Source organism: Durio zibethinus, chromosome 6, assembly GCF_047325235.1.
Source record: "Durio zibethinus cultivar Kanyao isolate XHJ-2024 chromosome 6, ASM4732523v1, whole genome shotgun sequence".
NCBI lineage: Eukaryota > Viridiplantae > Streptophyta > Magnoliopsida > Malvales > Malvaceae > Durio > Durio zibethinus.
In genome coordinates, this window is record NC_143167.1 from 34,551,706 (window position 1) to 34,610,505 (window position 58,800).

The 58,800-nt window shown below is 34.2% G+C and overlaps 6 protein-coding genes and 2 pseudogenes across 11 annotated transcripts; 5 read left to right on the plus strand and 3 right to left on the minus strand.

Annotated features, from left to right (window-relative positions):
- Window positions 1-2,620: 2,620 nt before the first annotated feature.
- On the plus strand, window positions 2,621-5,003 carry LOC111285492 (uncharacterized). Its single transcript, XM_022874976.2, has 2 exons — window positions 2,621-2,854; window positions 3,695-5,003. Exon 2 carries the CDS (start codon window positions 3,708-3,710, stop codon window positions 4,833-4,835), a length of 1,128 nt encoding a protein of 375 aa, XP_022730711.2. The 5' UTR covers window positions 2,621-2,854; window positions 3,695-3,707; the 3' UTR covers window positions 4,836-5,003.
- A 2,791-nt stretch (window positions 5,004-7,794) lies between these two features.
- On the plus strand, window positions 7,795-8,441 carry LOC111285781 (lachrymatory-factor synthase-like; annotated as a pseudogene).
- Window positions 8,442-8,568: 127 nt separating this feature from the next.
- On the minus strand, window positions 8,569-15,337 carry LOC111285779 (cell division cycle protein 27 homolog B-like). Its single transcript, XM_022875380.2, has 16 exons — window positions 15,114-15,337; window positions 14,515-14,587; window positions 14,277-14,386; window positions 14,138-14,184; window positions 13,662-13,759; window positions 13,021-13,334; window positions 12,706-12,861; window positions 11,985-12,201; window positions 11,453-11,679; window positions 11,297-11,362; window positions 10,847-10,966; window positions 10,574-10,650; window positions 10,184-10,303; window positions 9,852-10,071; window positions 9,481-9,762; window positions 8,569-9,025 (listed from the first exon to the last, which is right to left on the minus strand). The coding sequence occupies exons 1-16, from the start codon at window positions 15,216-15,218 to the stop codon at window positions 8,975-8,977; spliced, it is 2,283 nt and encodes a 760-aa protein (XP_022731115.1). The 5' UTR covers window positions 15,219-15,337; the 3' UTR covers window positions 8,569-8,974.
- A 683-nt stretch (window positions 15,338-16,020) lies between these two features.
- Window positions 16,021-21,509, minus strand: LOC111285299 (pentatricopeptide repeat-containing protein At1g77170, mitochondrial-like; annotated as a pseudogene).
- A 246-nt stretch (window positions 21,510-21,755) lies between these two features.
- Window positions 21,756-24,251, plus strand: LOC111284756 (protein phosphatase 1 regulatory inhibitor subunit PPP1R7 homolog). Of its 2 annotated transcripts, XM_022873667.2 has the most exons (6): window positions 21,756-22,192; window positions 22,342-22,572; window positions 22,765-22,911; window positions 23,001-23,143; window positions 23,215-23,329; window positions 23,907-24,251. In XM_022873667.2, exons 1-6 carry the CDS (start codon window positions 21,893-21,895, stop codon window positions 23,985-23,987), a joined length of 1,017 nt encoding a protein of 338 aa, XP_022729402.1. In that variant the 5' UTR covers window positions 21,756-21,892; the 3' UTR covers window positions 23,988-24,251. The 2 variants fall into 2 exon arrangements, with proteins under 2 accessions (XP_022729402.1, XP_022729403.1); XM_022873668.2 differs by lacking the exon at window positions 23,215-23,329 and having other exon boundaries at window positions 21,784-22,192; window positions 23,907-24,091.
- Window positions 24,252-25,261: 1,010 nt separating this feature from the next.
- On the plus strand, window positions 25,262-33,678 carry LOC111284755 (dolichyl-diphosphooligosaccharide--protein glycosyltransferase subunit STT3A-like). 3 transcript variants are annotated; one of them, XM_089763227.1, is made up of 23 exons: window positions 25,262-25,540; window positions 25,799-25,861; window positions 26,001-26,056; window positions 26,157-26,228; window positions 26,350-26,455; window positions 26,551-26,601; window positions 26,869-26,964; window positions 27,161-27,220; window positions 27,304-27,417; window positions 27,966-28,052; window positions 28,574-28,677; window positions 28,895-28,990; window positions 29,343-29,463; window positions 29,558-29,638; window positions 29,731-29,862; window positions 29,963-30,196; window positions 31,144-31,287; window positions 31,676-31,862; window positions 31,940-32,041; window positions 32,502-32,577; window positions 32,666-32,753; window positions 33,110-33,199; window positions 33,362-33,678. In XM_089763227.1, exons 1-23 carry the CDS (start codon window positions 25,400-25,402, stop codon window positions 33,422-33,424), a joined length of 2,364 nt encoding a protein of 787 aa, XP_089619353.1. In that variant the 5' UTR covers window positions 25,262-25,399; the 3' UTR covers window positions 33,425-33,678. The 3 variants fall into 3 exon arrangements, with proteins under 3 accessions (XP_089619353.1, XP_022729400.2, XP_089619354.1); XM_022873665.2 differs by having other exon boundaries at window positions 31,940-32,037; window positions 32,498-32,577; XM_089763228.1 differs by lacking the exon at window positions 32,666-32,753 and having other exon boundaries at window positions 33,362-33,584.
- A 436-nt stretch (window positions 33,679-34,114) lies between these two features.
- LOC111285090 (protein unc-13 homolog) lies at window positions 34,115-38,789 on the minus strand. Of its 2 annotated transcripts, XM_022874332.2 has the most exons (6): window positions 38,637-38,657; window positions 37,985-38,529; window positions 37,005-37,871; window positions 36,160-36,615; window positions 35,709-35,898; window positions 34,115-35,597 (listed from the first exon to the last, which is right to left on the minus strand). In XM_022874332.2, exons 2-6 carry the CDS (start codon window positions 38,516-38,518, stop codon window positions 34,663-34,665), a joined length of 2,982 nt encoding a protein of 993 aa, XP_022730067.1. In that variant the 5' UTR covers window positions 38,519-38,529; window positions 38,637-38,657; the 3' UTR covers window positions 34,115-34,662. The 2 variants fall into 2 exon arrangements, with proteins under 2 accessions (XP_022730067.1, XP_089619352.1); XM_089763226.1 differs by having other exon boundaries at window positions 37,985-38,789.
- Window positions 38,790-40,454: 1,665 nt separating this feature from the next.
- On the plus strand, window positions 40,455-42,895 carry LOC111286566 (pentatricopeptide repeat-containing protein At2g22070-like). 2 transcript variants are annotated; one of them, XM_089763229.1, is made up of 2 exons: window positions 40,456-41,057; window positions 41,319-42,895. In XM_089763229.1, exons 1-2 carry the CDS (start codon window positions 40,584-40,586, stop codon window positions 42,669-42,671), a joined length of 1,827 nt encoding a protein of 608 aa, XP_089619355.1. In that variant the 5' UTR covers window positions 40,456-40,583; the 3' UTR covers window positions 42,672-42,895. The 2 variants fall into 2 exon arrangements, with proteins under 2 accessions (XP_022732334.1, XP_089619355.1); XM_022876599.2 differs by having other exon boundaries at window positions 40,455-42,895.
- Window positions 42,896-58,800: the final 15,905 nt, after the last annotated feature.

The window sequence follows — 58,800 nt, forward strand, 5'->3', positions numbered from 1 at the left end:
TACTATTAACTTAAAGAGTATATGTTACAGATTGATAGAGTTTAAAATTTTCATTCATGGTAAATAAAATAATTTTCCTTTTATAAAGATAGTACATTTGAAATTAGTCCATTAGAGGACATTGATAAAACTTTAAAATAAAACCATTTATATCAAAACCAACGAGCTTATGAATGGTTAAAAATAGGAAAAAAAATAGGGTTTCATTGATTATTCTAATTATGACTTGATCATGGATGGAAAGCCGATATACAAATTAGTAAAGACGGCACAATTAATCTCATCGACCATTTTCCAGAGGACTTGAAAACGACTAAAGGGAAGCATAAGAATTAATTAAGAAGACAAGTTGATTGGAGAACTGACGTTTGGAAATTTCTTAGCTATAGCTGGAGAAATTGAAGGTTTGAGAGCAAAAGCGTGTCAAACGATCGAGGAGCCCTACAGGGATAACCACTAATCTCTATCCTCTCAACCAAACATTGATGATTTTTCATCCAACACCATTAAAAACTGTTTACATATTAATTAACATTTCAAAGATATTTGATGCCTTAAATTATTGGTGGTCCGACCCCATTTTAAAGCTGTTTTTCTCACTGTCATTTTCTTCGCTTTTATTGATTTCAAAGTTCTTTTCTTAATAAACTTCAATTATGATCATAATTGAACATCCTTCCCTTCCCTAATAAGGGGGCTTTATGTTTTTTTTTTTTTTTTCATGCCAATCCTCCAAGGTATAACTAAGGCTGAATAATTTCTAATTTCGTGGTGGATTTGTCACTTTATTAGCTTTATTAAGTGCCAAGTGGAAGAAGCACCAAGCATGTATGAGGTTGTTCGATTGCTGGATCTCTTTATTATGTGCAATTTTGGGACCCCGAGTCTCCTCTTCCTTATCTATAGCAATGCATGCCTGCATGATTAATTATTATAAAGCCTTAAAAACCTTTAGTTATTCAGATTCTGCCAATAGGTTATATATAACCTAATAAAAACAAAAGAAAATGTCTTTGGAAAAGCATGTTACCAATGATGACTTTGTTTAAACTTTTTATTATGATCTTTTGACTCATATATCTCGGCTTCTTATGGTTTTCTCTATATAATTTTGAATAGCTTATCCAAAAGTTTTATGGCGCTAGTGGCATCTACCAATCAAGCTAGGCTCCATTTGTAAAGCATAGGTTTCTTATCAGAAACTATATAGCATTAAATGTTAATTTTAAAAACTTAAACTTAAAAGAAAAGATCTAACCATTATTCTTAAGGTCAATGTGGTTTTAAATTTAATTTCAACAAGCAATTATAGTTCCTTTTCTGTTTGCTTTCCCATACATATATAAAGAGTAATGCTTACGAAAAAAATGCGCAAATCCGGGCCATGCAATACCAATAATGTTGTTGAGAAGCAGGAGTTGCCTTCCACATTACTTAAAAATTAATTTCACAATGAATAAGTGATCAAGACTTGCCAATCTCCACCCAAAAAATCACCAATAACTTGCAACAAATAAAAAATTTATAGTGGTCGGAAAGAGCAAATTTTTTTTCAATTTCAACTCGGACCCATCATTCTTTTATAAAACACATCGCTGTTTGGTTACTATCATTTTTGGCAGCTATTTATTTACAAAAACTTTGTTCGATATTATTGTTGATATATGGTGAACATGACATTCAACTTGTCCTTCCTTATACGACTCTTATGAATGATCATTAATTAACTAACGAGGACTAATTAAAAATATTAACAATGTGTCAATTCGACAAAATTAGGACAGTCGTATTTTTTTTATGTGAGTTATATGAATATTTATATGTCATGCTCATTGAATATTCACATGTCTATATTTATGTATACACATTTGAATTATGAAATTAAATTCAATCATATTTGATGAAATATCTCAAGTACACTTCAATCATGTAAAAAAATTTATAATTTTTTTATAAAATATTTGGAGACTGAAAGTAAAAAAATTATAAATGCTAAGATTTATTATCTTTTTATTGTCCATCTAATAATGTGTGATAGCTAATTTTTTTTTATGAATATTTTTAAAATAGGTTTCTAAATGTCTTTAGCTCAAATATCCATTGGTCTTAATCTTAATATTAATTGCATTAATTATATTGTGTATGTATATACATATATATTTGTTTTTATTGCACGGATCCAATATTTTTAAATAAAATATACATTAATTGTCAAATTAAATACTCAAATGTATTAATATTGTTTGATTTTTTATGTTAAAATTTGAAGAGAAAATAAAATAAAAAAATTCGACATTTCACTAAGCTCCAAAAAAGATTAAACACAAGAGATGTTCAATATATTTGATAGAACATTTAAATATTATTATCTAAGAAATTCTTCTGAAATGTAAATTTTCAAATTTCTTTCGTGAAAAATATATATTTGTAAAAATTAGAGCTATTTTTTAAATATAGATAGATATATGAAAAGTTTTGCTCACTTTATTTGAAATTTTTTTCCTGTTTATTAAACCAAAAGTCAAAACCTCTAAGAAATCCGTGGAAGACGTGGCGACTAGTGATTGGCTACATATCCCGCCCTTTGTTCTCCATAAGTACGCTGCAAACTAAGATATTAGAAGGCGGTGCCGGCGGTGAATGTCTATAAGGTTCCTAAATCACCCTTATACTTCCAACAAATTTGCATGGACTATCAACTTCCAAGTAGCGAGGGTCAGGCAGTCGTCAGAGGGGTATTTTAGAGATTTTGACCAAAAAATGGCTGATTGGGGTTCTCAAACCCCTTGTTTTCCCGCAACATGGAAAAGAAAAGAAAAGCAATAGCTTGATTCAACGAAAATTACTGAGAAAGGTAATTCATTTCTCCTTTAAATTTGTGGAAAAATTAGTTATTTGTCTTAGTAGATTCGTGATTATCCTTTATGTTTATTTTGTTTAGTCTTATAATTGGATTAAATTGTAGTCTTTGAAGATAGGAACTCGTTGAAGTCTTGTTTGGCTGCTGAGAAAATGTGTTACAGTGACTTTTATTAGTTCAAATATCAGTATAAATGGGACCGAGAAAGCGAAAACCCCCTTCATTATTGAACCCTTGATGTGATTCAGCTTTACAATTGAGCTTAAATTTTGTCATAACAACAAAATTTTAATTTCTTTATCATTAATTAAAAATGCAATCAATAGTCAGTCTATGGGAATGAACAAAAAAATGAAAAAATAAGAGATTTTGTTGGATTTTCCCTTCTTGGACTGGAAGCTATCTTTAATTTGATAATGCTCTAAACTATAATATTCCTGACGCGGAATGAAATTCCGGCTTAAGTTCTATATGAAAAAGATTTTGCCTAATCTGTGCAAAGCAATTTTTCTGTTGATACATGAATCTGTTTGTAATTGCTGTTATCTTTTATAAGAATGGTACTTGAGTACCAAAACTGATATATTCCGGGAAGTTGAAGAATAGAGCTATGAATACCAATTTGAATAGCCTGTTTATACATTTTTAGTGTTGACTTATTCAAATGTTCTGTAATCATCATTGAATCTGCATGTTTGAAACTGATTTATGAAAGAGATTCTTTTATAGTCTTTCAGTTCTTTTTTTTTCAAGTTTCTCTATCTTTGTGAATTGTGATATACTGATATGAAGTTGGGTAGTCCTTGCTTATTTTTCTTGTGATTTTTCCAATAGTGTGCGGATTGTGATGTATTTCCAGTCCACTGGCCAGAACCAGAGACCCAGAGGGTTTAATGTCAAGCAGGCCTTTAAGTTTACATTAACTTTAGCCGTTTGCATCTGGTTGCTATACCAATTCAAGCATTCAAACAACGAAAAGGATGTTGGGAGTTTACAAAGTGAAGGAAACAGTGTTATGATATTGGGGCGCAAAGGGGATGTGGAGTTGAATGATAAAGGTTTGTATGTGTCTGACTTGAAAGATATAACTCTTGAAGCGGAAGGAAAACAGAAAGATAGAGGTGGCGGAGATGATGATTTGGATGGAATTGTTGATGAGAAAGGGGAAAATGAATCTTTAGACAAGGGAAATCAATACATTCATGGCGATGTCAAGACTAAGGTAGAGGAGGGGAAGAAAATGGAGCTAGAAATACCATATAATATTTCAGCAAATAGTGAAAAGATTGAAACCGAAATGAGAGACAATGATAATGAAGTTTCCAGTGAAGATAATTCCCGAGAAGGACTACAAAATTCAAAGAGAATTGTGTCCAAACGTGATGGGCTAGGGGATGAGCAGGACCAGAAAAGCCAAAATATTTCTGATGAAAGAGGAAATAAGAGTGGTGGTAATCTTGTTGAGCAAGGAGATGACAAGGACTTGGAAAGTTACACCAAAGAACTACAAAGAGATGAGGAAACAAGTATTGGTGCTCTTAAACAAGGCAAACATGACGAAACAGGTTCAAGCAAAGAGAATGAAGATAAAAACCTTGGAAGTAAGGAGATAACCAAGCATGTGAATGGTACAGAGAATGCCACTGTTCTTGGCTCAAATGAAGTTGCAAATCAATTACATGGCTTTCGTGATGAGAATGGTGTTCCTCAGGGTGGCAATGATCTTGTAGAATTCACATTGGCTAAGTCAAGAGATGGTCAAGCAAAGAATATTTTACATCAAGAAACCGTCTCAAGTTTGAACCATACAAGTCAGATCACTAAAGGCCCCCAAATTGAAGAAGGGGCACCTAAATCAGAAAGAAATGCTGCTGATACTGAAACAGAAACTCAGAGCAAAAAAGAAGGCTCAAAAAGTGATGCAGTTTTAGATGTAGGAATCGATTCTGAATCTAAGTTTCAAATACAGAAATAGCACAAGCAAGATAGTGTAGTTAGAGATTACAAGAGATATAAGAATTATATAAGCTGAGATGAGTATAATATGTGATATTATCACTTTGTTTTCTTTGAGGCTGTACAATATATGTACAATATACTTTGAGACCATGATCTAATGTAAAGCTTTTATATTTAGGCCTTCCGTTGTAGCCTTCTCCTAGTGAAATCATGGTGCATGTATGTTGCATTTTATCACCTTTTGCGCCTGAACAGTACTTGAGGAACAATTTCAGTTTCAACTAACGTTTATTTGGCGTGATCTTTCATCCCATTTTTACATAATACCATCAGGGTAATTCTTCCAGCTTCACTGCTATTGAAGACTAGACTGATGAAAGACTCAGCTTTAATTATGGAACCAAGCGTTTAATGTTTTGGAAGCTTGGATCATCCTTGCCAGGGGACATGGACAATTTTTTTGTTGTTGTGTTGTCAGAATCATTGTTGTTGTTTTCTTCTTGACCTACGTGAGTTGCAGAAGGACATTGTGGCAGTACGGCCTGTTTTTGAGTGACATGATGACAATTACTAGTTGACTTGCCTTCGATCTAGCTATTGCTTTTCATTTTAGTTTTTGGCTGACAGTGTCCAATGTTTTCAGAAAACCTCTGGTTCTAATAGGTTACAACTGCTGATATTTTTCTAACTTCCATGAAATTTGTGGCCGCCTCAAGCCTCGCGATTTTAGCACCATTCAAGGTATAATCATTGCTCTTCTAGTGTTGAATATGATTTCATATCATTATGTCGTTAAAACACAGTTTTAGAGCTAGTGGAAACGATCCTGCCAAAGTGACAGTGGTTGGGTAGTCTCAATCTAGGATCTAAATGCATGGACTTAAGACATTTCATGGAAAAATATGCTTCCTCAGTATCTGTGCATATCATACCATCATTTTATTTATTAGGATATTACCTTGTAGTATTTGATAGGGTAATTTTTTTGGATCCCTTCCTTTTGGACTCGTGGCTTGTAAAAATTTCCAAGACAAACCCGTTTAGGTGATTAAGAAATATTAAGCTCACCCAGTACCCATATGCAGCTTATAATGTTCATATTGAAAAGAAAAAAAAAAAAAAAAAAACTTCTACATTATTGTTGATAATGAGGACGTGAAAAGCATTGTTTACTTTAGATTTTTTATTTTCCTTATCACAACGTACGAAGCTCACCGACAAGTTTTGTGAACCAAATAGATATTTTTGGCTCGTTTCAGGACTATAATTCAAGTGACCTTAACGTTAAGAACAGTGGAAATTTCAACTAGAAATCATTGATCGTTTTCTGGTAGCTTAAAAGTGTTGGAAAAATGATTTTCCAATGAAAACTAAATGAAAGTTAGGTGGGCCATATTTTCCATCGTAGCATTAGATTGATAGTAATAATCTCAATCTCCACGTTCCATAAGGCTGTGTTTGGAAGTCAAGAATGTGTGGGGATCTACAGCCATAACCAAACTTCATTAAGTTTAGAGATGTCCTGACCGAATTACTAAAAAGAAAGGCTAGAATTGGACTGACATTATCGTTTTTGTTTACACTTCTGCTGATAAGATTGAGACCCAACATTTTGATGCAATCTGAAATAATTAAGTTCACCACAAAATTTGTTCTCCCCCTTTGATAAACCCACTTCATTTTTGGATATAACCTATAAAGTTGATAGAAACATGCTCAAAAAAAAAAAAAAAATCTTTCCACATGCAAAATGATTTTAATTAAGCAAATCATTTCAATAATAGTGGCTTTAAGCCGACATATGCCTTATAATTGAGAGATGGAGATGGGGACGGTAACATGGATGAAACAAGTTTTAAATATGATCATTTTTACTATGTATTATATATTAATTATTGTAAGCGACAAATTTTTTTCTTTGTTTAATCAAAACTTTTTGACCAAGTGATTAAATAAAAATCGTGACCTATTCTACGGTTTGAATTTAAATCTAAATAATTTAACTCTCATCTCTAATATAAAAAAATATCCCATAAATGAAAAAGTTAAATTAGACACACACAAACATTGAGAACTTGAATTCTTCATAGCTACCTTATGATTTGATGAAATTGATGAGGTTGTTCCTAACAAGTATTGATTTTTGACAATTCATATTAATTATTATTGGTGTTCATATAAGATTAATAGTATTTATCAAATCTATTAGGAGATTGTCTTTTGAAATTAATGTTTTATATAAATTAATCCATGCATCATCTTTTGTTGAGTCTTCGTATGAAAGTAGCATTGAGTTTATCCTATAATTAATGAGTTTATCTTCTTTACAGATTTTCTTTTCTTCTATAATAATCAAGGCGTATGAGTTTCTTTTTTCTACTTATTTTTTGCTTTGCTGTAAAATAAAAGTATAAAATTTATCAAAAATGAGTATTAAATTTATTAAAAAGTAACACTAATTCAAATATGATATCAATATCATAAATTAAATTAAAAAAATAAGTATTCCAAAAAGAATATGGATTTATATATATATTTTATCATAAATATATCTCCTACAATTATTAATAATATAATTAATCAATTATATAATTCAGCAATTTGTTTATTAAAAAAAAGTAATTATGCTAAACTCACACTTTTAAATACTAGAAATTTTATAATTTTTTATTATGATTCATTAATAGAAAGATTATATAAAAGAGAATTTTAGAGGGCTGTAAAATGATTGCAATGAAGAAATTGAAGAAAAAAAATCCACTCCATAAGTTACTAACATTTAACCAATTCCAATGAAATCTAATTTATTGCTAGATTGTAATCTATGTTGATGTCAACAATTAATCCACGTGTTCTGCGAAATTCATGTTTCTCTTGCAAAATCCTAGTACTGTACAACTGCTAGACTCAACAGACACCACAAAAATAATTGGACCAGTTGTCGTGCAAAAACATCCTCAGCCATGGCCTTTCGCCCTTCATCATCATATCTAATGATCTTCTCTATATAAACGCCAACTGCTAAACCCAAAGGAACCCATCCTATTTTTCTTAATTTGATTGCTTTGTTCTTTGATAGTTTTTTTTTTTTTTTTTCAATTCCTCCGATGGCTAATTATGCTCAGCAAAACCAATCAAAATGGGAAGGCAAGGCCACCGCAGAGCTAGCAGGCCCCAAAGCAGAACAAGTATGGCCTCTCCTGCAAGACTTTTTTGGCTTAGACAAGTGGTTCCCAACTCTGACCACTTGCCTTCCCGTCGAAGGCATCTCTGGACAACCGGGTGCGTTCGTTTTTGTGCTGGCTTCAAAACTCCTGTCAATGGCAGTACTGATAAAGGAACTGTGGATTGGACTAAGCAGAAACTGTTGACCATAGATCCAGGTGAAATGGTTTTTAGCTATTCCATTGTGGATGGAAATGTTGGTTTCAATTCTTATATATCCACAGTGAAAGTGTTGCCCAAGGAAGAAGGGTGTAACATTGAGTGGAAGTATGAAGTTGAGCCTGCAAAAGGCTGGACACTTGAGGATTTGGATTTCTTCATTGCTTCTGGTTTGCAAGTTATGGCTCAGAGAATGGAAGCAGCTCTCAAAGTTTTACAAGCTGCAATGGACCAGTAATAATTCCTACTCAGTAAGTTAACTTTCTTGCATGTTAAATGAACAATCCTTGAAAGTGAGTACAACTCCTTTGGATTGTTCTATGGATTAATAAAGTCTATGAATCTGAATCCACTGGCACTAAGTCTGGTGACAATGCAAAACATGTGTGATGGACTAGAATTAAAATGAAGTTATGAGCCAACATTAAATTTCATGTTGCCTCAATGTATTGGTCAAACAAATTACAATTATAAACAAGTACAACCTAATGGTACAAGCCCCTATTCTCGGCAAGATAATACAACTATGGGATGCATGTGTGGCAGCTTTCATTAATTTTGTTAATCAAGTCCTCTGTCAGCATGTAAGTCACCCACAAAACTTAGGTCACTTTCACAAGATCTGACTGCACAAATAAATTGGCCTTCAAGATTGTTACCATTTTATTCAGCACCAATCGAAAGCACAAGCAGGACCAATCTCTCTCAGTAAAATGTTCTCAGCCAGAAATTTTACAGGAGATTCTCTTTGCTTCTTGAAACTCAGCGAATTTACAGGTTATCTTCTAATTCGTCCGGTACATGCAACTTCTCAATGGCAGCCTGTTTTAAAATTCAAAAGAGAGCAAGGGTGTAAAGAACAAAGATTCATTTTTCCTTAGGAAGAACAAAGCTATGTTAAAAGTTACACTTTCACGTACAAAGTACTGCCTAACTAGAGTGAAAATAAGTTAGGCAGTAGAGAAAAAAAATGACATATACATATTGCTAAATTTTTAACATGATGTGAGTGTTCAAGTCCAAATTAACATGTTCCTAATAAAACTGACATTAGAACTCCAGGGTGCCCACAGTTCTTTCAAGTTTACAGCTTTAAAAGATTCAGACCATCACTGTAAAAATCTTCGCTATGGTTATTTATTTGTAACAATGGGCGCATATATCTTCTCATCAAAAGAAATCATGGATTTCTAACATTTGAAGATGGAAACAAACCTAAGTGATTTTTTTTTTTTGTAGAAAAAAAAAGAAAGAAGAGATCGAATATAAGTCAATACCTTAATTGTAGCAACATCGGTTGCAGATGGTTTCAAATCCAAAGCAATTCCAAAATGAAGCATGGCCTTTTCATGCATGTTATGGCGCTTATAGATTTTACCCATCAAAGCATACACACTGCTTTCACGAGGGGCATACTCTTTAAGTTGCTCTAGAACTTCTAGAGCATCATCAAATTTCTCCAAGCTCATCAGTATATTAGCCTTTTGATACATGGGAAGAGGGTTTTTTCTGTCTGCCAAAATTGCCCTGTCCATTATCTTGATAGCATCCTCACTTTTCTATAAAATGATTGCAACAAAAGTTCAAAGAACTCAAGATGATATTGTTCAAGTCAAGATATAATAAACAGTACAGAAAGTAGCCTGACCTTTAAGGCATGAAGAGCAGTTCCAAGATAAGACATTATAACAGAAGAACGAGGGTTTATTTGGAAAGCCATTCGAAAGTGATGCTCCGAAAACTCAAACTTCTCTTGACGAAGAAAGATCATTCCTAGACCATACCAGGCATTATAATGCCTTGAATCAATCCGCAAGGCATTCTGATAGCTCTTGATTCCATTCTCAAAATCCTCTAAAGCAACATACCTGTAGATAATAATGTAAGGGCAGAACTTTTAATAAACAATTGAAGTTTAAAAAGAATGGAGTCGTTATTAGCACGTTGAACAATGGAGGAAAAAGTTCCATGGAAACATACTCATGACCACAAAGTGTGTGGGCGTATGCAAATCTTGAATTCAGTTGCACAGATCGTTGGAAATTTTTCAGAGCAGTTTCGTGGTCTTTCTGCAAGCTGTAGCAGTTTCCCATGGCACACCTGCAAGTTAATTCAAATATAAACAATAGAACAATGATAATAATTATTATAAGAACTATCAAAATTCAAAATGGCTGCCCTCCAAACCCTCAAAATTGCTAAAAGCACATACCTAGCCACTATTAAAAAAGGCAGGCAAGTAGAACTTAATCTCAGGTAAATAACAGCTTCGAGAAACTTAGGATAGTGAAATTGGTAAGATATATAAATTATTCAAGAAAGAAAGGAGGTTGCCAGTGCACTACTTAACAAAAAGTTTGATAAATCTACCATGATTGAGGAGCTAAGCGGTCAGTTGATATCAGTTCTTGGACTAAGTAACTCAACTTCATATCTTCCTTTAAATGCTGCAAGAAAATAAGGGCAACTTTCAGTAAAGAAATTTACCGTAAAATTAGGGGGGAAAATCAGTAGAGTTTGAATGAGAAAACTTAATTTCCTTTTCAGAAGTAGAAAGCAGTTAGAAGGTGTCCTGATTATTATAGATTGGTAAAGCAACAATATTTCAGGCAAAATAACTTTTCATGGATCAAGGGAACTCACATATAGAACAGTGGAGTAAATATCCATTCCTTCTAAACTGTGATGGGACACTCGACGGGCAAGACTAAATGCTCGATCAGCTTCTAAGTAATCTACCAATTCGAAATGTGCTTTTCCAACCTGCACTAGAAATTTTTAGAAAAATTCTTCATAGTACATGGAATGAGATGGTATTGATTCTCTCCCACTCAGTCACATACACACATGCATGCAACTTGCAAGCACACCCAAGTCCTTCAGTTAACCAACCAAATTTAGTGAAATTTTTTTTTTTTTAAATCAACCTACATAAAATGTGTAAAACTATAACTGCTAAAATAAAGAATGCATGCCTCTTTCTATGACCTCATCATTAAAAGATACAAATCAAGATTGCTTGATCAACCTGGGATGAGACAATCTGACATCAAGAGAGGAAGAAAACATAGAATGTTGCGCCAGAAGCATTACCTGGGACAGCACCCAGCTTGTATTATAATGCGTATGTGGAAGTCTCAAATAGGTATCCAGTGCATCCTGTAGACAGAAGAATTATCAAGAGCACTGAACATTGCTCCCAGAGATATGAATTCAACTTCTGTTTCTTTAAGATGACCACAATATTACCTGACACCTGTACAGGCAAGAAAGTCTGTAGCCTTCCCCAAGGGTTCTTAAAAGGCCTAATACTTCTGAAGCACCACTTATGACTTTTGAGCCACTAATAACAACCCCACCAACTGGAACAGTTTCCCCATCTTGGTCAAGGGATCTAATATCACCAGAAGGAAATGAACTTGTAGACTTTGATGTCATATTTGCACGAGCATCATCAAATGCATCACTCCTTATCCCTAAATAATATCACAAGTAAAAGTTCCTAAGCATCAAAGCAGGTGAAACAAGTAGCTAATTGGAAGAAGGATTGGTGTTTCCATTCAACAGAAGAAAAACTAGCATTTCAAGTCAGTTCAATCAAATAACTATCACAGTTAGGTTCCCAAAATGAACAAATCAAAACAAACTAACTTTATTACCATTGTGGCCATCAATCATAAATCAACAAATAAAAGTTGCAAATAGGAATGTTTTTTAAGGAACTTATAAAAAATGAAGAGCAAAAATCAGAGAACTAATGATAAATAATAAGATTTATAACCTTCTTCAATATTTTCGTTTGCCCATGATTGTCCCTTACGAACTGTCACAGTACGAGGAGTGACAGTACTAAACTTGGAACTTCCAAGGTATTTAGAAGAGCTATTAGTCCCATTTCCAGCTATCACTGTGGTATTTGCATTTGTGTTAGCCCCAGCATCTCCAGTGAGTCTTGTACTTCGACGGGGACCAGAATCAGAGAATAGCCTCCCAGATATCTGACAACAAAGAAGGATCAACAAATTACTTCAGATGGGGGGGAAAAGGAAGCTTCATACTATACAACATACAAGCAAAAGGATAATAGTACAAAGTACTGGTCCCACTAACCGGACATTGATGTATCAAACTATCACAAGTAATTACAAAGAACTTCAGACACCTGTTTGCATAGTTCCATGTATCAATTTAATAAAAAATAACGCCATCCTACCCAAAAACTTCTCTGAATAGAACCATATTACACAGCCAACTAGCATGATACTGTTATTTAACATACATACACAACAGACTCATGTGCAGAGAATGTGCTCTATGACTGAAGACTAAACGGTTCCTCTTTCTGATTAAAAACATTCAAAGCAGGTAGAGCTATATGATTTTTTTTTTTTGAATGATCAAGAAGAACTTTGAAGCAATGACATACAAAATTACTATTTCATCAAAGCTCTAAACTCTTAGAAGGCATTAAAAAGAAATATTGAATTTACAACCACTTCTACCTTTCGTAGTTTTCCTTCATCAACAAACTTTCTTCGAGGTGCTTGAATGGTAGAGTTCACAACTGACTTTGGAGAAACATCAGTATTAACTGTGTGAAGGTTGGAACCATTTGGCTGCACATTTCTACACAAAGGTGGCGGAGCAACACCTGACAACTACAAGATACAGAGGAATTCAGGCTGGTTGCCCATATTTAGACAGGAAAAGATCAAACAAACTAAATAACCTCAATGCATCCACCCTAAATTAAGTACCAAACTAATAAAACATATAAGTCTAAATGATTCAGTATTTTGCATTTTGCATCATTTTACCTGCGAAGTCATTGGTGAAGGAGTATTATAAAATGACATATTTGAAGGACCACCACTTTGGGGCTGAGAAGCAGGTCCACTCAACACAGCTGCTCCATGATAATTACAAGGTATATCTCTAAGGTTATTGCCTTGTGTGTGTTTCAATTGCCTAAGACTGACATCTTCTGAACCAAAGTTCTGGGAAGAAACCGAATTATAATCCTCACTGGACATATGCAAATTTGGGGAAGCTAACCCATAATGTAAGTACTGCTTTTGAACACAAAGAGCAGCTGCTTCACCAAAAACTACAGTTGCTTCTTCGGCAGCAGCTAATATAATCAGACACAAAACAACATACTGAGTGAAATGTATGCACTAAATAATACTAAGAACAGGACCACATGAAATGCTAAGAGAAATACTCAGTTAATACAAGTAAGATCAAGCCAACCAAAAACAAGTTGCTGAGCCATTTAAGAGATATACTATTTATGAGTCCACTTGCACTAGCAGACAAAAATTGAACTAAACCCATGAAGTATGTCAGGTCACCCATATTAAGTCAAAAGTTAGTGAGATCAAGGATCTGATCAACCTAACATGGTAGCATAGCACTCAAAAGAATATAGAACCATGAGAGTATTCCTTAGACAGACCTAATACACACAACTCCTCGTATGCAGCCCAAAGTAAAGGATCTATAGACAAAGCCAGCCTAAAATGATGAATGGCGCTTTTCTTTCTATCTGTGTACCTGAAAAAGAGATGATACCCAATTAACAAACTTGACAATCAAAACTGTTAGAAAATTGAAAAATAATCCCACCATCCCAGTGGTTAAAAAAAGGACAAGTGAAAGCATTGAGGATTAGATTCCTTCATTATAGAGGATCCAATTAAGATTATCTATCTCTATCCACCCAAAGATGAGATTAAGCAACATTATATACATGCAAAAAATAAGGGATGGCCTTCAACACAAAACCATAACCATCCCTCGCATTTTATCAAGCCATCATTGCAGAAAATTTCTAGGCAATATCAAAGAAAATTTCAGAAAACAATTCTAATTTGTTTCTCCCTAAATTCTGTCATATCTTCTAAAGTTTAAGAAGAAATAACTGAGACAGACCTATAAATAAGGCCAAGAAGGTAATGACCAGCAGCACCATTTGGAATCTGCACAAAAAGAAAAACGAATTAACAAGATATTGCCATCACAAGAATAATGTGAAAGTCGCAAATAACTAGTATGTCCTATCATCCAATACCTCTCCACCAGGCTCATTAGCAGGGCATAAAGCTGTTTCAGCTTCACTAAGTAGATCCATCTGAAAGCATGATATTGCAAACAAGTAGCGTGATTGAGCCGTTTGTGTTCCTTCACATAAAGAAAAATTTTATTGATGAGCAACAAGAAAACAAACTAATCACAATAATGTGGAAAAAGGCCATGACTAAATATACCAAAACAACTTCAAACACTAAAAACAAGAGCGATAAACATACCCTTTAGAATATGATACGCAGAGTAAGCTTGATTGTTCTGCAAGTAGCAAGCAGCTAACAACCGCAAATTCACCTACATTTAAGCCAAAAGATGATATTTTAGTTCACTATGTACAGTCAAAGAACCCCAGCTTAAATTACAATAAATTTATCCAATTTGGAACCTTAATGTTATTAATTTATCAAGTTCCACTTCCAAAATCTAATCCAATTTGAAGCCCAATTCAAAACTAATGCATTTTTAATAGTTTCCATATTCAAATCGAAAATTGAAAAATAACCCAAATCAGAAATTAAAAGTTAATGCTGTAAACTAAACAGTAAAAAATATAATTCTGGGAAAAAGGAAGAAAATTTAAAAATAAATTAATCGCTAACGAGTGATCGAAGCAATGCACAAAGTCGATCTTGAAAATCCAACGAACAGTTTTTCCTTTTTGCAAACGATTTTAGAAACCCGGAAGAGTTAACATTCTTACTAAAAGACTATCCAAGATTCACAGTTTCTTCTTATTCTTTTATTTTATGCACCAACGGAAAAAATAATTCTTTGAAACAAAAAAAAAGAAAGATTATCTTTTTTGGGTTGAGTGAGTTACCTCGGAAGGGAACTCAGCGCAGAGGCGTTCGCAAAGGAAGATGGCGTTTTTGAACATGAAATGGCGGAGACTGTTTTGAACACAGTCTGTGAGTATCGCTTCCATGGCTTTTCTATTTTGGTTAGACTGAGAATAAAAGAAAAACAAAAGGAAATATAGAAAGAGAAAGAGAGAGGTTTTCTGGTTTTCGGGGGTTTTTAGGTTTCAAAATTGAGGAGCGGCACGTGTATTCTTTTCTTTCAAGTTCAGCTTTCACGTGACATTGTTTTCGGTAATTATCCGCTGCTACGCATATATATTTATTCTAGTGGAAACCGGGAAGAATTTTTTTTTTCTTATTTCAAATCAAAACATAAGTGAAAAGAATTAATGATTAATATGATTATTGGCCACGTTATGTAATTCAAGTAGCACATGATTGGTTTTATGTCAAATTACACACATTATGCATATTCAAATGATGTAAGCTATTGTCTACAAATTTTGGATCAATTGTACAACTTTGTAATTAATGCTTGAAGATCACAAATTCAAAAAATTTATGTACATAATATTTTATTCAATCAGAAAAATATAAAAATAAAAATAATTCGAAGATAGATTAAAATTTTAAAATTATATAAACTATTAGTCCATAACTTCTCAATTGATTAAAAACCAAAATTATACGGTGAGAATTTTTTTTTTCCATTCTTTATATACAAATTCATTTGAAAGATGAACAAAGGCAATAAACTTTTTTTTAATTACATAATCACTAAATTTATACAATCATATTTAAGAGATAATATTCAATAAATTTAAAATTTAAAATTTAACACTTATAATCTCCTCTATCTCCAAATTACATCCTCTTTCGTTAAAATTGTATTATAAAAAAATTTTAATAAGACAAATACCACCGTAATGTATTTGAAAGGTTTAAAAGTGATTTAAAGCATTAATGATTAACATGAATATTGGTCACTCGAACAAATCAAACTCAATCTGAACTTGTTGCCAAGCTATACGCAGGGGTCATGGCAAGTTTCCTATTCTTCATGACCCGTCTAACCCTCTCAACCTCTTTCCACAAACCATTACTAGCATAAATGTTAGACAATACAACATAAATCCCATCACTCCAAGGTTCCAGCTCTTGCAAATACTTAGCCACCCACTCCCCATCTCCACATTCCCAAATTTCTCACGGGCACCCATCGACACCCCCATTTAACCACATTTGCCTTCACAGGCATCTTGTCACGGACTAAGCTTTCTCTCAACAAGCACTAGCCCGCGTGGTACTTGAATGGACGCTTCCACCCAAGTCAGCCCTCAATAGATCGAGATCTGAACAAATAACCATAAACCATGGTTAGTCTCAAACATTCATAATAAGGCACAATATATCAATATCAATCTCATCCATACACACAACAAGGCACATTCACATCGAGAAAGAAAAGAAACACATTGAGGCAACAATCGGGCATTCAATCGAGGTGAATTTCATTAAAATCAGGAATCATACATCGGGACCTCCCACCATCACCAGGGCCAGGGGGGCAGCCCATGGTGGGTGGCTTAAGCTCGCATAGCACCCGGTGAGACAGCCCAACAATACCCTGCCGGCTCACCCCCCTAAAGAGCCTTAGAGATTTTAGAGCTATGCTACTAGTAACCGTTACAATGTTTGAAATGGGGACACTTTTCCTAACACAAGGGGTCTACCCGGCCATGGCCCTATACATGGGTGGCTCATGGCAACCTAAGTCCCGGTCATGACCTTATACAAGGTTGGCTCATGACATCCTCCCCCACCTATTCTAACGACGTCCTCGTCGACTTGCTGGCTTGAAATTCTTCGATCTTCCTTTGAAATCTCTGGAGGTCGTGCTCTCTCTCCCAGTTGGTTTCTTCTAGGCCTAGTCCCTCCCACTTTACTAAGTACTCCCGAACTAGTCTTCGAGATATCTTGGTTTCCCTGTCAGCTAAGATCTCTTTGATGGCCCTGACCTTTTCCATGTCCATTCGGATGTGGCCACGTTCGACAATGTGACCGAGAAAATGGATTTGAGTCTGAGCGAATGCACACTTCTCCCTTTTTACATATAACTGGTGGTCCTGTAACCTTTGAAATACCTGGCGCAGGTGTTCTTGATGTTCTTCCAACGTGGAGCTATATACCACTATATCATCTAAATAAATGACTACAAACTTGTCTAGGTAGTCATGAAACACCTGATTCATCAGTGTACAAAATGTGGCAGGAGCATTGGTTAGTCCAAAAGGCATAACAAGGAATTCAAATGCACCATACCGTGTTACACAAGTGATTTTCGGCTCATCTCCCTCGAGGATTCTGACCTGATGGTATCCCGATCTCAGGTCCAGTTTGGAGAAGTACTTGGCCCGCTCAATTGATCAAACAAGTCTGCTATGAGCGGGATAGGATATTTGTTTCTTACGGTGACTTTGTTCAAAGCCCTGTAGTCGACACATAAGCGCAAGCTCCCATCATGCTTTTTCTGGAATAGCACTGGCGCTCCGAAAGGAGCCTTTGATGGTCGGATGAACCCGGCTTGTAGAAGCTCATCCAACTGTTTTCTCAGCTCGGCCAACTCTGGCGGGGCCATGCGATAGGGAGCTCTAGCAGGGGGTTTTGCCCCTGGGAGGAGCTCAATTTCGTGGTCCACTGCTCGTCGAGGGGGTAGAACTTTGGGCAACATCTCTGGCATCACCTCTCTGAATTCTTCTAACACTTTCTTCACGCCATTGGGTATTGGTTCTACTTTCGACCCTTCTTTGTAGATCGGCATGGCCACAAAAGAGGGTTCCCCTCTCTTTACCCCTTTCTTGAATTACAAAGTCGAAATCATTTTCTTCCCACTTTTTGGCAAGATATTGGCTGGCACCACACATGGGTGTTCTCCCAAGAACAACAAGCAGCTAGCAGCGGGGATAGGGATCGCCTGAGCCAACGTCATGAAGTCCAATCCTAGAACGACATCAAAGTCATCCATGGGGGTGACTGTGAAGTCTACCTTCTCTTCCCATGGCCCCAATTGGGTTGTCACACTTTTCGAGCTTCCACTGATTGCAAAGGCTGGCGAATTGACCGCCTTCATTCGTCCACAGTCTTTACTAATCTGAAGACCACACCTTTTTGCTTATTCTGGTGTGATGAAAGTGTCGGTTGCACCTGTATCCACCATGGCCTTGGTGGCTTTCCCATTGATCGTCAAGTTCACGTACATCAAGCCTCTGCTTTGCTCTTTCTTTATAGTGTTCAATTGGGTGCGAAGGGCACTGAGGAACCTTATTGAGCCCATCCTGGCTGGCTCCTCTTCAGCTTCTTCAACGCTTTCGGGTGCTTTTGCAGACTCTTGGGATGAGGTCCTTAAGGCATTAAGGGCTCCTCGGTGCGGGCACTCAGCCACTCGATGCGGCCCCTTGCAAAGAAAGCAAGCAAGCGGTTGCCTAGGCTTGAAAATCCCTGCGTTGTTTGTCCTAGGCTGGGTGCTATCTCGCCCAAAGGACCTCCTGTCTGATCCCCAACTGAAGGGTCGGTCCAACCTAGTTATCTTTCTCCCACTCCCAAGATTAGAGCTACTGCCAGTTGGTGGAGGGTTCTTCCGTTTTAACGAACCATCATTAAAATCATGAAGACGTTCTGCTGCAGCCATGGCCGTCGCCACATCCTGCACTCTTTGCCTCTGTAGCTCTGTCCTCGCCCACGGCTTGAGGCCCTCAATAAAATGGAATAACTTGTCCTTTTCGGACATGTCCCTAATATCCAGCATCAGGGTAGAAAAGTTCCTCACGAACTCTCGCACCGTTCCGGTTTGCACCAACTCTCGAAGTCTCTTTCGAGCCATATAGTCTACATTCTCCGGAAAAAACTGGTTTTTCAGTTCACGCTTCAGCTCCGTCCAAGTCTTAATCGGGCACTCGTCATCGACAAACTTGGAGCGCCACCACAACTTGGCATCCCCTACGAGGTACATCGATGCCATTGTCACCTTGTCTTCCTCTGAACTTGTGTGTACAGCTCGGAAGTATTGTTCCATGTCAAACAGGAAATTCTCAAGTTCCTTAGCATCCCTTGCCCCCTCATAGCACCGAGGCTCCGGCACTTTGGGCCTTTGTCCCCTGTCCGTCGAGCTCGAACCCGAACTGGCCACCGCCATTTGTAGGATGCTCATCTGGGCCCTGAGCTCCTCAAACTCCTTGTGGAGAATGTTCAAGGCATCTCTAGCCTCTTCGCTCACATTGTGGAGAGTATCGGACAACTCCCGCTGGGTTGTCTCGATCTCCCTCACTCGATCTTTTGTCACCATATGAGTTTTCATTGCGGTCACCGCGGCCTCAAGTTCCTCAATTCTCTACTGATGATCCGGTCCACCACTTGTGGCCATCTCATCCATTTCTCTAGCACTTCTCAACCGTGCTCTGATACCACGTGTCACGGACTAAACTTTCTCTCAACAAGCACTAGCCCGCATGGCACTTGAATGAACGCTTCCACCCAAGTCAGCCCTCAATAGATCGAGATCTGAACAAATAACCATAAACCATGGTTAGTCTCAAGCATTCACAATAAGGCACAATATATCAATATCAATCTCATCCATACACACAGCAAGGCACATTCACATCGAAAAAGAAAAGAAACACATCGAGGCAACAATCGGGCATTCAATCGAGGTGAATTTCATTAAAATCGGGAATCATACATCGGGACCTCCCACCATCACCAGGGCCAGGGGGGCAGCCCATGGTGGGTGGCCTAAGCTCGCATAGCACCCGGTGAGACAGCCCAACAATACCCTGCCGGCTCACCTCCCCCTAAAGAGCCTTAGAGATTTTAGAGCTATGCTACCAGTAACCGTTACAATGTTTGAAATGGAGACACTTTTCCTAACACAAGGGGTCTACCCGGCCATGGCCCTATACATGGGTGGCTCATGGCAACTAAGTCCCGGTCATGGCCTTATACAAGGTTGGCTCACGACACATCTCCTCCACCATCTTCCTCATTTCCTCAAGCAACCCGGCTCTACCAAGCAAATCTACCATGCATCCATAATGCTGCAAACTAGGCCTTATCCCATAAACATTCTTCATCTTATCGAAATAAAATTTCCCTTCCTCCACTTTCCCACCATGCACACAGGCACTCAACACCGCAACAAATGTAACATGGTTAGGTCTCACCCCAACCTCCCTCGTACAAAGAAAACAACCAAGAGCTTTCTCAACTGGACCATGCATTGCATAGCCAACAATCATGGACGTCCAAGAAGAAACATTCTTTTCCTCCATCCTCGACAAAACCAAATACGCTAGATCCATCCGACCACACTTCCCATGCATGTCAATAACCGAATTCAACATAAAAATGTCAGATTTTGCCAAACTTTTGGCTTGAAATACACACTTATGTAACTGAAGAGCCAACTCCAGATCCCCTAAACTACCACAAGACGATGTCACACTAACCATAGTCACATCATCAGGCAAAAAACCACCTTTTTTTAGCTCCAAAAACATTTCTATAGCTTCTTTAGCACGCCCACTTTAAGAAAGTCCTCCTATGATGGCATTCCAAGAACCCAATTTTCTATTCGGATTTTCGTCAAACACTTTCCTAGCATTTCAATTTCTCCCGCTTTCGTGTAAGGTTTAATAAAACTGCTATCGCAAAACTCATTTAACTCAAAGTCGATCTTAATAGAGAAAAAGTGAAGCTGGAAGCCGATGTTGATAGCCAAACATTGACACGCGGCCTTCAAGATAATGGGGAGAGTGTAACAATCGGGGAAGAGTCCAGCTCTTAAACATGGCAATGTGGACGTAAAGTGCTTTAATGGGAGCATTGAATCTGATGTAGGATCGGATAATATTGTTCCAATGAAACGGCGTCCAAGTACAATTCGAGAACGCGCGTGCGAATGACGTGGGCATAAACTTGATCCAAGTGGAGAATGTGGGTGCAGTCTGATAATAGATTGGCCAAACGTTTGGATGGGCCTTCTGCGTTTGGATATGGAAATGGTGGGTTCGTTTCAGAAATGGAAGATACAGCAGTCGGAGCAAGATTGTGAATGAGATGGGAACGAGTGGTGGTAAGGTTTTTGCGAGTAGGCGTTCTGGGAACCAGAAGCTGAAACCGAGTTAAGTTCATACGAAGGATTAGGATAGGAGATTGGGATTCAGTACCAGTTGTACTCTGACAGAAAACATGAGAGAACAACTTTGTTCCTAGTTTTTCTGTTGACTGCAATGTCAAAGGAATCAATTTGAATACATAGAAACGAAGATGCTGCTCTCGGAGTCTGCAAGACATAACTTGAGATAGGTAGGTTAGTCATGCTTAGGTCCCCTGATGTTAGAATGCGCATGTATCTATTTAATTTCTGCTCATATTAAATATTAAGTGAGTTAATAAATGAAAGTAACATTTTTAAATATGGAAAAATCGATTCTTAATTGCTAAAAACCCTCACTATAATCAAAATTCAAGATAAAAAAAAATAGCTAACCAGCTTTTTTATTGTACATAATTTTTTGGATTTCAATATTTAGAAAGGGCTAGGCCCAAATCCAAATTCCTCTCCTTTTTTAGCGCCTAGGCGGCCAGGTCCAATTAATTGCTGGCTTTTCGTTAACGGCACCGTTTCGAAGTGTCGTTTCTCTTGCATAATATTCCCTTGAAGACATCAGGTGGAAAACACGAAATATTCCGCTGCACGACGGTCGCGGAAGCTCCTCGCGTACCCAACCGCACAGAAGAAATGCAAAACCTAGCCGAATCACAACCAGAGAGAAACCCGGACCAGGATGATCAAACGGTGGAGATTGATCTATCATCCACCACCACTCTTGATCTCACCAGTTTCCAGCTCCACGATCTCGACTCAGTGGAATTGCCGCCAAACCTTACCGAGTTGGACCTAACAGCGAATCGCTTATCGAGGTTGGACCTTCGGATTGCGAATCTCATTAACCTCAAAAAGCTCTCTTTTCGGCAGAACCTCATCGACGATGCTGCTATCGAGCTGATCTCTAGCTGGGACTCGTTATCTGGTCTTGAGGTAATCCTAGACTTCATTTGTTTTGGCTATCTCATTCCTTTAATTCTTCAATATTATTGAAACTACGTAAGAAAAAAAACATGAAATTTATTCACATCAAGTCATTGCTTACAACTAAGAAGCTTGGGGTTATTTATTTGTTTGTGCAGGAGTTAGTACTTAGGGACAATAAACTGATGAACATACCCGATGTTAGCATATTCAAGAAGCTCTTGGTTTTTGATGTTTCTTTCAATGAAATCACTTCATTGCACGGATTGTTGAAGGCCTCCAACACAATCAAGGAACTTTATGTCTCCAAAAATGAAGTTACTAAGATGGAGGAGATTGACCACTTGCATGAGTTGCAAATTCTTGAACTTGGTTCTAACAGATTTCGGGTTAGTTCTTAAATTGCTTGAATAATCTTTCTTATTTAAGGTAACAAGCAACTGTGGTATTGTTTCAATGTTGGAGTAAAGTGATTGGTCCACACCTTAGACTGAAGAATAAGATTGGTGAGTTGTCTTATTAGTAATTTTTTCGAGCATGATCTAAGTTGTGCGGTGCTTTCTTGGATCTTCGTATCTCAGGTCATGGAAAATTTGCAAAATTTCACAAAGTTACAAGAGCTGTGGCTAGGAAGAAACCGAATCAAAGTGATAAACCTTTGTGGGCTTGGATGCATCAAGAAGATTAGCTTGCAAAGTAATCGTTTAACTTCTATGATAGGATTGGAGGTATGACACTTTTAAAAATGCTATTATAACTATATTTTTAGTTCCATGACATTTTGATGAGGTCTTTCTGAGGATTTTTTGTTTTCAAGGAATGCATGGCCCTAGAAGAATTATACTTGAGCCACAATGGTATTGCAAAAATGGAAGGCCTATCAACATTGGTCAACCTCCGAGTTTTAGATGTTTCATCAAATAAGCTAACATCAGTAAATGACATTCAAAACTTGACAAGGTATGTAATTTCCCCTTCTCCTTGTGGGGGATCTTATCCTGTCTTTAGTTGTTGACTAATTTTACCTGCAGATTGGAAGACTTATGGCTTAATGACAACCAAATAGAATCACTTGAAAACATAGCTGAGGCTGTTTCTGGTTCAAGAGAAAAGCTCACCACTATCTACCTTGAAAATAATCCATGTGTATGTTTTGCAACTTTAAGACTTGAAATGTCTAGACCTTTTGTGCATGCAGCATGCTTATGATCCCAAATGCTTTGCTATGGCTAATTGGTCGAGTATCTTGATATTTTTGGTTCTCCATCTGGTTCATAAATCATAGTTGGACCAGGATTCACTCTTAATCTTTATGCTATTGAGCTCCATTCTTTGTGTCACTTTTCCTGATTTCACACATGTTATCTTATCTCAATTATTATTTTCCTGAATTCATATTGAATGAAGGCACTAGTTACTAAGTCTGTCTTTTGGTGCACACTGTTTTATTATATCCATCTAAATTTTTTGTGTGCCTGCCCAGGATGAGGTTTTTTTATGGCCAATGCCCGGCCTGAGTTCAACAAAAAATTTTTTTTTTCCCTATATCATCATTCCCTTGGCGTGTTGCATTCAATGTAGCTATTGTGTTATCTATATTAATGCCTTTTACTTGCACAATTGGTGATTAATGGTTTACATTTCTCAATCCTCTATGCTGGCTTAAATATTCATTCTTCTCTCTTAACCTTTGTATATGATCAAGCTTATTGTTTCATTGCAGGCAAAGTCTCCAAATTATTCTGCTACTCTGAGACAAATTTTCCCCAATATTGAGCAAATCGATTCTGATGTATTTGCTTAGAAGTTTATTATAGGTTCTTCTTTCTTTACTGTTGTAGTTGAAAGCTCAGAACAAGTCTGCAATCATGTGAGTAATCTGTTGAATGCAATTTCTCTTCAGTTTCTCGTTGGTTGGAGCTAGCAAGTAGGAAAAAAAAAAAAAGTAATCTCTAATTCTTTAAAGGGTGTGGGGTTGAGGCTTTGTTAATCATGGGATGTTTATTAAAATGTAGTGTTCCTTGTTTGGACATTCTTTATTTCTTGCATTTGAACCTCTTTCCAACTGTTTTTCGTTTTGAATTAATATTTCAAGCTTTCTATCTTACAAACAAGAATGTATGATTTGCTGGGTCGTTGGTCAGTCCTGAAATTCGCATAAAGATGCAGGCAGTTGCTTGCATGTAAGTTAATGTCCATCTTAAGGCATTGCCAGTGAAACTAGAAAATTTATTATATAATTAATACATTTTTGTAATATTTTTCTTTTTTTTTTAATGTTTTAATTCTTAAATCTAATATTATGTGTAATTTGTATGTTAAGAGTGATTCTAATTTGCAATTGTTAAAAAATATTATATAATAAAAATTAATAAATTTTCTCGCTTTATATTTTTGAATTAAATAAAATGAAGCAGTGTTATATGATATTGTTTTTTTTTCACATGTTTATGTATTGCGGCAGGCCACGATGTTAGAAAAGTGAATCAAATTAGATGAAAAATTCGTTGGCAGTGGGAAATTAGACTTGATATTTAAAAAAAAAAAAAAAATTCTTTATTAACATTAAATTTATAAATTGATTTAAGATTTTGAGTCTTTTCGTAACAACTATTATTTTTACTCTTTAATGAAAGCAATTTTTTGTCAACAAATTTAAGTAAGACAAAACAAATAAATGCCAAATAGTTAAAGTTTTTTTCTTTTATATCATAATTTGCTTTTTTTTTTAACGAAAAAGGTCTCGATTATTACATCTTTAAAATGTCATTTAAATTTTTTTATTAGTTATATTTTTAACCAATGATGTCGTTTAATTTTAAATTTCAAAGTTTCTTATAAAAGGAAATTAGTTAATAATAAAAGGTTGAAAAAGAAATGTACCAAAAAAATTGTCATCAGAAGGTCAAATAATTTATGCCACGTGGCAAACTTCCCAGCACTGAACCAATGGCATGTCCGTCTCAAAGGACAATAATATCCTGCCACGTGCAACTACAAGGTCAAAATAGTCATTGTGTTCCACCAAAATATCCAGTACCGTCATTTCATAGGGAAGGAGAGTTTCGTAGTTCCCTCGTTCATTCTCTCTTTTGACCGAGTCTTCTCTTTCTTCAGTCTACTCAAAACACACACCCCTACAGCGGCAACGCCAAAAACCACCAACCCACCCTCTCTCTTTTTGTTTCTTCGCATCGGACCGTTGATTGGCCGTCAATGACAGCCCCGGAGACCTCAACCACCACCGTCCCAAGGCTATACACCAACAAAACCTTACGAAACGCTTTCGGTGGCGTTCTCTCTTTCTTCATCCTCCTTCTTATCGGAGTTCTTGCTTTCTCGATCCGCCTATTCTCCGTAAGATCTTTTATTTCTCTCGCTTCGACAATCTTCTAGATCCGATCTGTAATGTTCTTTCAAAAATTAAAATTTTGCCCTTTTCCCGCTAAAGAAATTTTGTCTTTTTCTTTTTAATGATTGCTCAATTTGAATCTTTTTTCTTTTGGATGATGAGAAAGTTGGAGGAATGTGAAGAAAAAAAATGATGTTTTGTTTCTATTTTTTCAAATGAACTGGTTAACTATTTGAGATTCTTGTGGACTTTTATCTCTTCAGGTTATCAAATACGAGAGTGTTATTCACGAATTCGATCCTTACTTTAATTATAGAGTCACTCAGGTTACTTGACTCAGTCTCCCCTCTCATTTACAATTTATTGCTATTTTTAGTTCCTTTATATCCGTTTGGTTATTCTTGTCAATTTTTTTGGTAACTTAAGTTACATACCAAGATGATGTGGTTATTTTGTTTGTTTCAGTTTCTTACAAAGAAGGGAATATATGAATTTTGGAATTGGTTTGATGATCGAACCTGGTAATCGCTAATTGGTAGTTAATTTATGATGTTTTTGGTTTAAGCTATGTTGTTACTTGGGGTTTCTGAGTAGAATGTTTTTGCTTTTGGTATAATCAAGGTACCCTCTTGGGCGTGTGATAGGCGGAACCGTTTATCCTGGGTTGACTTTGACAGCTGGCACCTTATGGTGGTATGTTTTCCTGAAAGTTAATAGGGAAAAAAACTGTATCTGTTAAAATTTGCTAATTTATTTTTCATATATATTTGCCATTACTTGCATTTGATTTGTTTCTCTTTCCCTGTTGCATCAGGTTGTTAAATTCTTTAAACATTCCACTGTCAGTGGAGACTGTATGTGTTTTCACTGCTCCTATATTCTCTGCTTTTGCTTCATGGGCAACATACCTTTTGACTAAGGTCTTTGTTCTTCCCTAAATTTATTTGTTTAGTTTAGTTAATTGTTATATTGTTGACCTCAGTTTATTGTTGATATTCTTTTGCCTTTTTCATAGGAAGTTAAGGGTGCTGGTGCTGGCCTAACAGCTGCTGCTCTTTTGGCCATGGTAAATCATGAAAGAGATATTTGTAGCATTATCAGAGTTCATTCATTTATTCATTATAGTTACTTTAAACTTCAAGTTTGAGCATTAGTGGTTGAACATCATATTGTACTGTGCTTTGATACGTAAAACTTACCATTGTTTTTACTTGCCTGTATATGTGTCTTTGTTGACAATATATGGCAATGCCTTTTTCCTATATCAACTTATGGTGTTAACATGTCTTATGACTGACATCTTTGTTCAATTCATTTGTGTCCTTCTTTGTAGGTTCCATCATATATCTCACGTTCCGTGGCTGGTAGCTATGACAATGAAGCTGTAGCAATATTTGCTTTGATCTTCACTTTTTATCTTTATATAAAGGTTAGACTTTGATTGAAGTAAATTCATTTAATTTCCTATAATTTTGAGTTATAATGTTTGAGGTACTGCCAGATTTAATTTACCGGTGAATAGTATCTCACCTTTTATAGGTATCCTGCTATTGATTTTGGTTGGAGTTTCCTTCCATTAATTATTTTCGGGTCTGACCATTCTCTTCATTATTGGTTATTTGCAGACACTAAATACTGGATCCCTGTTTTATGCCACCTTAAATTCAATTGCATACTTTTATATGGTAGGCTTCTTGTGCTAATATTTATCCATTTCCTTATTTTGACTCATTGTTTATGTTTCTCAGTAAATTTTTTTGTTTTCCAGGTCTGCTCTTGGGGAGGATACACGTTCATTATTAACCTCATTCCAATGCATGTGCTTCTATGCATTGTAACTGGTCGCTATTCTTCTCGATTGTACATTGTATATGCTCCTCTGGTAAGTATCTGCGTCACGCAGGAAGCTTCAATACTAGTCAATAAACAATAGGAATATGTGTTTCAGTATTCTATTGAAGAACTGATGGTAACAGTTGTCAACAATGATTAGCATTTTTCAGAAACTGATGTTTTGCGGAAAACTGGAAGGGACAGGCTTTTGCTGAGGTTAAACAGACCTAGGAAAATTAAAAACATTTTATAGAGGCTTTAGATTGATTGGCAGTGTGGAAAATTATAATATCTTATTGAACTCCTAAATGCTTGAGCTTTTTTTATCTATCATATGCATGCTCAAACTTGTTTGGGCATGCATTTATGTATTACATTTAATTTGACCTTTACTTTGTGTTTGTGGATAGAAGGTCATTCTACTAATAAAGGTCTGTTCTAGTCTTCCTTCTCTGTTCAACTAATAAAGGTCTCATAATTGTGTATTACATGTACCTTTTTTTTTCTTGAATGGGGGACACAAATCTTTCTGGAGAATTGGAGATTTCTACTTGGACTTTCTTGATTTTAGTTGAAATTGTAAGTGTTTGGCTGCAGGTTGTTTTGGGAACATTGCTAGCTGCTTTGGTGCCAGTAGTTGGGTTTAATGCTGTCATGACATCAGAACATTTTGCATCATTTTTGGTGAGCTTTTTCCTTTATTTTTCCCTGAATTGTTGGCTGCCTTTTGTATTCTCTTTGTTTTTCTTGTTGCAATTCATTTGTCTTGTCAATCTCGCGTAGTTATAGCCCGCCTTTTTTAGGTATGGATAACTGTCAATAGCTTAATCAACTGTGTCCTAGTCAGTTATTCTTGGTAGCATTTCGTGTTATTAACTGTTTCACTTGAGTTCTGGCTGTACGACCAACTATTGTATTTTAAACGCCCAATGACATCACTGGTTCAAGGATGTGTTGTGGGCTCTAGAACAAGGGACAAATAAAAGAGGGAAGTGTTTGAAATCTTGTTAGCATATGCTAATAACATCAAAATTTCCCCAATTCCTCACAGTATTGTTCAGATTGCCGAAATAGCGCACATCTTTTTCTTTTTTGGTTTTTGTTGTCACTGCCCCCAGTTTCTTCTTCCTTCCTGTTTCATGTAATTCTTGGTTCATATGATGCTACTCCTTGCTCTTTGATCAAATTCTGTTTTCCCCCTCCAGGTTTTCATTATTGTCCACGTGGTGGCTTTTGTGTACTATATCAAGGGGATTCTTTCCCCAAAAATGTTTAAAGTTGCTGTGACACTTGTTGTATCTGTTGGCCTGTAAGCTTTCTTCTCTAAAAACATGAATTGATATACTAATGGGAACTAAGAAAAAAAAAAGTGAATAAACTGTGACTTAAACTTAAACTTTCTTATTAATCAATTCAGCATACATTTGACAATAAATTATATTCCTTGTGGACTTGCTCTGTATATTTACAGATAAGCATATGATAAGATGGAGGATGAAATGAACTCGTATCATTTCTTTTCTCAGGGCAGTGTGTTGTGCTGTGATAGCTGTTCTTATAGCATTAGTAGCTTCCAGTCCAACAAAGGGATGGAGTGGACGAAGCTTAAGTCTGCTTGACCCGTAAGTACCTAATTCATTTTGTTATCTTACATGTTAATGTTCTCTGTTTGAAGCTGTGAATGAAGAGCAGTGGCTGGAATTTTAGTAGAGGATAGTGCAGTCTGATGCACCTTGAAACTGAAATTGTCTTAATATCTTGGTTGGCATGGATCTAATTTTGAGGGGCGTTCTGTGCTATGCAGATTCTTAAAACCTAAGACCTAAATGAGATCCCAGAAAGATATCTGATCTGTTTGCACTAATTAGTTTGCCCATGCAAACAGTTTTTTAATCCCTTGTGCCATTTGTTCAATCACAGTTGTTCAAAAATAGCTATGTAACTTCTTTTCCATTTTTTACTGCATTTTGACAGTACATATGCAAGCAAATATATACCAATCATTGCTAGTGTTAGTGAACATCAACCACCTACTTGGCCATCTTACTTCATGGACATTAATGTTTTGGCATTCTTGGTTCCAGCTGGTATCATTGTAAGTCTTAAGCTTTTGGAATGATTGTGGCTTTTGCGTGTAACTTAAGAGTTTATGCTGTGTGATTGATAATTTTTCTTTCCCTCGTTGGAAGGCATGCTTTTTGCCTTTATCAGATGCAAGCTCGTTTGTAGTCCTCTATATTGCAACATCCGTATATTTCTCTGGAGTGATGGTAAGAGGAATATGGACACTGTCAATTTCAAGTCATTACTTCCCATTCCTCTGTGCTAATCATGTGGAGCGTCTTATGGTCTAATTTTACAGGTACGCTTAATGCTTGTGCTTGCTCCAGCTGCATGCATCACATCTGGAATTGCTCTCTCCCAAGCTTTTGATGTTTTCACCAGATCAATCAAGTTTCAGCTACCTGGACTATCAAGCAACGCTGAAGTTCATGTGAGCAGGCTCATACTATAAGTTTATACTTTGCCAATCATTTGATAAAGTCATTTAGCTACAGAACTGAAATTCCTCTCTGCTGCTTCTGATCATTAAGGCAGGGGAAACTAGTTCTGCTACTGCTGAAGCACAGAATGATGCAGTTAATACAGGAAAATCTGAGGAGACATTAAAGGATCGATCCTCGAGGAAGAGCAAGAAGAAGGAAAGGGAGCATGTGGAAAAACCTTCCACCAAAGCCAAAGTTGAGAAGAAGAGGCTTCTTGCTTTACCTTTGGAGGCATCTGTGATTTCTCTTCTCCTACTTGTCTTGCTGGGTGCCTTCTATGTGGTATTTTAATTTTCCATTTTATATCCTCTAATTGCTTGTTTTTGCCTGTGTTTTCATTATAGAAGTTAATATATCACTTAGTAGACTGTTATGGTTATGATATGATGTTGACCTGTAGCTTCTGAGAGGTTGTTCTGGTTGTAATGAAGGATTTGTTTAGTTAGCTTTTTTCTTACCTTCTAGGTGGATATATGTTATAATCACCTATTGTTTGCCCCCAAACCACTTCCGTTCTCTTCCTCTACCCTTCTCCATCATCTTATGGGTTTGGAATGCCCAAAAACCCCATAACACTGTGAGCTGTCACTACCGCTATGTGGATTGTGAGCTGGCCCTATATGGTTGGGTGACCAAAAAACCAAATGTTATTAATGTGAATGATTAAATTGTAATTTTCATAGTTGGGTGACCAAAAAAAAAAAAAAAAAATCCTGGAAGTGACTAACCATGTGGTTTACCCAATGTAAATTTATGTTGAATTGTTCTTATATGCTACAATGCTGTTTTCATATGGAACAGTTGTTGCCTTCTTCTGAAACATGTAGTTTACCCAATGTAAATTTATGTTGACTAAACATGTAATTTACCCAATGCAGTTTACCCAATGTTGTTTTCATATGAAATAGTTGTTGCCCCCTTCTGATATTTAGTCTTGTTTCAGACATGTCATATAAAAGTTCCTAAATGATAGGTAGTGATGCTTATGGCATTTAAAAGCTGGTGGTCTCTCTTTTTTTTCAACAATGAATTTGGCTACCTCAATGTAGTCTTACCATGAATGTCTTGACTAGAATGCATAAATTAAAAGTTGCACTGTTCGAAATATGTCTCAATGGGAATTAAAAATTTGTTACTCTTTCTATTCTTATCTTTTTTTCAATGAAATTTCCTTGAATACCTAATTTAATTGTAAAAAGCCTGTCAAACTGTTGCACTTTTCTCTGCAGGTTCATTGTGTTTGGGCTGCAGCAGAAGCTTATTCAGCCCCCTCAATAGTTTTAACATCTCATTCACATGATGGTCTACATGTTTTTGATGATTTTAGAGAGGCATATGCATGGTTGCGCCATAATACTGATGTTGATGATAAAGTAAGTTCTCTATGTGGTATTTCTCCACTCTTAGCTTTCTAGATTTCAAAGATTTATCTTTTTCCAGCTTTGGAATGTTAATTTCGGCAATCTGTCTGTTGGGCAGGAAGTTTTCTTGATACCTGTATTTTTGTAGAATAAATAGTGGAAAATTTTTTTTTTCAATGTGTGTGGTCAATATTGATACGTTGAGCATATAATGGGTTGGCCCTGATTCCTTATTGGTAATATTTTTGCTGATTTGTGTGTTTTCGTCTTATTGTTCCTCAGAATGGACTTGTTTTGCATTTAGCAGCTTACTGTTTTGTTAAATATAACATATTCTAACCTCATAAGTTGGCAAAAAAAAAATGTTCAGTTTGACAGTGTCAAATGAAACTCCTGGCAGGTTGCATCGTGGTGGGACTATGGTTACCAAACCACTGCTATGGCTAACCGCACGGTCATTGTTGACAATAATACCTGGAACAATACTCATATTGCAACTGTTGGTACTGCGATGTCTTCTCCTGAAAAGGCAGCTTGGGAAATTTTCCACTCTTTGGATGTAAAATATGTTCTTGTCGTCTTTGGAGGTTTGATTTCTTTTTTGTTTACTTGAAATATGCTTTCTTAATACATTATTGTTCTGACTATTTACTTCACTCATTAGGTCTTGTTGGCTACCCCAGTGATGATATTAATAAGTTCTTGTGGATGGTTCGAATAGGAGGTGGTGTGTTTCCTCATATCAAGGAACCTGATTACCTGGCAAGTTCTCTGTGCTGGCACTGCTTAAAAAATACACCTTTGTTCCATCTTTTTGGTCTTCTTTTCCTGTTTTGGAGTCTCAATCACACTTGTCTATTTTTGAAAGTTAAACAATAAAGATCCTACTTTTTTCCAGAAAAATACCCTTGTTAAGTATTATGAAGTTTGTGCTGAAACAATAAGGACAAAGGTAGAACAAAATTAAAAATGTTAATGAAAGAGAATTACATATTAGATATTATTATCTTGAAGTTTGAGCATGTCAAAAGAGCAAACTACTAAGGAACAATTAGTGAATAATATTTTTTTGGGTTTCTCGGTAATAGAATGTTACTGCACTGAGTTAGACTGGATATTTTATTTGGGCTAAGAAATTAGACTCTATTTAAGCTTCCCTCCTGACTCGGTAATTTCACTAATTATAATTATTACTGTTCTGTAACTTGCCTTCTGTCCACAGAGAGATGGTCAGTATCGGATTGATTCCCAGGCCACTCCAACCATGCTAAATTGCCTAATGTATAAGCTCTCGTATTACAGGTCTGCTTTCTGTTAACTTTTAAGTTTGTGGTTTTGGTCAGTTTTGTTTTTAGCACAAATACTTTATCCCTTAATTACATATCTACAGATTTGTGGAAACTGATGGGAAAGGCTTCGATAGAGTTAGGCAGACAGAAATTGGAAAGAAATATTTTAAACTCACTCATTTCGAGGAGGTTAGATGATCCCAATTTCCATTTTATTCAAGTAGAACCTTCGGGTGATGAAAATTTGCCTATAACATTTGTTCAAATAATTTCATTCATCACGGTACATGTGATTTTTTTGCTAAATTGACAAAAATTCTGACATACTTTTGGAATGCGAGAAATTTCCATCTTTTGCTCTTCAAATGCGGACGCCTGCAAATTATAAATATGCCCCACCACTCAGATTGTTCGATATTTGACTACTAGAATTCTCAGGATGTGGATGTTACAGTAGACATGGTGAATGAGTAATGATTAATTTTTCTCTATCACGAATTTTCCTAATCAGATTTCTGTCTTTTTTTTTTTTTTGGTCAAATTAGGTATTCACAACTCATCATTGGATGGTTCGGATATATAAACTGAAGCCTTCAAAGAACAGGATTCGAGGAAAGACAAAGAAATCAAAATCGGTATGTATAATCCTTACATTATATTTTTTTCAACTAAAAATCTAGAATAAATAAGTTGCTCAATCCTTGTATTATTAGTCAATGATCCACATATAAGAAACACAGACGATAGATGTTTGAGATGTTTACCTATACATCGTTGTCGACTTTTTGTTTTGGCAGAAAACTAGCTCAACAAGCAGTCCAAAAAGAAACGGAAGAAAAAAGAAGAATCCATGGCACTAAGAAACACAATATTTGTAGCAATGGTGAAATCATCTGTAACTCTATAGAATTATACTCGGAAGCCTTTTAGAGAGGGGATTTGGTTATTCAGGCAATGGTAGGTGATTTTCCTTAGAGAAATACAAAAATCCCAAGTAAAAAAAGATTTTGCAGTATTCAATTGATCTTTGTAATCTGTACTAAATCATCATAATGTTTAACATCTCAGTTTTCGGAGAAAGAAAGCACCTATCAATTTTTGCATTTGTTCATAATATTTCATCTTCTAAAATGAGGATTTGGATCAATTGAATTTAAATATCAATTTTAATAAAATTTATTCAACATAAATTTTTTTATGAAAATTTTTTTCAATAACAGTAATTTTTTTAATTACAATTACAGTTATTTGTATTATTATTTTTAATTTCATCGAAATTAATATCATTTTTCATTAAAATCAATATCAACGTCTATTCAAAATGATCATAAATCTCCATCAACATATACCTTCGTGATTCAGACGTTTGTCTATGCCAAAAAAAAAAGGAAAAAAAAATTCCTTAACATTCGTGTGATCCATTTATTAGCCTGGAAAGATGTTAATAAGAAGGATCTGTTCACAATAGCCAAAAATTCATTTCATTTAACAAGCAACACAATTTTCTAAACAAAGGCTGTTAAACAACAGACAAACACAATGCCAATTCATTGAAGCAGAACAAAAACTTTTCAAATTTTCTCAATAAGATATCAGACCTTTCTATAGTTGTATCTTGCAATTTTGGTTTTCACTTGTCGAGGAATAATGTTACAAATGGTCAGAAAAAGAATATATATATATATATAAAGAATGGCCAAGAACCTCACACTGCTTTTTCATCAAATGCCTTCTAATGTTTCATCTCCAACTCCATGTGCAGCAGATGGTAATCATGTTAAAAATCCCATCATCCTCACCCTTCCCACAAGTCAGAATTATAATCTCTTGGAAGTGCTTTAACTGTTGCCATTATTCTTATGAGGTTCCCCGCACCAGGTTAAGGTCTCAAACAAATAGAATCCAGTCAAGAAAATTACTATACAGGAGCCATATTTTCCTAGGAGCTATAATTTCTCTAGCAAACGTCTCCACCATATGAATTTTAGCGAGGCTGTAATACCTATGACTTGACAAATTTGGAAAGCTACATGAATCACCTCAAGTAGTTTATACCTAATAATTGCATCATTTGACTGTTCTTTCTCCAGAAATTTTGTTAGAGTTTCTTTGGCAAGTTGTAAGTCTTCTTAAGGAACTTAGCTGCCGTCTCATCATTCCGATAACACAAAACTCGCAAGAGTGTGTTTGGTTCAGTTGGACTCCACTGACAGGAAGTTGGAGGCAATGAAAGCTTGGATTTAGCAGAAGAACCATAACTCTCTAGAGTCATGTATTTGAATTGTTCAATCAGGTTGTCGGTATCAGTATGAAATAATGGGAGGATGGCTTTAGCCGTGGTTGAAAACTTTTCTATTAAATCAGCAGGAAGTCCATCACCATTGGACCAAAATAAATCAGTCAAGAACTTAAAATCCTCTGCTATTGTTTCATAATCTTGCAGACCAAAAGCACGAGCAGGACCTCCAGCAAGTAAAACCAGCAGAAGACCATCAAAAGAAGCTTTCATTACTTCAGTAATAACTCGTGTTCTGACTCTGTCATGCACGGTTAATGAAATAACCTCCAAATAGTGCTCAAGCTCCTGAAGAAAAGGTTCAATCCTAGAGGACGAAACTTCCCCAATATATAAGCCATCCCAAAGGACATGACTTAGATCATGGAAGATGACCTTATATGCAGTTGCCTCACTGAGTTGTTGGATCCCTTCCACACAAGCAGCAGCTGAAAGTTGAAATGCTTTACCCATCCCACTGGCAATATTGTCCACATGAGTGGATTCAGAATTTCTAAGATGGGCAATTGTCCTTTTTCCCAACGCATCCAACTCCATTCGAATATGCTGCAGAGTATTAATATGACAACACAGCTGGTGTATTCCAAAGGAGCCATTTCCATTTGTAGTCCCAACCTGAGATTTCCTACTCTGTGCTATTTGAAACTTTTCTTTTTTCTTAAATACACCAGGAAATTTTGAGCGTGTTGAACATCTAGTCAAAGCAGGCATTGAGGGAACAAAAGTACTTCGGGTCCCTGTAGATCAAAAGGTATTGTATTTTCCTTTCAGTTTTAGTCAAAATTGATTTCGGAAGAAATGGAAAAAATATCCATGCATTGGTCTTCTCTAGGCTATATAATACATACCACAGCCAGACTTTGCCTTTGATATATAATGTTGAAGACATCTGTCAATACCGGTGGTTAACTCAGGAAGCAACGCAGCATGCATAGATATTGGTAACAAAAAGAATGCTTCTAAAGCTTCATCTACAATTCGCAAAACTTCAGCAGCAGAGGGAGCAAAGTGCTCTTTATTCGCTCGTGGGTCCCATACCTACGAAGAGAAGAGAAATAGACAAGCATAGCAGTGAAGGGTCTGTATTAGCAACTAAAATGAGATTCAAGCCAAGGCAGAAGCTTGAACCTGAGAATAATCTACAAACATAAACAGAATCTCCCTGCTAAAGAGCTTGCATCTTCAGCCCTTATGTTAAGAGGAACAATATCCTGTTAGACTTGAAAAAGAACACACGAATATTTCATCTCATCCAAACCACCATCAATGTATTAAAGAAAAGGAACAAAACCCATATACCTCTTGTTGCAGATTCCTGTCAACCCATTCCTTCAGTCTGTCTAATCTTGTCTTTATCCATGATTTCACCAGATTGGAAATTACAGATTCAGCCTCATAAGGAGGCATCTCCCTTATGATTGACTTTCCACCATCCTCACTGTCCACTGAATTTTCAACTGCAATTTGCACCAGATCTTTCTCCAATTTGTCAGCAGCTCTCAGAACTTGTAATATATCTGGTGTCAATTCACCAATGCCAGAAACAAATTGCTTCAGCTCATTCCCATAGCAGGAATGAAGCGTGGCTACAGCTACACCGGCTGCAAGAGGATGCCACCTCTTCAATATTGGACTAAATATTGCCTTCTCAGTAAAAGCCATTGTAGTGACATCCAGTGCAAGAATGGATAAGAAAGGAAGCTGATTTTGTTGGTTCTTAGTTGAACGTTTGCTAGACTTCACTTTCTCCTTTATCTGTCTAAAAGCAATCAACAGACAGAACCTTGAACATCTTTCAGACAAATTTAACAGGAAAACTTGGTCAAATACATATTTCAGAAAGAGAAAAAGAGCTTGGTCTAAATATATAATTTAAAAGCTAATAAAACAACAAAGATCATGGTTTAGCAAGAAGAAAAGCTATTTTCATAAAAAAAAAAAAAGATGATGCTCAGAAAAGACGACACAATAGGAAAATTTTCATATTTAAGATGCCAGCAAAAAGTTGCAAATACTAAAAACCTATCTATCATGCAGAAAATGTTAAGATGAATTAATGACATGATATTAAACTATAGGAGCCTTCATATCTTGTACTGCCCATTCATAAGTAGGGACATTATGCTGACACATTGGAAACTTGCCTGAACAAAAGCAGTGCGCAGTGATGATCTTATGTAGGTATCAACTCTCTCATGAGCCACATCAATTTCCTTTCTTGTCCTATGATACTCATGTGAGATATCTTCTGCCATAATCTTTGCTGATAGAACCCCCATAGAAATAACATATTCCATTGACTCAGTGTTGTCACTATGAAAATAATTGTGGTAGGCAAGAAGCCTTTTCTCAGACCAACCTAAAATTGCACTCAAAGTAGAACTTAGTATCTTTGAATAATCTGGATCTTTCATTGACTTTGCATCCTTTTCAACTTCCATCAACAGATTATTGGCAGCAAACAACAGATCACCTTCCACTTGACCAATTGCCACATATCGGTTAAACAATATCCACAAGAAACAAAGATTATGCAGCATCTGGTTCATTCCGAAGACGACCCATGTCTTTTTTATGAGTTCTAGAACCTCATCGACCTCTTCAATAACAGATGTTTCATCATCAACATCAAAACAAGCTTCTAACAGCATTTGGTAAATTCTGAGATTCAATGGGAATCCATCTGCCCAGTGGCTGGTCTCAGAAACAGACCCATCAAAGGTTCTACAAGCAAGAGACAAAACAATGCTCCGGAGGGCTTGCATCGATTCATTGTTTTTTCCAGTCTCCAAGGGCTTCTCCAATGCCCCACGAATGATTTGTCGTAGTCGCTGTGGAGCAGTATTGGTCTTATCTAGGGGCAAGAGAGGATGCAAAAGGAGTCCAGCTTCAAGAAGCTTCAGATTTCTCCTCTGCCAAGCTTCATACTCTCCTTGATTCGGAAAATCCGAAGGCTTGAGTTTCTGCAACATCTCAAGTGGCAACACCATTGACTCTATCCGTCTACCAAGCTGACACAAACACAAAAACCAAAAGCTAACTTATAATTACGCCAGAAAAGGCCGTTGCTTTTCTTAGTAAAACTTTTAAAAGAAAATTTACTTCGCATTTTTTTTTAACAAACCTGAGCGGCAGCAACTCTCAAGAGAGCTCTCCTGACCCTGGAATCTGTTTGCTCTGAAACTCCCATCTGAACCCTCAACAACTCCCCAATTGTAACCGCCTTTTTTGCTCGTTCCGAGTCCGACTCACCACTCACTTTCCTCCTCCGAGACGATTTCAATCCTAAAGCCTTCTTCACCTTACTCGCCGCCGTCGACGTCAACGACTTCTGCAACGACGACGCGGTCGACGTCAACGTCGGCGTCGCCGCCCTTTCCGAATTCCTCTCCGACTGCGATATGTAAGTCAATGGTTTCCCACCAGAACTCCGACAAGCTCCGACCAGAATCTCATAAGCTGTCTCTCGGAGCTCCGCATCTGATAAATTCGTCGCCAACTCCCCGAATGGACACGGTATCGTTTCAGTAAAATTATTAGGCATCGCCACCGCCGCCGCCGCTGCTTCCACGGCCGTCTTCGTTATAGCTTCTTGATGATGATTGTATCGTTTGGCTTGGCTAGAAGTTCTGTCTCTTTCCCTTAATCTACTCGTCATATTAAAATTTTCTAGCAATAAAATAATTAAACAGAAAAAATAAGAACAAATTAAAGGGGCTTTTTTTTGCCAATAATTAAACGGGCTTAGAGATGAAGATTATGGGAGAGGTGGTTACTTTACTGTGGTTTTTTTGCTTTTTTGGATTAGTGAAAATTCTTGCTTGACATTAAAGGACACAAAATCGAAGTTCCGGGAATGTCAAAGAGAAAATAAAGTTAAAAAAAAGACAGAATTTTGGACAGTGAAAGGCTTTGGTTTGCTTTTGTAAGAAAAAGAAAAAAAAAAGAAAGTGTTCCAATTGGTGAGAAAAGCAAGAAAACGATGGAACTGTTTCTCCAGGGGCAGCCGAGCCGAGCCAGGAGCGCATGCGGTGAACGGTTATAGTTTTAAATTTCCAAGCATCCGTATGGTCTGTGAGGTGTAATAGAAAAGAGTTTAATAAAGAATTATTCGTAAATATATTTAATTTTTATTTGTTTATATTTATTTATTAAATTTAATAAATAATTTTAAATAATATTTTTATATTTATTTATTAAATAAATGAATAAAGATTTATTTAATTATTTATCTTTATAAACAAATTTATTTAAATTTTGTTTAAAATTTATTCGTTTATCATTTATTTGTTATTCGTTTATAATAATATTAATAAAATTATATTTTTATTTTTTATTTTATTTTTATTTTAAGATTTATTTATATTCATTTAGGTTTATTTATATTTATTTATAGTTTATTTATTTAAATTAAGTTGGTTATGGTTTATTTATTATCTATAAACATATTCATTTATTTAAGAGTTACGAACGAAATCATTTAATTTAATTGAATCGAATAATAATCAAACGTAAATATCTTATCATTTAAATTAAATAAATTAAATTTGAATAAATAAAATAATTTTTTATTAAACATAAACTGAATTTAAATATCTCTAAAAATAAATAAATAAATTACAAATATTCGTTTATTCATTTATATTCTATTCATTTACAGTCTTATTACTTTGTCTTTTTTTTTTTTTAAGTTGAGAAGTGAAATGGAAGACACGAAGTTGATGAATTAATGCTTTGATAAGTTTTTATTTTATTTTATTATTGTAAATTCATTGATAAATGGTGTTGTAAATTTGTAATAAAGTGCATGTGTGGCTTAAAATTCATCACAAACTGTGAATAATCATGTTGATAGGTTAACAGAATGTTAAAATTTTAATTTTAATGATTATAATATAATTTTTTATAATTTTGAATATATAAATATTATTCTTTCAGAATTTTTTTCTTTAGTTATATATGAAAATTTTGTTACGAGGATGATATTATTTGTGGGGATTTTCATATTTTTTGATTCATTTAGGTTTCATATGAAGTGTGCTTCGGTGTGTGTGTGAATTAATTTTATGCTCCAAATAAAAGTTGTTAATTAAGCGTTAATTACGCACTAAATTAATACAATCAGTTGATTTTTTTTCAAAACATCCCAGCTGCAGGCAACACCAAATGTATGAATATGACATTTAATTTAGAACTTGGAAAATGTCCAAAGTAAATTCAAAGACAAATTCAAATAAAAATATGCAGTGGGATTTAAGTTATTTTATTATATCTAACTGTCTCCATCATGAACCTCCTCCCCCCAAATTTATTTTAAAAAAAAAGAATTATGTCTTAAAAATACAAAATATTCAATTTTACGAGTTAAAAATATATATTATATCTCATAATTTATGAGATAAAATATTTGAGATTAATAATTTTTTATAAAACTCAAATATAAAATTATTTATTATCATAATTAAAGAAATTTTCATATTTAAAATTATTTAAAATTAAAATTTTAATATTTTACCGTTGACAAAAGATAAAAAAAGAAATTTACTAATGTACTACAGTTCCCAAAATTTAATTGTCCATCAGTAAACATTGGGTATCCCAATGGATATCACGTGAACTCCATGAATTCCCATTTACTGTTCCTTGGATCTATCTAACCGCATAACGTTGTATTTGCCCGCCATTAAAAATTCCCTGCCATAAAAAAAAAAAAAAAGGAAAAAATGAAAGCCAGGCAAAAGTTGTGCCAGGCAATTGATTCACTGTACACCAGTTGCCAAGCAACAGCTGCAGCGTATACACTGCTTGTGCTCGAATGTGTTCGAGCCAACGATGTTGATCAAGCCAAGAGATTGCAATCTCACATGGATCTTCACCATTTTACACCTAATGACACGTTTTTACACAATCGTATCCTTCACTTGTATGCCAAATTTGGGAAAGTATCAGATGCTCGAGTCCTGTTCGATAAAATGCCTCGAAGAGATGTTATCTCCTGGAACGCCATGCTTTCTGCATATGCAAAATCGGGGTCTATTGAGAATTTGAGAGCGCTGTTTGATCAAATGCCTTTTCGTGATTCTGTTTCTTATAATACTGTGATTGCAGGTTTGGCTGGGAGCGGGTTTTCCAGCAACGCGCTTGAGGTTTTTTTGAGGATGAATAGAGAGGGGTTTGTGTCAACTGACTATACTCATGTGAGTGTGTTGAATGCGTGTTCACGGTTATTGGATTTGAGGAAAGGGAAACAGATTCATGGTAGAATTCTTGTTGGTAGTTTGGGAAGGAATGTTTTTGTTTGGAATGCTTTGACTGACATGTATGCGAAGTGTGGCGAGATTGATAGAGCAAGGTGGTTGTTTTATAGAATGAGTAATAAAAATGTAGTTTCATGGAACTCATTGATTTCTGGTTATTTGAAAAACGGGCAACCTGAGAAATGTATTTATTTGTTTCAGGAGATGCAGGTAGGTGGTTTGAAACCTGATGAGGTCACAGTCTCGAATGTTCTTGGCGCTTATTTTCAAAGTGGATTGATAGATGAAGCAAGTAAGGTTTTTAGCATGATTAAAAACAAGGATAAGGTTGCTTGGACGACAATGATTGTTGGTTATGCACAGAATGGAAGGGAAGAAGGTGCTCTGAATTTGTTTAGCAAGATGTTATTAGAAGGTGTCAACCCTGATAGTTTTACGATTTCTAGTGTGGTTAGTTCCTGTGCAAAATTAGCCTCTTTGTGTCATGGTCAGGTTGTTCATGGGAAAGCCATTCTTTCGGGAGTTGATGATGATTTGCTTGTGTCTAGTGCCCTTGTTGATATGTATTGCAAATGTGGAATAACTAAGGATGCCTGGGTTGTTTTTGATACGATGCCATCCAGAAATATAGTTTCTTGGAATGCTATGATTAGGGGTTATGCACAGAATGGACAGGATTTAGAGGCCCTGGCCCTTTATGAAAAGATGTTGCAAGAAAACTTGAAACCTGATAGTATTACCTTTGTGGCTGTTCTATCTGCTTGTAACCATGCTGGTTTAATTAAAGAAGGACGTAGATATTTTGATTCTATCAGTAAACAGCATGCATTAGTACCCACTTTGGATCAGTATGCATGCATGATCAATCTCCTTGGCCGTTCAGGTTGCATGAGAGAAGCAGTGGATCTAATTAAAAATATGCCCCATGAACCAAATTCCTTAATCTGGTCAACCCTTCTTTCTGTCTGTGCAATGAAGGGTGACATTGAACATGGGGAGATGGCTGCTAAGTGTCTATTTGAACTGGACCCCCTAAATGCAGGACCTTACATCATGCTTTCTAACATGTATGCCACCTGTGGAAGATGGGAAGATGTGGCATCAGTGAGATCTCTCATGAAAAGTAAGAATGTCAAGAAGTTTGCTGCTTATAGTTGGATTGAGATTGATAATGAAGTTCACAAGTTTGTAGCAGAAGATCGAACTCATCCCCTAACAGAAATAATTTATGAAGAACTGAGCAGACTGATCAAGAAATTGCAGGAAGCTGGCTTTATGCCTGATACAAAGCTGGTTCTTCATAATGTGGTGGAGGAGGAAAAGTTTGCATCCATTTGTTACCATAGTGAGAAACTTGCTCTTGCATTTGGATTGATTAAAAAGCCCCATGCAACAACACCCATTAGGATTATGAAGAACATTCGTGTTTGTGGTGATTGCCACATGTTCATGAAGTTGGTTTCTAAAATTATTGGGAGGCCTATCATCTTGAGAGATTCAAACAGATTCCATCATTTTGTTGGTGGAAGTTGCTCCTGCAAGGATTACTGGTAATGAGCAGCCCAGGGAGATCAGAAATTCAGCTGAGCTTTGCAAGAAAAGTCTCATAAGTAAACCTTCTGCAGCCAGGACAAACGGTACGTGGAAGGAAGAGCTCTGTTCCTAATAGACTTAAATAGTGGTAAGGGCTACTAAATTTTTTTGGGATTCTTGAGAAGAATGAGTGATAAGTTCCGAGGACTATTTTAATTAGAGGAACGGGAGTACACTTGCCAGAATTTCTAATGACCAATTGTCCTGATGTTTTTAGGACCGTGAAACGTAAAAGAATTTTAAAATTAAGAAAAATGAGAGAAGTCGTTATAAGTTTTTTTTAGGGTGTGGTTAGACATTTAAAAGTTTATTTTTTTAATAAAATTATAAAAACGAGTTTAAGTTTATCAAAAAAATAATTTTGATCTACGAAAATTAGATTAGGTCCGAGAGTCGATTACGCGTGGAAAAAGATTAACATCTCTACAGTGCCCATAAATTGGTATCATTTAATTATGCACTATTTTCAATGTTGAATGAAATGGTTTTGATTTTAAGGTTAATAATAATCTTTTTTGTTTGAAAAAATAAAATTTTGCTAAAACTTTTTATCTAAGAATATTGAAAAAATCTTTAATTTAAAGAACATCTTAAAATTCTTTAACATTTAGGTAGAATTTAAAATAATATTTTTCACTTAAGATTTAATACAACAATCTTTAAAATGAAATAACATTCTTTATAAAAGATAATTGTTGGTGACTTTAACATTTAGACAGAGTACTAAGAATTATTTCCTTTAAAATGTTATTTTTGTTTTATTTTATAACATCACAATTTTAAAAATATATTATATATATGTTTGTCTTGTAAAACATTTTATAAGAAAAAGTAAATAATGGTATTGTTAGGTAACAAATAAAAATTAAAGATAAAGAAATACGAAATGAACGTCAACAATAATATAACGATGCTTGTATACCCATGGATATTATGTCAGATGATAAAATTTAATTTAGAAAAAATAAATTCTTAAATATAATGAGACCACATTGACTCTCCAACAACTAGATAGAACTTAGGTGTGACTATTTATATTTAAGATCTCAATTTACTATTATTTTTTTTTATTAAAGCATATCATTTTATTGTTAAAGCGAATTAAAGACTCATATAAAAAAATTAATGGAATAAAGTTTCCTAAATGCCCTATCCTCTAGGCGGCATTCAAGAACAAATTACTCTACTTGAGATTTTCGCATGTATCTTTAGAGTTTTGGAATTATTTGAGTATAAGTTTAGGTCAAGATTTTAAGATTTGGTGATTTTCGGGCAATGATTCGAAATTTCGTACCAAATTAGGGTTCTCAGAATTTTGAATTTTAAAGTTTTGGATTTTACGGTTTAGGATTTTAAATTTAAGGGTTCGAGGTTTTAGTTTTAGGGTTTTGAGGGTTTGGGGTTTCAATTTCGGGGTTTAGAGGTTTTAGAGTTTAGTTTTAGGGTTTTGAGGGTTTAAGGTTTCAATTTCGGGGTTTAAGGGTTTGGATTTTAGGGTTAGGGTTTTAAGGTTTAGATTTTTTAATTTTAAAAAAACATGAACATTTCTAAAAATCTCTAACATATAGACGGATTTTTTGAACAAGTTTAATTTTTACGATTTTTGAAAATTAATTAAAAATTTTCATATATTTTTTTATGAAAATTTATTATTAATTTATTTATTTTTTTTAAAAAATAATTTTTCAACATCTAAGTGAAATTATCATTATTTAAAACACGATTGTATTCCTTCCAACATCTAGGTAGAGAACATAAAAAAAAAATTTATTATTATTATTATTATTTTAGATTATTATTATTATTATTTTTTAAGCATTTTTACTATATATTTTTTAGTTATTATCCTATTTTGTTTTCATTTTATTATTATTAAAAATAATAAAATATTAATTCTAATAAATTTTACAATTTTATCATGCATAAATATTAATAATAAAGCTCAAAATAACAAAAATAATAATATATAAAAAATTAAAAAATTAAAAAAAAAACTTGAACCGGACCGGTCAACGGTTCAGTCAAGGTTGATTCGGCCAGTTCGAAGGTTCGATTCGATCTGATCCGATTCAACTGAATCGATAAGAGGGTGTTGAAAGAGCAGGTCAACGGGTCGATTTGTTAGAATCTTGGGTCGGATCCGAGTTCACCCGCGGATCCCCTTTATTCCAAAACAACGTCGTTTTGGGCTTTATCTTTCTCTATAGAAGCTCAAAATTTTTTTTGGCTTATTTCTTCTGATGCTCCAGAAGAAAAAAAAAGATACTTTAGAGCTTCAGGGAGAGCTCCAAGGTTCTATCGACATCCAACCTCTGGCCACCATGTCGACGCCTTTTGTGGTCGTCATTAGAGGTCACTGGTAATCGAAAAATGACAAAAAGACTTCAAGAAGCTTTCTTCAACACGATCTTTCCAGATCCGATGTTTGTCTTGCCAAAAACAGTCCTGATCAGTGTAGATCGGGACTTAAAGTTTTTATCTTTTTTCTTACTCGTAAAACTAAAACTGATGACTCTTTTTTTTTTTCAAGTAGCTTCTTTGGCGCTGATGGTTCCTCCATACGGTGGGGATTATGTTTTTTTTGTGTTTTAGGAATGGGTTTTTGGGGTATACTGTGAGCGTAAGGTAGGTTTCTAGGTGGAAAAGAACTGTGGTTTTTGGGTGTGGGTGCTTGGTGCTTCAGTGTCTATCTGAGAGCTCCCTTGGGTGTGTCTGAGCCTAGCGTTTAAAGGGACTGAGTGTTTGAGAAACAGAAAGTGATGATGGAGCTACAGTGCTCTAGTGAGGGGACTGGAGAGGGGTGGCATAATGGCTAAGACAAGGGGTGCGGGCAACCAGTGGTGCCATGCACGTCACCTACTGGCACCTACCTTTACCTCTTTGTTTTTTCTTCTGTTTGGATTTTTTTGTTTGTATCTTCTCTTCTCTTTTTTTTTAAAATTTTTTTAAATAATTAATTTTTAATTTTAATTAAACCAATATTATTATTATTATTATTATTATTATTATTATTATTATTATTAAACAAGTGTAGATACCCAATTGGGTCCAGGCTCGGATCAATTGGGCCTGGTCCAATGGGAATAGTGAAGCCCAAAGTTAGGATTGATTAATTAATTAATTAATTTTTTTATTATTTATCTATTAATATTTTTTTTTTGACTTTATCTTTTCTTGATCAATTCTCGGCTAGGATTAAGAGATTATGATAAAAAAAAATTGAAATGAATTCTGTTGTGAATAAGGCTAGTATGGAGTCATAGGTGATTCAATTAGTATCTGATAACCCAAAAACCCAATCAAAAAGGGAATCTAGATTAGTCAATGACTCTAAGGTTGATTCCTTATAAATACACATTGATCAAACAGAGAAAAGAACATGAGAAAGAAGAAAACAGAAGCTAAAAAAAAATTTTATAGGGTAGAGATAGTTTTAGAATTTTTAAGAATTTTTTTGAATTTTGGAGTTATTTTTTTTTCTAAATTTTTTTTGAAAAATCCAGAATTCGATCAATTTTTCAATGAATTTTTCGACCAATTTTGAATTTTTTGATCAAATTTTCCAGTTTTCAGTTGATTTTTTCAGATTTTGGTAGAACATTCAACCGAAATTTGACTTTTTCTAGAGAGAAAAGAGAGAAAAGAGGGGAAGAGAGAGAGAGAGAGAGAAGAAATGAAGGCGTCTGAAGAAAATCGAAAGCTTTTGTCTTTTCTACATTCAGAAAATGACGTCGTTTTGGCCTTACTAAATCCAAAAGATCCGCGTGTTTTGTCATCGGGTGACCCGACCTAAGCGTCAACTCATTTTTAACCCGCGTCTGACCTGAGTGCCAACCGACCTCTGGAGGTGAGCCAAGCTGAGCCGCGCACTCTCGAGCCGCGTTTTCGAGTCGTTTTTCTTCCTCAAGCCGAGCCGAATCCACGTCGACCGTTTCAAGGTTTTTTTTAAAATTTATTTGTTTATTTTATTTATTTATTTATTATTATTATTAGAATTATTTGGTATTCCTTAATTTTTTTTATTTATTTTATTTTATTTTATTTTAGTTCTTTTTTTCGATGATTTTCCTAAAATAAAATTTCAAAAAAAAATTTGAGAAAAAGTTAAAAGTATCAATTTTTCTTGAAAATAAAATTTTTAAATAAAATATTTTTGAAAGAAAGTTGAATGTATCAATTTCCTTTCAACACAAAATAAAAAAATATATTTTTGGGAGCAAGTGGAAAATATCAATTTTTCTTGAAAAAAAAGATTTAAAAAATATTTTTAAAGAAAAGTTGAAAGTATCAATTTTTCTTAAAAATAAAATTTAAAAAATATATTTTTTTTAAAAAAAGTTGAATGTATCAATTTCCTTGACAACAAAATTTCTTTTTAAAAAAAAGATATTTTTGAGAAAAAGTTGAAAGTATCAATTTTTCTTGAAATTAAAATTTCAAAAAAAATATTTTGAGAAAAAGTTGAAAGTACCAATTTTTCTTAAAAGTAAAATTATCAAGAAAAATATTTTTAAAGAAAAGTTGAAAGTATGAATTTTTCTTAAAATAAAAACCTTCAAATGCTTAAGGAAAAGTTGAAAGTATCAATTTTCTTTGTATAAAAGCAATATGTTTTTTATAAAATGAAAAGAAAATGATTTATATCAATAATTGAATCATTATTCCTCTTTTTTTTTTTTCCTTTCTTTTCTTGAAAATTTTTCAATGGTAAATAATCCCACGATGGAGTCTCTGCAAGTGAAACAATAGTTTTTTTTGTATACTCTTGAGGTGAGAGAATTTTCTTGATTTTTTGTCAAAAGTATTGGAGTTAATTAAAAATAATTTTCAAAAATTAATTACTTGGTAAAATTTTAAAGGCTTATTGGATAACACGAAATTAAGTTGTTGTCATCTTTCGATGGGTGTTGTGAGGGTGCTATAACTTTTCTCACTCGTAACCAAACTCTCAAACCCTATTCTGGTTAATAGACCCGAACCTATTCTTTTAGGGACCCTTAGTCAAGCTTAGGTGTTCTTTAAAAGGATAGATTCCTTAGGTGATCAATCGCATATAAACAAAAAAGATTGGTGGTAACTCCTAAAGTCAATGTCTAGTGATAGATCATCAGATCTATATGTTGTGACAGTTTGGCGACTCTATTAATGACAAGCTGAGAGTCAAGCTAGTAAATAAATTTGTGTTATCCAAAAGCCTAATAAAATTAAATATTTTTTTTGTAAAAATTTTTATGTATTCCTTTTATTTATTTGTTTGATAATTATGTCATTTATATGCATGTGCATGACATGAGTTCTATACCCGAACTTCGTCACTCTATGAAGGAGTAAAGTACCTATGCTTTTGTGAAGTTTTAATGCCTCCGTAATGACTAGCGAAATACTTCTACTCAAATTAAACATTTTTTGCTTGCAACCTGTAATAGGTGAGGATTTGGGTGCCTTACTAATCTGTGACAGACAATGATGTAAAGAGCAATTTGGAAACCTTTAGACTTTAGTCTTGAACCACATATAGTGATCCTTAGAAGTGCCTAACCCTAAGATAGAGCCCTTCTTACCCAATGATAGATATACCTCGAAACTAAGACACAAAAAGGAATAAGTTATGTTGATCTAACCATTTTGATTGTTTGACTTTGTGCATTTGCATTATCATGTCATGCATCATTTTTATTGTCATATGTAATATTATGCATCTGTATTATTTTCATATTAAATTTCATCCATGAAAATGTACATTTCATTCGTGCATCAAGATATCATACGTAAAGCATAACATGACATTTCTAATCATAATTGTGGTACTAAAGGTTCAAGGATAGCTCTATCAAACAACTTCATCCACCAATACAATACAAGAACTCGAGCCAGATAAATAAAACAAGAAAATTTTAATCATCTCAAGAAAATAGAAAAAGCTTAAAAAAAACTAAAAGAAGAGTTAAATAGGATTTTGAAGGCTTTAAACAAGTTAAATAAGAAAAAAAAGTATAGAGAAAAAGATCAGCCAATAAAAGCATCCCTCACAAGAGGAGGATGACTTATTATACCTTTATAGTTTTGGGCCACATCAAGCCCAACCCACATAAGGTCCACCACCACAGTAGTTTATCTATCATGTAAGGTACACATACCTTAGAATGTCATCAACTTCAAATTTAAGACAATATCAGAGTTATGTAAATCTTATCTTTACTGAGAAGACAGTAAACCAATACCAATCTCTAATTTGGATGATCCAAAAAAGAAAGAGAAACTGAGGCCCAAAGAAAATGAGATTTTAGAAGCCTCAAAAGTTGAACAGAAGATGAACTTGTTAAAGGAAAGGCTTCGAGCAGTGAAAGAAGTTAGTTTTTATGGTTCAGTGGATGCAACTGGGCTCTGTTTAGTCCCAGATGTAGTAATTCTTTCAAAATTCAAAGCGTTAAAATTTAAAAAATATGATGGTACAAAATGTCTGAAGACCCACATTATCATATACTGTTAGAAAATGACTGCCCATGCTAATAATGAGAAGCTATTAATGCATGTATTTCAAGACAGTCTTATGGGCTCTGCTGCTAGATGGTATGTCCAATTGGATAGAATCTTCATTCGTTCTTGGAGTGATATGGCCTATGCCTTTATTAGTCAGTATTGGCACATTATAGACTAAGCCCCTGATCACCTTTCTTTACAGAATATGAAAAAAAAAGAAACTAAATCATTCAAAAAATATGCCCAGAGATGAAAGGACATAGCCTCTCAAGTGCAGCCTCCATTAACTGAAAAAATGATCACGATATTGTTCGTCAGCACTTTAAAATCTTTCTATTATAAAAAGATGATAGGGAATGTCACGAAAAATTTCGTCGACATGATAATCTCAAACGAAATCATTGAAAATGTTATTAAAAATGACAAGTTGAAAAGAGGAGAAACCAAAAAAGTGCCAAAAAAAAAAAACCTGAAGCTCAAGTCGCGAGCCTTGATAGACAGTTCAGGGGATATCAACCATATCCACCATAAGGTTATGCCCTATTCTATCCTACTGGGAATAATATCTCACCTTATCTATATCAATCATATCTACAACCAGCTTACTTACCAACTTACCAATCAGCCTTTTAAGTACCTTCATATGATTCTCGTCATATCACTACAATAGTTTCAAAGCCTAACAACCAAGCGAGTGGTTCAAAGAGATCTCGGGATAACCAATAAAGAGCACAAATTGACCATATCCTTATGACTTATACTGAGTTCTTTCCAAAACTGGTCAAAAATAACTTGGTTTCTCTAGTTATTCTAGAACCATTGAAGCCACCTTTTATCCAAAGTGGTATGATGCTAAAGCAACATGCGATTATCATAATGGGAATGTGGGTCATTCTATTAAAACTTGCATGTTTTTAAACATAACGTGCAAAGTTTGATCCAGAAAGGTTTAGTGAGTTTTGATGAATCAGGGGGTAAGATGTCAATAACCTGATTGCACAGGGGCATGATTTTAGCGAAGAATGTCAAAGTTAGTTAGAAGCTACGTGTTATTTTAGGATTTCTTTTAAAGTAATGTTAAGATTTCTTTTAAAGTAATGTTAAGATTTCTTTTATGCAATAGGATTTCATTTGTTATCATTTTAATAAAATACAAGAATAATGCATTTTATTACATTTTCTCTTTTATTCAATCACTGTTCCATTCTTTGTTACCTTTCATAACTTTTCATTCTCATTTTTAAACTCCAAACGATGAATGTTTAGATAATGATGCTAACAATAATTTTGAGATTTAATTTTGAGAACTCATTCACATTGATTTGAGGTGAATATTTAAAAAAAAGTTACTGACAGATATGAGATGGATATATCTTGAAGATGTAATCTTTTATGAAGATCCATGAGCTTGTTTTTGTTTAATAGATAATCTTCAAAAAAAGTATTCACATTTGAGATGAAAAATGGTCATCTTTCTTTTATCATTCGAAAAACCATTCATTGCTACCCCTTTAAGTCTATTATGATTTTTTTTTCTAAAGAACCCTGACCAAAAATTACCCTCTACACTGGAGGGCATTTTAAAAAAAAATTGTAAAAGGTTTCAAAGATAGAAAGAAAAGAAAGAAAAAAAAAGCAAAACAAAGAAAAAAGAGAAAAAAAAAATGAATGCCACACATGATTTGGGGTAAGATAAGAGGAATCTTTTTGTGAAGAATGAGATCGATGAAAAAAGAAAAAAATAGTGAAATAATGTGAAATGGGGTAAAATGCCAAGTTATATCAAATAATAAATGATCATTTGGGTCTGAAACCTTTAAACACATGTTTTGAGCCTATTTTATCTTTTTTTTTTTATAATTCCTCACCATGGCCTACAATTTTGAAAAGTCCATTTGGATCTAGTGTGAATGCTCGAATTGAATGATTATATATTGAGTGAAGATGTGCTCAGATAGATAATGGAATCACATTATATTGCTCTAAAGATTAATGTGTGAGAGATATCAACAATGGATGAAAAAAGATGAAAAAAAAAAAGGGAAAATGGATGAAAAAAATAAAAAAATGAAAAAAGAGAAAAAAGAAAAAAGAAAAAAAATGAAAAAGGATGAAAGAAAAAAAAAGATTCAAATTGAAAACCCAAAAGGGCGATTTGGGTAAACAAATTTTTAAGCTGAAAGTTGGATGAACAGTTCAAGTATATAAAAGATTAAGGCATTTAAAGATCTTCCAAAGCTAGAGCAAAGTTTGATGAGCTCAAAATGATTTCGACAGTCAATGGAATGAGTTTTCGAAAAAGAATGTTGGATTAATGTTCAAAATTGTTTGAGTATTCATTTGTCCCAATGGCATATATCCAACTTATTTCTTTCCCCATTTGCTTTTGTACCAAGACTCATCATTAATTGTCTTTCCCCTAATTTACCTTATGCTCTTTTATTCCTACATCCCCAGAATAGATTGAGATTATGTATGATTGCATTGTGTTTGTCAAGAATTGAAATGATAATGAATGAATGAATATGTGCTTAAAAGGTTCTTGCATTCTTTTAAAAAGAAATCCAGGATGATCGAAGGCAAAAATGATAAATAGATGGCAGAAACTTGAAAAAAGACACATGGGATGGCCAAATGATGAACATGGTGAGAGGGTAAAAATTTAGAAGGATGATGTGATCATGAAATGAAAATGGTGATAGATTGGTCGATATAACTTATGTATTATGATCAAATGATAAGGATAAATTCATTCTAGAATGGCTAGTGCTGAGAAACCTGTGAATGGTGATCAAGCGCTGAAAATAGTATGGATCAATAGACAGAATTTGTTCTAAAATAGTTACTGTCGAGAAGCCTATGAATGGTGATCAAGCGATAAAAATAATAGAGATCAGTTAATGAAACTCGTGAAATGTGAGATGGTGGGGTATTGAGAACTATATTACCATAATTTCATGACATTCATCTGTATTACATGCATTATGTTTACTTTGTCATTTGAATAGTACATGTACATGATTCGATGAATATTTAAAGTTTTGTTTTGCATCAGCCAGCAAACATTGAAATCATGATTTAGGATATGACATCTATATTATTGTGTGAATCCAGATTGTTGCACTTGCAATCTTAATCATGACATATAAAATTTTGAGTCACCTGAAAAAGGAAATTGTAAATCTTTTGATAAGAATCTTGATTTCTTAAATGAAATGTCAAGTGAGAATTTTTAAATTTCAAAAGAGAATCTTTAAGGTGTGAAACTCAAAATTTATCGAATAAGAATCTTCGAATTCAAATGAGAATCTTTGAATCCTCAAATGAGAATCTTTGAATTTCAAATAAGAATCTTTGAGGTGTGAAACCTAAAATTTATCGAATATGAATCTTTAAATTCAAATGAGAATCTTTGAGTTTCAAATGAGAATATTTGAGATGTAAAACCCTAAAGTTCGTTGCATGAGAATCTTCGAACTATAATGAAAAGTTTCAAACTCTCGGATATGAATCTCCAAAATTCAAACGAAAAGCTTTGAACTCAACTTTTAGATGCGAATTTTTAAATTTTTAAATGAGAACCTTTGAACTTAGATGTGAAACTCTAAGATTTTTTGGATGTGAATCTCCAAAATTCAAACAAAAAGCTTTGAACTCAATTTTTTGATGCAAATTTCTAAATTTTTGAGTGAGAACCTTTGAACATAGATGTGAAACTCTAAGATTTTTTGAATGTGAACCTTCAAAATTCAAACGAAAAATTTTGAATTTTGGGATGTGAATCTTCAAAATTTGAATGAGAAATGTTAGATGCAAGTCTTGCAATTTGCAAATGCGAATATTGAGATCTTACAAATTTGAATCCTTATGAAAACTGAATTTTGAGAATCAAATTTTAGTGAGCTTTTACGAAGCTGAAAGGTTCTTGTGAATTTGAACCTTTGAATTTTTAACTCAAATTATAAATCTTTGAGTTCCCCTTACAAATTTCATCAAACATGATCTATGACTCATCTGGTCTCCATGAGCATTTTGATTTTCCAAAGTTACGGTGTCTTTATTTAAATGAGCATTTACTTTTCAAAGTTATGGTGCCTCTGTTTAGAAGAGCAATTTATTTTTTCAAAGTTGTTGAGCCTCTGTTTAAAGGAGCTTTATTTATTTTGTCAAAGTTGTTGAGCCTCTGTTTAGAAAAGCTTTGTTTATTTTTTCAAGGTCGTTGGGCCTTTGTTTAAAAGAGCTTTGTTTATGTTTCTCAAAGTCATTGAGCCTCTACTTAGAGGAGCTTTGATCAAAATTTTAACAAAGTCGAGGACTCTGAGGTTGATTCCCTATAAATATACATTGATCAAACACAGAAAAAAATAGAAGCAAAAAAAAGATTCAATAGGGTAAAGATAGTTTTAGAATTTTTAAGATTTTTTTTTTTTAATTTTGGGGTTATTTTTTTTTGAAAATTTTTTAGAAAATCTAGAATCCGATCAATTTTTTGGTGATTTTTTTAGCCAACTTTGAATTTTTCGACCAAAATTTTCAGTTTCTAGTTATTTTTTTCAGATTTTGATAGAACATTCAATCGGAATCTAAATTTTTTTAGAGAAAGGAGAGAGAAAAAAAAGGAAGAGAGAGAAAAGGAAAGCAGGCATCTGAAGAAAATCAAAAGCTTTTGCCTTTTTTACCTTAAAAAATGACATCATTTTGGCCTTATTAAATCTCAGAGCATGTTTTGTCATTAGGTGACTCAACCCGAATGCCAACTCACTTTTTACGTGTGTCTGACCCTAATGCCAACCGATCCCTGGAGCCGAGCAAAACGAGCCGTGCACTCTCGAACTGCGTTTTCAAGCCGTTTTTCTTCCTTAAGCCTAGCCGAATCCACGTCGAGCCGAGCCGTTCCAAAGTTTTTTTTTAATTTTATTTGTTTATTTTATTTATTTATTTATTATTATTATTAGAATTATTAGAATTATTTGGTATTTTTTATTTATTATTTTTATTATTTTATTTTTGTTCTTTTTTTTCAACGATTTTCCTAAAATAAAATTCCTAAAAAATATATTTTTGATGAAAAGTTGAAAGTATCAATTTTTCTTGAAAATAAAATTTTTAAACAAAATATTTTTGAAAGAAAGTTGAATGTATCAATTTCTTTTTAACACAAAATAAAAAAAATATATTTTTTGAGGAAAATTGAAAGTATCAATTTTTTTCGAAAATAAAAAGGTTTAAAAAAATATTTTTAAGAAAAAGTTGAAAGTATCAATTTTTCTTAAAAATAAAATTTAAAAAATATATATTTTTAAGGAAAAGTTGAATGTATCAATTTTTTTAACAACAAAATTTTTTTTTAAAAAAAGATGATTTTGAGGAAAAGTTGAAAGTATCAATTTTTTTTTAAAATTAAAATTTCAAAAAAAATATTTTGAGAAAAAGTTGGAAGTACCAATTTTTTCTAAAAATAAAATTATCAAGAAAAATATTTTTAAGGAAAAGTTAAAAATATCAATTTTTCTTAAAATAAAAACCTTCAAATGCTTTAAGAAAAAATTGAAAGTATCAATTTTTCTTGTATAAAAGTAATATATTTTTTATAAAACGAAAAGAAAAGGATTTATATCAAAAGTTGAATCATTATTCCTCTTTTTTTATTTTATTTTTTTCCTTTCTTTTCTTGAAAATTTTTTAATGTTAAATAATCTGATGATGTAATCTCTACAAGTGAAATAATAGTTTTCTTGTATACTCTTAAGGTGAGAGGATTTTCTTGATTTTTTGCCAAAAGTATTGAAGTTAATTAAGAATAATTTTTAAAAATTAATTACTTGGTAAAATTTTTAATGCTTATTGGATAACATGAATTAAGCGGGTACCATCTTTCGATGAGCGTTATGAGGGTGCTATAACCTTTCTCACTTATAATTGAACTCTCGAACCCTGTTCTGATTAATAGACCCAAACCTATTCTTTTAAGGACCTTTGGTCAAGCTTAAGTGTTCATTGAAAGGATATATTCCTTAAGTGGTCAATCGCACCTAAACAAAAAAGATTGGTGGTGACTCCTAAAGTTAATGTCTAGCGATAGATTACCATATCTATATGTAATGACAACAAAAACTGAAAATGGTAAACCCAGATAAAATTTAGTGTCTACAACTACCCCTCTTTGCACATTACTGAGAATCAGGAATAGGGCAAAGACAAAGACAACGATTTTATCCGAAGCTAACTCAATGAATTTTCTAAAAATTTTTGTTTTTATTTTTTTTTGTTTTTTTTATAAATAGGATTGAACTATGAATTAAGTGAAAAAGAACAATTAAGATGATATCGTGAAGTAAAAATGATGATAGAGATAAAATGATTAGGGTTAAAATGTGAGTCAAAAAATAATGACGACTGGGATTGAACCGCAAGTCAAAAAACTATAAAAATGACCAAGATTAAATCACGAGTCAAAGATTAACAATGACTGGGACTGAATTGCAAGTCAGAACAATAAAAGCAACTGGGATTAAATTGCAAGTCGAGAAACTATAGATATGATCAAGATTAAACCACGAGTTAAAGATTAACGACGACTGTGACTGAACCGCAAGTTAGAAAAATAAAAGCAACTGGGATTAAATCATAAATCGAGAAACTATAGAAATGATTAGGATTAAACCATGAGTCAAAGATTAATGATGACTGAGACTGAACCACAATTCAAAAAATAAAAGTGATTGAGATTAAACCGCAAGTCAGAAACTATAGCAATGACTAGGATTAAACCACAAGTCAAAGATTAATGACGACTAGGACTGAACGGCAAGCTCAAAAAATAAAAGTGACTGAGATTAAACTGTGAGTCGAGAAACGATAAAAATGACTAGGATTAAACCACGAGTCAAAGATTAACAACGACTAGGACTAAACTGTAAGTCCAAAAAATAAAAGTGACTAGGATTAAACCGTAAGTTAGAAAACTATAAAAATTATCTAGATTAAACCACGAGTCAAAGATTAACGATGACTGAGACTAAATCGTAAGCCTAAAAAATAAAAGTGACTGGGATTAAACCGTGAGTCAGAAAAATGAAAATGAATGGGATAATACCATGAGTCAAAAAGTAAAAAAAAATGATCGGGATAACATCGCAGGTCAAGAAATAAAAAAAACAATCGGGATAACACCATAAGTCAAGAAATAAAGAACGATCAGGACAACACTGCGAGTTGAAAAGTAAAAAAATGATCGAGACAACACCCTAAGTCGAAAAGTAAGTAAATGACTAGGATAATATCGCGAGTCAAGAAGTAAAGAAAATGATCGGGACAACACGCGAGCCGAGAAGTAAAGAATCGATCGGGACAACACCATAATCAAAATTTTAAAAAAATGATCAGAACAACATTGTTAGTTGAGAAGTAAAAAATCAATTGGGACAATACCGTAAGTAAAAAAGTAAAAAAATGATTAGGATTACACCGCGAATCGAGAAGTAAAGAATCAACTGAAACAACATCGTGGGTCGAAATTAAGCCCAAAGATCTTAAAGATCATGCTCGAAGGTCTTACAGAATCGATTGGGATAACACCGTAAGTCAAAAAATAAAGAATCAATCGGGACAACACCGTGAATCAAAATTATGCTCGAAGGTTTTAAAGATTGTACCCGGAGGTCTTACAAAACTCAAAATTTTTGAATGCTCCTCTAATCAAAGGCCATGAAACTTTAAAATGTTGAAAAGTGAAAATGGCTTTCCCCCGATCAAAGTTGATAAATGCAATCATGATATAAATCTATCCTCATCGAATGATGCTAATGAAAATGTTGATGTGAACACAAATGTCAAATGCAACTGTAAGAATGCGAATGCTTGATGCAAATACATATGACAATGACAATATTTTTTTTCATGTAAATCTCTTACAAATACATTTTCTTAAGATGCAGATGCCATGATGCAAATGTAAAATTTTCTTATAGTGCGAATGCAAATATCTTACATAAGTGCAAATGCAAGTGATATAAATTTGAATGTCTTTCTTGTGGTGCAGATGCAAGTGATGTAAATGAAATGTTCCTTTCATGATGCACAGACAGGTGATGCAACTCTGAATATCTCTTTTTTATTTTTTTTTATTTGCAGGTCAAATATCTTTCTCATAATACAAATGATGCAAATGTAAGATTTTTCAAAAGATTTTACATCGAGAATTTTTTATTCTGGATAGAACTTCGAAACTCTAAAACTCTTTTGGAGCCAAATAAACTGGGCTTAAATTTCATTGAGGGCCATCTAAACTAGGCTTAAAACCTCATTTGGGGCAAAATAAACTGGGCTTAAAACTTTATTAATGGCCAAGTAAACTGGGCTTAAAACTTCATTGATTGCCAGATAAACTAAGCTTAAATTTCATTGGTGCCAGATAATATGAGCTTACGTGTCAGTTAAACTGGGCTTAAAACTTCATTGATGCCAGATCATTTAGGCTTAAGACTTCATTGGTGCCAGCTAAACTAAGTTTGAAATTTTTTAAAATTTGGTAATCCCTATAAAAAATGAAAGAGGTGAAAATTTTTTTTTCAAATAGATGTAATGATTCGGTTGATAGAGATTTTTGTTTATTCAAAAGGTTTCAACACTTGAAGGGAGTAAAAAAGGCTTATAATTTTTCATGCAAGTTCACAGATGAAACATAAGCTTTTCTAAAAGATGAATTCTTTAAAAATCAAACATATTCAATATTTTTTTTAATCTCCAAATGCAACATTTTGATATATGTCAAAATCAGCAATAAAGGCTTGAGATTTTAAAACGTTATTTAAGAATGCACAACAGTTGAGATTTTCAAAATCAACCCATCTCAAACTTCTGTGGCTTTGATATTTCAAATTTTTTAAAAAGGTTTAGCTTTACCTTTGTTCAACCTCCACCATATTTGGCATAAGAAGTAGCCTTTCAAGATTTGCTCTAGATTGCCCTTTTAAGAGTTTTCACCCTAGAGCTACTTTTATTTTATTTTTATTTTTTTTTGGTTTTTTACACACCATGCACTTAAAAAAAATCAAACCTAATTCGAAAGAGGAAAAGAATTTTTTTGAAAAGATTTAACGGTTCAAATAGAAAATTAGGTAAAAAAAGAGAACTTAAAATATTCATGTTCATTTTTTCAAGAGAAACTCTTCAAGTTTAAACCTTCATACTTGATCCAATATGGACATTTCAAAGGTTGTAACGTAGGTTAAGGTTCATGGTTGCCAAAGAAAAGGATAGAAAAGCCCAAAACAAGTATTTAAGGGTATTTAAAACTAAGGATCATTTTCAGTTGAAGGATAAACTCTAAGGTATTTTTTTTATGCTTTTCACTCATTCATTTTTTTTCTTTTTCTTATTTTATTCTTTATTTCTTTTCATTTTTTCTTTTTTTTTTTGCATTATTTCTCTGAGTGGATTAAAACTTTTATATTAAGCTTTTGCCCATATCACATGAGATTCTATTAGACACTCGTTCTTAACCCTCAAACGCATTTCTTTTTGCCTTTCAGTATGGAATGTGATCTTTAGTCAGGGTTTATTTTGAAAGAATTCGATCAGGCTCAAAGAAGTAACAAAGGATAAATTT

Bases quoted from the DNA above. Each gene is read 5' to 3' on its own strand.
- LOC111285492 (XM_022874976.2), top strand. From the start codon at position 3,708: ATGTATTTCCAGTCCACTGGCCAGAACCAGAGACCCAGAGGGTTTAAT.
- LOC111285779 (XM_022875380.2), bottom strand. From the start codon at position 15,218: ATGGAAGCGATACTCACAGACTGTGTTCAAAACAGTCTCCGCCATTTC. The intron at 14,185-14,276 runs GTATTGGATGAT...CTTTTTGTGCAG, and splicing joins CTAATGAGCCTGGTGGAGAG to ATTCCAAATGGTGCTGCTGG. The intron at 10,072-10,183 runs GTATGTTTCCAT...TATTATCTACAG, and splicing joins CACACACTTTGTGGTCATGA to GTATGTTGCTTTAGAGGATT.
- LOC111284756 (XM_022873667.2), top strand. From the start codon at position 21,893: ATGCAAAACCTAGCCGAATCACAACCAGAGAGAAACCCGGACCAGGAT. The intron at 22,573-22,764 runs GTTAGTTCTTAA...TTCGTATCTCAG, and splicing joins TTGGTTCTAACAGATTTCGG to GTCATGGAAAATTTGCAAAA. The intron at 22,912-23,000 runs GTATGACACTTT...TTTGTTTTCAAG, and splicing joins CTTCTATGATAGGATTGGAG to GAATGCATGGCCCTAGAAGA.
- LOC111284755 (XM_089763227.1), top strand. From the start codon at position 25,400: ATGACAGCCCCGGAGACCTCAACCACCACCGTCCCAAGGCTATACACC. The intron at 26,965-27,160 runs GTTAGACTTTGA...GGTTATTTGCAG, and splicing joins CTTTTTATCTTTATATAAAG to ACACTAAATACTGGATCCCT. The intron at 32,754-33,109 runs GTTAGATGATCC...TGGTCAAATTAG, and splicing joins AACTCACTCATTTCGAGGAG to GTATTCACAACTCATCATTG.
- LOC111285090 (XM_089763226.1), bottom strand. From the start codon at position 38,518: ATGACGAGTAGATTAAGGGAAAGAGACAGAACTTCTAGCCAAGCCAAA. The intron at 37,872-37,984 runs GTTTGTTAAAAA...TGTTTGTGTCAG, and splicing joins TGAGAGTTGCTGCCGCTCAG to CTTGGTAGACGGATAGAGTC. The intron at 35,598-35,708 runs GTATGTATTATA...TTTGATCTACAG, and splicing joins AAAGGCAAAGTCTGGCTGTG to GGACCCGAAGTACTTTTGTT.
- LOC111286566 (XM_022876599.2), top strand. From the start codon at position 40,584: ATGAAAGCCAGGCAAAAGTTGTGCCAGGCAATTGATTCACTGTACACC.